Source organism: Parasteatoda tepidariorum, chromosome 6, assembly GCF_043381705.1.
Source record: "Parasteatoda tepidariorum isolate YZ-2023 chromosome 6, CAS_Ptep_4.0, whole genome shotgun sequence".
In the NCBI taxonomy this organism is placed as follows: domain Eukaryota; kingdom Metazoa; phylum Arthropoda; class Arachnida; order Araneae; family Theridiidae; genus Parasteatoda; species Parasteatoda tepidariorum.
Genome location: NC_092209.1, coordinates 27127728 through 27199816, shown reverse-complemented (window position 1 = coordinate 27199816; position 72089 = coordinate 27127728). Strand labels below are relative to the sequence as shown.

Here is a 72089-nt window from a genome sequence, read left to right as displayed (position 1 = left end):
AAAATAATTGTTAGGAAGTGATCCGTGTTTGGAAGATTTTACCTTAAAAGCAGAAGACATTGGTGTTTCATGCTGTATTTCATAACCATAAATTAACCTAGTCCTAGTGTTTTGATCTTATTGGGCACCTGGGCCGCGAAGCGGCCCCTATCCCATTCATCTGGAATTTTAGAACAGTTTTGGTTGAGCAATGAGGTAAGCAGGCAATGGAGTTGCTTTTATAACCATAAATTAACATGCCTCCCAACTCTTCCGGAAGATTTTATTTTCATATTTAAAGTGGTAGTAAATATTTACTATTTTTCCTTTTATAAACATAATTTTTTAATGATTTTAATCACCACTATTCTTACAAAAATTAAGCAGATATATTAATATGCGTTACTATCATGGATGTCAACTCAAGTTTTCTCAAATACAACGTATTTGTTTGCTTAAAATTGAAGTTTTAATTCCATTTTAATACCACTGGGAAAAATGATAATGGAAGGGATTAAAAGTTGGCAGGTATGAATTAAAATGCTAATATATTATTTTTCATTTATTTTGACCTAAATTAATACAAAATAATGAAAATTATGTGTCAAAAGGTTATTGCTCGAAATGTAAAGATGCATGTAATTCTACATCCATATATAAAAAAAAGATTTTATTATATAAATTATTTCATGGTGAATACAAATGACTTGTTAGCCAAAAATGATGAAATTAGATTAATGTCACTATTTATCTTCTTAAAAGGAAGAATGGGTAATGACAAGTTAATAAAAAAGCACTATTCCCAAGTGATGTTTTAGTAAATCTGTTTCGATCGATATCAAAAATTAGCGACAATTCCATTTTTTATGCCAAATGTTTATCTTTATAGATCCTCCAGAAGAATTTAATGAAATTCGGTTTCAAAGATTATTTCTGCATGCGAATTGAATTCAATAAAAAAATACTTTTCTTCAGAAAAAGTGTGCTTTTTGGTCAAAATTAGCATATGCCACTGAATGGTACCGATTTGCGCTTCCGTGCCACAGGTTCGGAGTTCCATCCTAGGACTGGACAAGGTTGACTCAGCCTTTCAGTGGGTCAATAAAATGAGTACCAAGCCATATGGTTATGACCAAGCATGGTTGGCGTCTATATACCGGAGGTTCCGCGCTCGGCTGGCTGATATATCAATCGAAACATCTGCGTCTGCACCTCTGGGCCCTAGGTAGAGAAAACTAGGATGTGCCTTTGCACATTCATGGGGGGGGGGATCAGATGGCAACTAACTCTTCTCGTTTTGCAGGAATATTTTATTTTCATATTTTAAACATTAGCAAAAATATACTTGGATATTTTACTCTGGATTTAAAATAATTTTGACCACCGTAATTCATCAATAATTAAAGCAACGATATTAAAGGACAGATAATCATTTGATTCGTATTATAGATGTCAGCGGTAAAATTTAGAAAACTTCTACCAGTATTAATTTTTTGTATTTAATTTGCGTTTGCGGGGTTGGGTGGTTCGTTTATTAAGAGCTCACGAAAATAATGTAGATCTGAATTTAGATAAATGATAACAAAAGGAATAAATTGCGGATTAATAATTAATGCGTTTATTAATAACTGCGCATTGGTCCATCTTGGTAGACGCAATGAAACCAATTAAGAAGTAACTTTTAGTTCTAATTAATGTAGGTGGTGCTACAAGTACAACTTAAATACCGGCTTCAACAACCAGCTAGCCAATTAAATCAAGTGCTTTTTTTTAATTCACTACCTTTCCACAAAAAGTGAAAATATTTGCAGCAATAGTTACCTGCCTATGATCGATCAATGCACAAATGCACGCTGAAAAAGCACAATTAATGAATATTTGACAAGTGTTTTAGATCAAATAGAATTTGATGAATCTAATATTCTTCGCAAAAGTTTCATTTCATCTAAATCTAGTGTCTAGGTTCAGTAAAACAGATGTTAGACTATGGTCCAAATTAAGAAAATTAGAATTTTGAACGTAGAAAAAGAAAATATATTTTTCTAAAAATTCAATTAAAAGTTATAGATCGTTAGCAATTTATTCAGAAAAGTTGAAACTTAAGGATGAGGTAATTGCAAGTTACAAACTTAAATTTATTAAGGAAAAACAATCTCTGAAAGAGCAAGCATTTCGGATATAGAAATCAAATAAATGAACACAATAATAATATGAAAAGAAATAAAGAAATAAATGTTTTATTAGTATATACTTCTCTCCGTTAGTTTACAATTTACAAATGGTTAAGTAAGAAAGTCATGTTTATGATAAGTTATAGACACATGCAAATATATGTACAATTTAAAAAATCACAAATAGGTTTAAAACCTTTTGTTTTTCCCCAAAAGAATGTTTTCTGTTATTCAATAGAAAAACACTGCTTGTCAGGAAAATATTTGTACAAGTTTGCTCATGCAACATGACAGCTAAATAGCTCATAAAAAATTGTGACAACCGATTCAAAATTCATTCTCTCTTTTCAAACACAATTTAGAATGAGCAGATTGTCTTATAAAGGCAAACAGAACAAAAATATCTTTAAAAGACAATGTTCAATTTCAAAAACAGTCCTCCATGGTCTTGCTGCAGGGACATTCAGTTGAACACCACGGGCGTCAAAGCAGCAATATTTATCAATAGAAAATAAAATATATTTGAACCCCTTACTTATAAGGATTTATTAGCTCAAATAAAAAAAAATACATTAAGAAAAATATTTAAAAAAAATGTGTATTACATATTATGTTGTGTTGCAAGAAATTAAAAATTGTCTACATTCCCACAAATTTATTGTGATTAGATTAAATAAACAAATGAAATAAAGATACATTGAAATTTTGAAAGCAAATTGAAAAAAATATTTCAATTAGCTACATATCTATAAAAATTCTCTTTATTTTTAAACAAAATAAACTTTTGTTGCCCAATTCGATAATAACGTATTTTATTATATTAAATAAAAATTATAATTACTAGAGAGCTAGAAGTCTAATGACCTAATAGTCAATGGCTGGCATTTGTTTAATAACAAAATTATAAAAAAAAATTTTAAAAAAATTAAAAATTTATTAAAAAAAAATTTAAAAAAATTATAATAATAAATATTCACTTAATATAACAGTAATAGTATCTTTCTAAATAATACATATTCCTTCATTTAAATTTAACAGTAACAACTAGAATGGTAAAAATGTAGCATTACAAAACTAATTCTGATGTGCATAATGAAGTATAATTATAAATTTAATTAGCCAAAAATCAATTTATTAACATTTAAAAGAACTCAAACGTTTTCTTTGTATTTTTTTTTCTGAAGATATGATTATTTGAAAAATATAATTTCTTACTTTTGTAATATGTTTTACTTTAAATTTTTTTTTATATATTTAAAAATAATTTCTTTTTCACATTTGTGAAGTTAAGTACCTAGGAATTTTTATTTACTCACAACAAATTATATTTTAATGAAAACAATAAAGGTTGTCACAAGGTCTATACACCATGTGTCTGTTATAAGTGGTTGGCAAAAAGACATATGTAACCTACTAAAAGAAATTGATAATCATCCATGTCTACCTCAACAAAGTCAAAAACATTTTAACTACAGCAAAGCAAAAAAATAAATAAATAAATCTTCCCCCACGTGCTTTCAAATTATGATTTGCATAGTTTTGTTGCCATCACACTAGAACATTGCCACATGCATTTTAGATTTTACCTAACAAAAAAGCTAAAATACTAAAAGTATGATTTTTATAACAGTCCTAGTAATGCTATTCTGTCATTTTTTTGCTTTCAAGGAGTAGAAAATTCAAACCATTAGAAAGTAGAAAGAAAGCAATATTCTAATAAGAACTAAGATTATCACTTTACCATAAACATTTCATATTTCCCAGTTTACTCCAGATTATCTGAGCAGTGAAAATGAATCTCTTGTGTCAAAAATCGAAAAACAAACCTTATCCAAAACTTTCATATTACAATAAATTTTTTTAAAAAATTGCTTCCAATATCATGTCAAAAATGCTAATAAAAAAACACTAAATAAAGCTTGGAGAAAAACACATTATTGTACACTTTTTAAATTCCTACTTCATAATCATTCAACAACATAATCATTGTTAAAGGTCTTAAAATTCATTTATAATTTTTGTCTAATTGAAAGTATATTTCATGTAGACCCAGCAATCTTAAGATTACTGACAATGCTATCAGGTAAATATATTTAGATGTATGGTACGTCATGCATTCTTAAGATTAATGACAATGCTATCAAGTAAATATATTTAGGTTTCAAGAATGAAATATTGTTAAACGTATTTCAAGAAAAAAAATTATTCACCATACGATTTCATTTACCATTTACATGTAAAATGCTTTATGCAGCATCTTAACTTGTTTCTGAATGATATATTTTCTTTATGTCTGACTAAATTTTTACTAATAAAAATCTTAATGTCACTTATCCTCTTTTCCGTAAAGCAAGGTGAAAAAAAAAATCCACTCATACATAATTAGGAGTAAACTGTATTTTAACCTATAAAAATTCATAACTGAAGTTTTATAGTTTTCATTAGTTTCAATCAGTTAATATGAAACATTATCAAAAAACACACTCTATCTAGATATTAAAACTCACATCAATCATTTAACTTGCATAGATATACAGGTAAAGAATTAAAAGATATTACAATAAAACAAAACCTGTAATAAAATAGCAGTTAAAAAAATCCCAACACCAAATAAGCTTCAAACAGATAATGGTATACATAATATACTAAAGTCAAACTAATTAGCTAATCCCATCAAAAACATACCTAATCCCAAACAATTTTCTCAACCATCACATAAACACGCTTGATGTCAACCTACATAACATGTAATCCTACAATGCTAAGAAAATTTACTCTACAATGCACAGTTTTGGAATTAATGATAGGGGAGCACGACTTTTTTTTAGGTGAAAACAGCAGTAAAAAAAAGTTAAAAATTCTTGGCTCTTAGAAACTACCATTAATATATGTCACAATTTATTTTCCTATTAAGCACTGATAATTGTTCTTAAATAAATCTCTAAGATTTATCGAACAATTACCAATTTATCTTCACAATTAAATTTCATAATTTTATCAAAATAAAATTAAATTACAACAGGCATCTCAAGTTAAGTCAAAAATAAATTTGCTGTACACAAATTACATTTATTTTTTTAAAAAATCCTACACGAACTTAAAAGATAAAAGAAAGTTCTCGTCAAATATTTTGAGTTTTAATTTGCATGCGTAATATGGAATTTTTCTTTGTTAAAGTCTTATGTTTTATTACAGGATTTATTAAAAGGGGTTTGATAAATTATTAGTTTAATTTAAGCGTTAACTTGAACTAGAGCTACACTAATGGGTTATAGGGAATGGTAAGAAATATTAGAAATAAATAGTTAAATTTTCATTGCAGAAAAAAGTCAATTTTGTTTAAACTTTCATGCACAGTAGGATCAATATAAAACAATACAATAAAAGAACATTTTTGGGACCATTTTATATTACCAATGTTGAAGTAAAAAAAACTTTTACATGAGAAATCTACAACAAATTAGATTTAAGAAGTTTTGTACAATAATTTTTTAACTGTATGCTATAAAATAATTTTTAACCCTAAATATGTTTCTAAGTTTTATTGTAATTTTTAAAAAAGAGAAAATTAAAAACTGATGAAAGAATATATTTTGAACAAATAACAAATTTAGTTACATGCTATTAAAAATTTGTTTCAATATTTCAACAATCTGTTTCTGAATAAAATACAATATAGACACAGAATGCTTTTTTTCTTTTTTAATATCAAATATTAATGCCATGTATTTAAATACTTCAACAACAGGATAAAGTTTCCGATCCATATCTCTATCACTTTCAAACTGCAATAAGCATTTGTCACACTGCATTGGATATACAATCCACTTATTTATAAGCTATTTCATAACTTATATTTTCAAAAAGCCTACAAAAATTTCATTGACTTGTAACTATTATCCTCTTTACATTTAAAAACTGCTTGATACAATAAAGTATTAACATATAATGCACAAATAAAACACTTAAAATTAGGATTTTATCCTAGTCCATTTTAATCATTTTTTATATAAGAGGTATTAAAAAAAGGTATAGTAAATAAGGCAAGGTAAATAAAGATTTAAAAAATTCCAATAATTGACGATATTTCTATATCAGTACTTGTTTGCACCCACTAAAATCGTCAGGTGTAACTGCCTAGTTGACGTACAATTAATTTTTAAAAATTTATAGTGGCTTGCAGGAGATGGCTTTGAGTTTTACTTTTCAAGTTTGCCCAATTCTGAAATTTTTTATTAGTTTCTTGTAGGCTACTGCCTAGTGCCACCAAAAAAATTGGCAATTATTTTGCTACAGGTACTGATACAAAAAATTTTCCAAACAGTTAAATGATTTTTTGCTAACTTTTAAACATAAACTCTGTTAAGAAATAAGTAAAATGAAAATTGATTTACAGTATAAAAATAATAACACTTTCTTATTTTGTCAAACTGGATAAGTTTTTGTCAACTGTAATGAAATTAAAATTTTCAGTAATTTTTTTTGTCCAATAATTTGAACTAAATAAATAGATAACAACTTTTTATAATAGTTTAAAACCTGCTTTTAAATGAAAAAACAAAGAAACATCATAAAAAAGAAACAGAATGTAAATAAAAACATGTACTGAGAAATAGAAAGCCATCTCATAACATTGAAATCATAGCTTTTAACAATTATCTGGTCATATAAATGTTGAGAACATTTCTGTTACATTGAGTGCATTTTTCAAAGGATAATTATTATGAAAAAACAATAATAAATGTAATTTTTCAAAATGGTGGGCAAAACTGGAAATTACAGGTTCTTCTGCAAATATTGAAATTATTATATTACAGCAGAGTTCTCCCTAGGAGGGAACAAAAAAACAGGGTGCTACCTCTCGAAAAAGGGTATAAGTTTGAAAAGGCATTAATTCATCATCTTAAAAATATATGAAAATGTGTAATATTATGTGCTGAATTTGATCTACAAAAATTTTTAAATTACGCTTGTGTACTATTTTATGACTATTTACTTTAAAAAATGATTCTCTCTCATAATCAGAATAAGTGAAAAATTTGTAGTTAATAAAAATAATTAAAAGACACCTCTGAACATTAATTTAAAAAAAAAAATAATTATTAATTGAAAAATTTGAAAGGTTTTTATTTAATTTAAACTGAAAATCATAAGAAAATAAACATTTAAAGTTGCATTTTTTTTTCAAATTATTTATTTAAAAAAATTACTTCAAAAATCAAAACTATTACAAAATTTATTAATATCCCCCCCACCCCAAAAAAAGAGATACTTATAAAAATTTAATGAGTTGAGAATAATCCTAACAAAGTAAATATTTGTAATAGTAATCAGAATCAAACCTATAAATACAGATAATTTTACCAGGGTGAAATTATTATTTAATCAGTGAATTAATTTTTTTGAAAATGTAATATGTATTAATAAAAAGCTGTATTTCTAAGTAATAGCAAGCTCATTTTTACATAAAAGACAAAGAGGGTGCATTTATAGGGATCAAAGGACAGGCAGGAAAGACCGTCCTTCAGTAGGCAGGGAGAATACTGTATTACAGTATGGGTTATTGTAAACTTAAATCTTAAAACATTAAAAAAAAGTAAGTTTTCTTATAATAAAGTCCAGAATAAAGTTGAAATTTATTATAAAAAAACTGTCATTCCCTATTAACAGAATAAGGGTCAAATATATCAGTTTTAATTTAAAATGATTTGATATTTTTTTGGATAACAGTATCAGTATTCCAGCCATAACAATTTAGGGTCACATATTACATTATACAAAATGGCCTTCTTAACATCCAAAAAGAGAATCTGTATTGACATACCCAGAAAATAGTATGGATTAATTGCCACATAATTTAAATTTTAAAAAAGTAAAATTTCAATGCAGGTAATGAAAATTTAGCAAAACTCAAATAAAACCCTCCACATATCTGCACTTAACCCATTGATGGTTCTGCACATAAAAAGTCGTAATTTAACCTATAGTCATCTCTGGATAGCAAAACGGTTTTTCCATGTTATTAGATAGAGAAAGAGTCTCCTAATTTTGTCCATTTGCTAAACTGTCAGTAGGTTAAATTATAAAAAGCCATCTTAATTTGAAAACTAAAATAGTATAAATTAATAATTCAATCTAATTTATATAATTCATTGTTCAAAATTAATCGTGGCTTATTGAAACCAAGAATCTGAGTTCGACCACCATTAAATAATAGTAATTGATCTACAGTCGAACAGTGCATAAATTCCAGTGCTATTTTGTTTCGAAAATAACTACATTAAAAGAAATGAGTCTAACTATTAATGATACTTAATTGTGGTATTAGGTACTGAATGAAATAATAGAGGCACTTCATCAATACATATGTCAAGGTTTCCGAAATAGAATAGTACAGGATTTCTTGATACAGTTTCTTTTTTCTCTGAATAATATCAGTATTAATTCTTTGTGTCTTGTTTTAAACTTAAAACTTTCATTAGATCACCAATTTATTCAATTAGATCACTAATTTATTCTAATTGTTTTAATTAACTTCAAAATATTTTTTAAAAATTTAATACACACTCAAGAACATACCACTAAAAGCCAGTCAGAACTAATAAAAATTTTAGTTATTGGTCCTTTGCACCAGTGAAATTTTCTCAGTATTATTTACAGGAAGAATTTCAAAAATTTGCAAAACTTTGGCAAAAAGAGCTATGTCAGTATAACATTTATCTGCTTTTTAATTATAAAATACTCTTTAAAATAACTCGAAAAGAAAAATAATAAAATTATAAATAATAATTTAATATAACTATTTGTGCACAATTTATTACTCCTCAAATTTATAAATTTTTATTTATATACAACCACTTTAAGAGGAAATAAATTCACAACCAATTTTTTTTATCTCACTTCCTGAAATTTTCCATGTTCAAAAATACGACGGCCTAGTGTAGAAAATATGAAGTCGTCAGCTGGACAAATAGCTGATTTTTTAGGCTTTAAAATAATACCAGATAGTTGGGGTGGGTTGAAAAGGCGTTCACAAATTTGTTTCTGTATACTTAATACTTTAAGAACTGCAGGCTGGTCTTTCTTCGGTTTACAAGACAAAGCTTTTGAAAATAAACTTGGCTTAGATTTAGTTCTCTTACTTTTCAGAAGTGGCGAATATATTTCATTTGTTTCTTGCATTAATAGGGGCGGAGAAGAACGTAAGGGAGATAGATCAGAATTTGCATCTATAATAATTTCCTCTTTTGTAATATTTAGACTTTTCAGGGGTGAACTTGAAAGCTTATCAGATTTTAAGCATGAAGTCAAATCAATCTCTATGCTTCCATCAGTTTCATCTTCAGAAGATTCATCATTATGAAAGTATTTTTCAGCAAATAATGCAACTAAATCACAAAAAAGGAAAAATCAATAAAAGCACACAATCAATAAATTATAATATACCAAAGCACAATTTAAATTATCATCTGTAAATCTAAATCAAATTTTTAATAATTAATTTACAAATAAAAACACTAATACAACAGCAGGAATTTCAACAGTTCTGATAAATCAAGATAGTGCTTTCTTTAATTGAGAGAATTGATATGTCTATCAAAACAAGTAAATGACCCCAGGGCTCGAAAAAACTCAGAAATTTTACCCGTCCCCGAGGACGGCTTGTCCAACAATGTACCCGTCCTCCTGTGAAACTAACCCGTCGCTTCTAAATAAATAAAAATATAATTTCTCTTATTTATTACAAACATTAATATAAATTGCGCAATGAATTAGTAGTTACTAGGATTACATTATACAGTAATAAAAGAAATGCTAGGTTACTAATAGTAACATAGTATCTCTTTTATGAAATAATTTAAATGACATGGGGAATATAAATTTATCCGAGGATACTGCGTTTTTTAAATGAATAAAATAATGATGTTTGCCAGTTCCACAATCAAGTCAATGATTTACAGAGGTTTCTGCACAGAAATCTGAAAGGGGTTTTCCATTTAGGTAGATGCTCATACTTGCTTAAGACCAGTACGTAATGTTTTTTTTTTAATTTTTTTTATTTATTTTTTATTTTTTGTAAGTTCATTGCTGAGAAGCCCCTTTCAACTTCTGACAACGGATTCGAGACAAACCGCGGACAACGGATTCGAGAAATTCGTTGTCCGCGGTGAATTTTTGACCGCCGAGGACGGGTGGTTTTTCGAGCCCTGAATGACCCTGTTAAAGTTTCATAGATTATGGCTTTGTTAATTCAATACAATCATCACTTAGACTTATAAGTAAATTATAAAGTAGAGAAATTTACTATAGACCTAAAATACAAACTTTAATAAAAAAAATGTTCCTCCAATTTTAAAATTTGTAAAAGGGTTCAATATTTCTTTAATTATTACTATTTTTTTTTATAATTTTGGGAAACAAACACAGCTTTTACATCTGCTAATATATTAACTTCGTAGGTAACAAAAATTTTTGCCAAAAATTAGTTAGTAAACGGTCTCTATCCTCTATTCGCAATTTTGATAATTCTGTGATAATTGGAATCTTTATATAAACTCTCTTTAAATAAAACCTTTTAAATTGAGAAATTTACATCATATGAGATAAATTTAATAGTATGTTAAAAATATTAGATAAGTAAAAGGCCTCAAAATTCATACTTTATTAAAATATCCAATTATTAATAAAATTAAGATTTATTTTTATTTTTTCTGTTTAGCTTTTGTATCTTTGTTTTTATAAAAAAACTGCATTGTTAAAAAGTGTTTCTGATAGATATTATTTCTTTTAATGCTTTATGGATAATTTTTTTCCAGAAAATATTATTTTTAGCATTAAAGTTTTGTTTCAGGAATATTTTAGGAACTCTACAAATGTAATTTTTTTTTTTTTTAATAGCTGTTAGTTAGTTTGTTTTTACCTAAAATATATAAAATTATCTTAAATCTTAATATCTAATTATCTTAAACATTTCTATTAAAGTATTTTTTCCCTTTACCCCTAACCAATAATACAGATAAGTTTCGATTATTTTTCAAAAATGTCGAAACTTATTTCTATATAAAAAATAATATCTATTATGTTTTTTTTTTATTTGCTACTCGGACACCTAATATTCAGTATTTGGACAAATCACTATTCATTAAATCTCAGTACCAACACTATTAGTTTTCCAGCAACGAAATGGTAATAGACTGGTATGATCAGCATAAAAATTAGTGGATAAGGAAAGCTATAATTTTTCCCAGAGGAATAAAAAAATAACTTTCGAAATACAGCTCGATTCCAGATAAGGGGTGACACAACCAGAAATCTCAACTCAACCATAAAATACAAAGGGATTCATATATATGTAAGGGAAGATTTCCGTATCGTGATCTGTGGCAGAATAATCGCAAAGTCTTGGAGACTTCTGGGCAGTGGCTTGCGAGAAACTAAAAAAAATCACAGAAAGGGACCAACTCGAAAGCTGTAACTCGTAGCCACCCCCGGGCAAACATCTATGTGTTTTTTTTAAAAAAATTTGCAAGTTTAAAATCTATTTGGCATCTTGGCGATCGTAGTTGGTAAGACAGATCACGATACAGAAATATCCCCATAATTAACTCATTGCGCATAACCACTGTTTTTAAAATATTTTTCTTATAACGTGAAGACAGAAATTTTGAGTTTTTTAAATCACACATATCCATTACCTCTTATCGACAGAAATGCTAAAAGATAAAAAAATTAATCTTAATTATCTATCAAATGATCATCTGCTATTAATTTAATTAGTTTTTAACATCTTACACAACTGCAAACAAAATCAAGAAAAAACATGCTTTCACAGTTTATTTCACGTAGATTTGATAGGGTGAAAAATTCTCTGACCATTCAAAGTTTTGGGGTAAAATAATGTTTTTTCCTTGACTTTTTTAAAAATAGAATCTTGTCTTCCTCGATTTTTTTCCGGTATTCCCGATATTCCAGGTGCGTACTAAATATATCTTAATAATAGCTTACTGCACACAAAACATTAAGAATATAAATTAAGAACATTTAATTAGCTTTATTACTTATAATAGAATAAGTTGAAAGCAGATAGTAATAATTTACGCCTTTACCCACGAAGAGTGAAAATTTAGTTAACAAGGAATTAAAAACAGGCAAAAATTGTTACAAAGTTTTCATACCTTCGTTTTCATTTGTGTTGCATTCAGTCTGTGACCTTAAATTATTTAATTCAGACTTTAAGGTAGTATCATTAGTTGTACCATTGAAATATATTTTATCAGGATCATCGAGCTTCTCATTAACAGCTGCAAACAAATCACACATATCAAACAAATCTTGAGTATTTTCATTATCCGAAGGACATAGATTAGTCAATGAAATTTTCTCAGAGTTTAATATATTTTCAGTTAAATCTATATATTCATCTTTTTGAGATATAGGCAAAAAACAATTTGAAGCCTTAGATGATAAGTATTCTTCTGCCAATGATGCCAAAGAAATTTTATTATCCTCAATATCATTAGATTTAGCATCTATTAATTTAGCATTGTTAGAAAATGAAGAATTATTTTTCTCATCGACATTAGTACTTTCAACACAAATAGAAGCTAACAAATCAGATAGGGTTTCATCATTTTCACAAGATGGTATAAGTGAATTATTACACGTTGAAAAATTTTCTAACTTATCCGAGTTACTGTTTTCTGCCTTATTCAAAATACTCGAGTCATCTTCGCAGCTACTTAAAGATAGTGAACTGAACAAATCAGAATAAGTGTTATCGATTTCAGGTGATAAATTATCCAATGAATTAATAAATTTATCAGGAAAAGGATTGCAACAAGTTTTTTCATTTAACAAATCTTTTTGAATGCTTATTGAGTTAACCATTTTAGTGTCAGGTTTACTGCTTATGCCATTAAATAAATCATAAAAACTCAAATCACAATCACTGTAATTTACATTTTTCTGATCTAAACTTTTTAGGGTTTGTATATCTTGCCTTTTAAGATCTGAATTTTTAACATTAAGATCGCCTGGCAACAAATTAAGAAAATCTCCCTCATCATGATCCTTGTTTTTTATAACTGATTTAGTAACCGAATTACGGTCTGCTGATTTTTTAATATTTTGATGCTTAATGTTATTTACATTACTACTTGTTTTATTCCAAAAATCAAACGAATCTGTGGTGTTCAACTGGGTAACTGGTACTGTGATATTATTTGAGTCACCTTCAACGGAAGTTAATCCCAAATTGTGACGATCTTCTTCATCGCTAACAGAAGATAATCCTGAATTTAAACGATCTTGATCATCGCTAACAAAGGATAATCCTGAATTTAAACGATCTTGATCATCGCTAACAGAAGATAATCCTGAATTTAAACGATCTTCTTCATCGCTTCCACTTCCACACCCACTATCACTTTCATTTTTAGTTACTTGAAAACAATTTTCTGTGATTACATTTGGGTCACAACCTGAAATTAAACGATCTTCTTCATCACTAACAGTTCCAAAGAGACTATAACAACCATCGTTTTTCGATGCTTCTGAATTAAAATTGGGAGGAGGTTCTAAACAGTTAGAACTATGTTCTATTTCTCTATCAGAATAGAACTCATCATTAATTGTTTGTTCCAGGTATATAGGAGTAGCACTATAAATTTGAGGCATCGTTGAAAATTTTACATTTACATATCAAAAAGACTAATTTATTTCGCAAATTCATATATTTTCCAAATAGAATAATTTTCCTTTCTGTCCTCTCTATTTACTTTTACAAATATCACAAGTACGTTGTGTATCTGGTGTAGTGTTGCCAAACAGTTTGAAATTATAAGTTAATTTAGAATCGATGGTCACCACCAAAATGCTTAAACTCATCGTTCGTTAAATACTGTTTATCAAAATGAAATATATAAACGCATTAAACTGGAAAAGTTCTAAATCACCATGTAACATTTTATTAAAAGACCTTATGAAATTCGTCACGCAAGGAGACTCATTATGCTCGGGTTTTCCTGAATTCCACGAGCGCATGCGCTAACTGAAAAAGAAAAATTAAACCTTGAAAATTCTCGCAAAACTAAACTGTAAATTTAACATTACGTTACACTAATGTTACGTTATTAACTATTAAAATACAGATTTACTTAACTTTCAAATAGAGAATTCGAATTGTCGCAGAATGTTATTCCGAAATAAAATAAATGAAATAAAAGTTTTTTTTTTCTTTCATATATATTTGCTAGAATTCTAAAGTAAAGATTGGGAAAATAATTATTTTTTAAAATATATTTTCAATTTATTTAGAAATGATCTTGGCTCTTGAATTAAACTGATTACTGCTTGTTATTCTTAAAATAATTATAAATTACGAAATTTAAATACCACAGAATGAAGAAAAAAATGAATGATTCCCAGATAAACCACTCATCATATTTTTAACAAGAAATATATTCTTTTATTTTGAGTCAATTGTTAGCAAAGTTGAAACAGCACAAGATCCATGACCAACTTGTACTGTACGAACTTAAAATAAACAAATAGCAAAATCAAATTTTAGTCTTATACAAAGATTAAAATGGGTAAAGTCAAGGAATTCTTGGTAATCAATATATGAGGCAAAGACAAACGAAAAATTTCAATTATTCATACTTTTTTCTTCATAAATGCTCTTCCCCCTTTTTTACAAACTATCCTACAATAATCATTGAAAGTGCCAATCAACTTAACTAAGTGATCAATAAATTTAGCTCCCTCCAAAACACTTTCCTAATTCATATATCAATTTTTTTCTTTTAATAACTATTTTTTCAAAGACAATAACCAAAAATTTCATTGTAATATCTGAATGTAACACTGATTCTTCTGACCAAATTTGCTTCAATCTTAGAAATTTTCCTTTAAAATTCTAAATAAGAAAATTAAACTAGGCAAGTTCTAGATTTTTTTAAAAATCTAAAATAAGAAAGAGCTGTTTAGCTGAACTAGTTGAATTTTTTAATACTAACTTTCCTCAATAGTATAGTTTAAGAACCCATTTATTTTACAGGGAGGATCTGGAAGCAGTATTTAAGGAGTGAATATGCACTATCTTAATAAATTCAAATTTGTCTTGAGACTTTAATGCAGTCAACAGTGATTACTTTTGTAAAAATTCACCGTAGTTTAACATATGTGTATCCAAATTTGCAAAAATGAGGTCCTTCAAAATAAAAACTCCATCTTGCTTACATTTAAGTTTACAATGATGGTAATTAACATTGAAATAAATCTCTATACAGTTAAGCGTATAATCAAATAACATTAGAAAAAACTTTAAATTTTGTTCCTTGCAATGTTTTCTAAATTTAGCTTTTTAAGTTTCATTAGAAACAGGTTTAGAGGTGTTTTAAAAAATATAACTTAAGTGAAAAGTAATCTGTCAATGCTATGATAATCAGCAGACTATGTTTCAGCAGTGTCTACATGTTTATACGTGTATGTACCCATGCAGAGCTCGCTGCCCTGATGAAGGGTTTCTGTTACCGGGGTTGACAGTAATAAATAAAAAAACAGATCAAATAGGACAAAATTTTTATTTAAAACCATACAGAATAATGACAAAAAAAAAATCTAAACACTTTGTGACATGATAAATAATAAGAGATTACAGAGAAAAATATTTAATACAGACACGGAAACCAAAATAGATATACTAAATATAGTAAAAAATGGCAGTGGTTTCAGCTTTAAACAAATAACTGATGTTAAACACAACATGTTAGCTGAAAACACAATGAGATATCATCATCTAGTTAAGCTTCAAATGCTATATTTTGAACTAATTTATCACGTTTATAAGGGAATAGCAATAATAGTTAATATTTGGATATCCAAAACTTTTTTGAATGAAATTTTAAGACAATAAAACTTTTCAAAAACTAATGATTCTTGAAAATAATAGAATTAAATAACTTGACACAAACATTTTAAATAAAAATCATTATTGTTGTTCAAAAAAGAATTTTCATCTAAGAAATTCTGATCAAGACAGTAACAAAAAAAGGAGAAAATATGGTAGAAGACAATTTTTCATAAATTTGGTTTATTCAGTACATATATTCAATGAAAAACCATTGAACCAGTTTATCAGAAGCTACCATGAAAACCTAATACTAAGAAAGAATAGGTTTCATTTTCAAAGTTGATTTCAAAACTTAAAAATGTCAGTTTAAACTCTTTTTTACATATAAAGATTCGATTTGAAGGTGTCTAAATGTTAACCCAAATATATGAGGGTAAAATCTTAAGTTAAAACACACTTTCACTATTCAATAAATTTTAATAGTTTTTTTATTTTTTTGTTCACATTCAGTTCTAGCCTATCCAGAAAAATGATAGTCGAATATGATAAACTCTAATAAGAAAAACTATACAAAAGGGAAAAAAATGTAAAAACAATTAAAAAAGAAGTAAATATGATATAAATGTACTATTTCAAAAAAATTAAATATTTATTTTTTTACAACAAATATTCATGTTATGAACAAATATCAGATCAGATTACAAGAAGTCCACAAATGCTATAAATATTAAAAGTAAAACACAAATAAAAATTTACATTTAAACCTTTAAAGAATTTACAACATTTAATGAAATAAGACTTTTTAATTCCTTTAATACTATGCTATAAATTTTCCATACTATGTTATAGTCTATTTGAACTAGAATTGTTCTTAAATCATGCAAAATATAGTTACACAAAACACAGGCATTTAACAGGACATAAATCAAAATAATTTAACCCCTTCACCAAAATAATAAAAAAAGTAACAGCATTTTCATGTGCTTATCAGTACATGTGCATAGACACTCAATAAAATTGTTTAAATAAAAAAAATTAAAAGGAATTCTCTGAAATAAATGATTTCTCTATATTTTCATATATATTATTATAAAGGGATATTTAAAAAAATTATGTAATTCAAAAAACGTTCATACACTGCAAAATGAGTTGTCTCAGAATAATGATAAAATTAATTATTAAGTACTTAACTTAATTATTAATTAAGTACTTAATTATTAACTTAAAATTAAAAACAGATAGTTTCAGAGTGCTGAATAATATTTCACAGATAACATTTATAACCTTTACTTGCAATTTCCCAGCATTAAAATGAGAGATAAAAAGTAAATTAAAAAATTAATAGGCTGATAAAAAAAACTATCTCAATTTTAAATGAAAGTAAAACTTTTGTATTAAACTTTATCATTAATTAAATTAACATACATGTTATTCAATATTTCAAAATGCAAAGTTTAATTTAAAAAATATATGTAGACAGAAAACTTGAAAACAAGGAAAGTTATAAATCTGGAAATCAATTATTTGCTCTTGATAACTTAATAAAAAAATTTTTAAAAAATATATTTTTTTTTATAAAAAAAAAAGAAGCTAATCAATTTAATAAATCTTTTTTTAATATTTTTTTATTTTTAGTGATTCGCAGATTTCCTCTAACAAGTAGCTCATTAGAAATTTTTTGTTATGTTCAACATTATCACATGACCAAGACAGAAAAAATAAATACATGTCCGGAGGAATATCTTGGGTTCATGAACAACATTTATAAGCAATCAGTATACCAAAAACAGTCATATTTATTTGTAAATGCTGATTAAATATGATGGCAATAGTATAAACAATATTTTCTGAACAGAGAAAATTAAAATGTATATTGCCATTTAGTCCGTACAAATCTCTTACTTGAGAAAATTACTTACCTTATAAAATAAATAGGTATGGCAAGAAAAAAATATTACAAAATAATTTTATTTTTTAAATTAGACCAACATATTTCTACAAAAACAAAATTAAGATGCACATTGAAGTGAACATAAATAAAGATTAAAAATACAACACATTTTTAGTGTAAAAAATGAAGAGTTTATGTCGAAGCAAAACAATCACATTTTTTTTTTGCTTTAGAAATTGAGTTAAGCATATTAATACAACAGCAACCTATAAAGCTATCAACTACAAAAATCTTTGAAGCGAAAATGGTTTTTAATACACAAAATGAGATGATGCAAATATACTAAGTGAAAGTGTGTTATGAAATTTTCTTAAATTTTATGAAAGTGAAAAGTGTGAGTTTTGTATTCGTACCCTTTCAATAAACGACATTTACTCATGTATTAAAAACCTAACTCTTGCATTAGAGAATTAAGCTATTGTAGAATAAAATATTATTTTAAAAAAAGACATCACACAAATATTAAAAGTCTAGCCTACGATGTATCAGTGGCAAAGAAACTAAAGACTAAAAATGCTATCTGAAAATAAAATATCAATAATGCCATTTAGTGCACACATATAAAGCTTAAGTAACAATCTTACTTTGGCAGTGAAAGATTTACCATGTATCTAACAAAAACTCTATCACTATCAAATTGGATGAATCTCGAGTTAAATGTGAAATATTATAAACTATTCTATTATTTATATTTGTATATAAAAAAAATAACTGTTGGTGAGATTCATTAACTTAAAAACAAACAAATTTCTAAATTCTGGAGCACACTCTTTTCATAATAAACTAAGAAAGCAAATAGAATTCATTAAAAAGATAGAATATCTGGAAATAAACATTCTCAAAAAGAAAAATCTGAATTATTTTCCCTAATATTATTACTCACTAACAATATAGGTTGGATTCTTAAAGAAGTATAAGCATTCAGAAACCCTGTTTGCCCTCAGGCAGCTCACCATCAACTTGAACAAACTAAACACCAAATTTTGAATGCATAAATCACCTAAAGATTATCTCAACGAACTTCCTTTATCATGTCACTTTCCTACATCCTGTTGTATAAAACTATGCAGATACGTTTTCTCATAATGTGTTTTGTACTGATACAGCACATTTATGATTAAGCTTTGGAGAGTTGATGACGGTCAGCATAAACCACAAGTCAATTAGCTTTTATAACATAATCACCGGTTTAATTTACAACAATAAAAATTTTTAAATCACAGCGAATTAAACAAATTATTGTATATCACATATTTCATGAAATTTTTTATAATCAGTTTCAATTCTTAAGAACATAAAAAATTCATGTATGGAAATAAAAGATTTCTCGACTTTAAAAACAGAACAATTCTAATACTTTCATTTAGTAACTTTAAATTGTTGAACTACAGTGACTGACAATCATCTACTATAGAACAGAATGCAGACATTGTGTGAATACTCCAACAGAATCAAACAGTGAGTGAATATAAAGACTACTCAAATAGTCTTTTCCTTAAATGTAGTAATATGAGAATTTAGTCATATAAAGGAATCCATCTGCTTTGTTACAATCTATCCATTAACAAAAATCTACAACATTATGATAAAAATAACAAGATTTTGAAATTTTTTAAATCTGCTTTTATTTATATTATTTTCTAAATTCAATAAATCTTAACTTTGACTTTCTGAGGCAGAATAACATTTTGAAGACATTTTTTAATCAGTCAACAATTTATATTTCTTAATTATAAACAATCACTTACAAGGAGTGATCAAATGAAAAGGTACGAAACGACGTAAAAACGTAACAGTTAAATATTTGCATATTCCGCCATGGGAGAATTTAGCGAGACATCTCGGGATGCGATTGGAGTCCCTGACTGGGATCGGAGCATGCGTGGGCGCCCGCATGCGCAGGAAAGAGCAGCGGCTCTTATCAAAAGCGGCATACAAACTATGCGGCAGTTCGTACGAGGACAGGATGTTGCTCACCATCTTTATCGACGTTCAAGGTCCGCTACTTATGGAATTCCTCGAGCACAGGAAAACCATTAACTCCAATGTGTACTGTGAGACATTCCGACGCCTACGCAAGTCCATCAAGAACAAAAGACCGGGGCTGCTCACGAAGGGTGTGGTTCTGCTCTATGGTAACGCGCGTCCACACGCCTCCAGAGTCACACACATAGAACTGGCCAAGTTCAAGTGGGAGACGTTGGACCATCCGCCCTACAGTCCGGACATATCGCCTTGCGCTTTCCATGTGTTTGGGCGACGTAAGAAACACCTGAAAGGGAAGCGCTTCAACTCGGACGACGTACTCAAGGTCGCTGTGAAGGACTGGGTCTCGTCACGGCCACAGGAATTCTGGGAACAAGGAATCCTGCTGTTTGTTCAGCAGTGGGGTCGTTGCATTCAGGCCTATGGTGCATATTTTGAATAAAGTCTACATTTGTACCCCACGTGTCGTTTCGTACCTTTACATTTGATCACCCCTTGTATTTTTAAAAGGATTCAAGGGCATGAAAATTTTATAACAATGAGATAGAATTAAAAAAGTAGAGAAAACATTTCTTTGTTCTTAACCAACAGTCATTTAGATTACAAATACAGATAGAGCAATATATAATAGTAAACCGTAGCTTCAATAAAATTGTGTACATCATAAAAAAGTAGTAATAAACATTGAAACATTATTCTTCGCACCAAGTTACATTATATTGACATAAATGAATAAAATCTATTTATGAAAGATTTACAAATATCTCATGAAACCCTAATTTAAAAATACCAAATTACCAACTTTATTTCAATCTTTTTATCTAAAAAAAAAAGTACATCTTCGTAAATAAAAAGAGAAAATCAAGCTTCACATGGAGCTTCAAGCATACTGATAAGAAAATTATCAATTGGTTGTTTCCCAATAAGCTTGTAGAAAAACAAGTGTTCAAGGCACTTCAGACCTATACTACGCAAGGCTGGCAGTCGTAAAAGTAGTTTTGAGAATCTAGAAGGTTGTTGTGGATGGTTTATGCGGCAATAATCATCCAGTGCAGTGTAAACTTTGTCACGTAAGTTATTGACTTCATTTGTTGATTTCAAGTTCTTTGCTTCTGAAAAAAGAAAAATGTAAATAATTATAAAATTAAAATAATATAACAATATAGAATTAAAAGAAACAGCATAATTGTATATCCAAAGACAATTCAATGCAATAAATTATTTTTAAAATGTTACATTACTTAATTCCTTTACTGATAGGCAAACAAATTTTGAATAGGACGGCATACAGATTTAATCTATGTCATTTTAAAAGACAAAAACCTAAAATTTTACATGATTTGATTGAATAATTCATGAGAAATAAAACGTAAAAATTCCTTGGAATAGATAAAAATTACTGCAAATGAAAAACAACAAATAATTTATTAAAATAATTTACTTGTTGGCACAGTAATCACTGCTTAATGTGACCATGATTAATGTTATCAATCACTTATTATTATCGAAACAATCAACAGTATGTTGAAATTATTGCTTTCTGTGATCATCCTAACAGCCAAAGAAACATTTACTGTGTGTTCAGAAGGAACCTATCCTTTTCTTTCTCTGTGTTATTGTTTGAATATCCCTATAGCTTCAACATTGCATTAAGCACATCAGAAATTTGCCAGATTGCTATGGGAATAAAGACGGGCGTCAGAACTGACAACTCAGATGATGTTAAACCATCTCCTACAAATGCTTAAATGAGGAGTGCAATTAAAGTGTTTGAATGTGATGAATACAGGGAAAGTGTCTGAACAAGAAGTATAATACCTTTTCAATTGCATAATACCTTTTCAATTGCATAATACCTTTTTAATTACGTAATAAACAGTACATCGATATTAGGTAATTTTTATTTTACTTTCAAACTTAGTATTAGGGTTTTTTTCAAATACTTTTTTTGGAGCCAGACTGTAGGCCAATCTCTATTTTTTTCATTCTCATATTTTAACATTGACATTAGTATAGGAAAAGCAACAAATGTTTCACAGTCTAGATACATTTCGTTTTTTGCAGAAAATATTAGTCTCAGAAGGTTCCTATTACATGTAAAAAAGTAACAATGGAGTACACTAACGTATTGAAGGTTTGTAGGGGTGGAGCATCGTCGTGCAGTTAAAATATGAAGTTCTAAATTCTTCCAAAATATTACTGTTCATAAGTCTAACGAACGTGAGGAGTGGCCTGGTATGTACGTGAAACTTTATTATTATTAGTTTTCTTTTTTTTTACATATTTTGTTGAGCATATATAGTTGAGAACAATGTGCGGTTTAAATTGTTAGATTTATTTGAAATTTGTTTATTGTAATCAACCGATTGATGTCATCAGATCCATAGTGTCCTAAAATAATCATATTAAGCGTAGACTAATACAGGGGGGATTGTGAGCCCAAGTCAAAATTCCGGAAAATTCATTGAGTTAAAAAAAAAAAAGTTTAATTGAAAAATTAGAAAAAAATTTAAACAAGGTTTTTTCCTTTTTCTCAATATTTCTTAGTTCACTTAAAAACATTTAAAATTTTACACATACCGATACCATTTACACATACCTGGAGAAGAAATTAAAATTTACAAACATGTCTTCCTTTCTTGAGTATATAATTATAACAACTATTTATGGATAAAAAATGAATATTAATCATGAATATGAGCTTATAAAGTATCTCTCTGGCTCTCCCTTACAAACAAATAAAATAGTGTTTTTAAGTTCCACTTTTGAAAATGATTACCGGAAACTTCTGTGATCAATGATTTTTTGAAACGTCTGGACCTTCGATCTCCGGAAACTTCCGGATCACTGTTTGCGAAAATTCCGGAAATCCGGATTTTTTCCGGAGCACAATCAGCCCTGCTAATACAAACATACAAAATTACTTAGTTTCTTAATAAAATGACCGTCTAATACTATTTTCACTTCTTGTTTTGATAAAAAATTGCTTTGTTTCTAATATTGATTTAACTTTTTCTAAGCAATTATTCCAGTGGATTTTAGTATAATATTTAAAATTGATCTCTTCAATACATGACTATTACCAAGTGTGAATTTTTGCATATTGGCTCTAGTTTAAAATTGACTTAGTTTTAAATTTAATAAAAAAATCTGATTCTTCTTTATGCGATTTCTTCATTAACCAAAATAAGATGCATAATATAATTTATTCATAATGTAAATTTATCATAATATAAAATTATTACAGTAGTTGCAGGGGTCTGTCCACACATTTTGTGAAAGGTCCGTTTTTGTAAAATTGTGAAAAAATTACTCATTATTTGTGAATATAAAATAAACGTTAAGTCACATTCTTTCAACCAGGGTCCTGCTTTTATGAATTTGTGCAAATAGGGTCTTTATTGNAAATAATTTACTTGTTGGCACAGTAATCACTGCTTAATGTGACCATGATTAATGTTATCAATCACTTATTATTATCGAAACAATCAACAGTATGTTGAAATTATTGCTTTCTGTGATCAGTACATCATTTAATGTTTCATTATCAGTATTTTCATTTTTTCCTTTCGAAAATCATCCTAACAGCCAAAGAAACATTTACTGTGTGTTCAGAAGGAACCTATCCTTTTCTTTCTCTGTGTTATTGTTTGAATATCCCTATAGCTTCAACATTGCATTAAACACATCAGAAATTTGCCAGATTGCTATGGGAATAAAGACAGGCGTTAGAACTGACAACTCAGATGATACTAAACCATCTCTGACAAATGCTTAAATGAGGAGTGCAATTAAAGTGTTTGAATGTGATGAATACAGTGAAAGTGTCTGAACAAAAAGTATAATTTCAATAGCATAATACCTTTTTAATTACGTAATATACAGTACATCGATATTAGGTAATTTTTATTTTACTTTCAAACTTAGTATTAGGGCTTTTTTCAAAAAAAAAATTTTTTTTTTTGGAGCCAGACTCTAGGCCGATCTCTATTTTTTTCATTCTCATATTTTAACATTGACATTAGTATAGGAAAAGCAACAAATGTTTCACAGTCTAGATACATTTTGTTTCTTGCAGAAAATTTTAGTCTCAGGAAGTTTCTATTACATGTAAAAAAGTAACAATGGAGTACACTAATGTATTGAAGGTTTGTAGGGGTGGAGCATCCTCGTGCAGTTAAAATATGAAGTTCTAAATTCTTCCAGAATATTACTGTTCATAAGCCTAACGAACGTGAGGAGTGGCCTGGTATGTATGTGAAACTTTATTATTATTATTTTTTTTTTTTTTACCTATTTTGTTGAGCATATATAGTTAAGAACAATGTGTGGCTTAAATTGTTAGATTTATTTAATTTTGAGATTTGTTTATTGTAATCAACCGATTGATGTCATCAGATTCATAGTGTCCTAAAATAATCATATTAAGCGTAGACTAATACAATCATACAAAATTACTTAGTTTCTTAATAAAATCACCGTCTAATATTAATTTCACTTCTTGTTTCGATAAAAAATTGCTTTGTTTCTAATATTGATTTAACTTTTTCTAAGCAATTATTCCAGTGGATTTTAGCATAATATTTAAAATTGATCTCTTTAATACATGATTATTACCAAGTGTTAATTTTTGCATATTGGCTCTAGTTTAAAATTAGCTTAGTTTTAAATTTAATAAAAAAATCTGATTCTTCTTTATGCAATTTCTTCATTAACCAAAATAAGATGGATAATATAATTAATTCATAATGTAAATTTATCATAATATAAATTTATTACAGTAGTTGCAGGGGTCTGTCCACACATTTTGTGAAAGGTCCATTTTTGTAAAATTGTGAAAAAATTACTCATTATTTGTGAATATAAAATAAACGTTAAGTCACATTTTTTCAACCAGGGTCCTGCTTTTATGAATTTGTGCAAATAGGGTCTTTATTGAAGAAAAACTTTTTCAAGGAGTTTTTAAATTGTAAATAGATACAAGATTATGCTCAACACTGTAAAATTATAATTTAAAAAAATTAAATTTTCAAAAATAAACAGCAATTGCTGCTTCTAAATTAGCGATGCAACATACAAATATTTGGTATTTAGCTTATACTGCTAAACGCAGAATATTCATTTCGGACATTCATTCGTCTGCTGAAGACAAAACTTAATTCGTTTACATCCATCTTTATTTCTTTACCATTGGGAAGGGTTTATTTGATTAACAAAACAATAATGAAGATAAACAAATTAGTGAAGGGTCAGATTAAAAGAAAAATCATTTTGTGAAGGGTCTGTTAAAGGACACAAATTTCCTCTAAACAAAGAAACAAGAATGTTAAAATGACAAAATATTTGTTTTACCTGGATTGTAAAGAATGATGGCTTTTAGGCAAGCAAGTTCTGCTTTGTCCATTTTCATTTCTCTCATTTTCATCACTAGTTCAGTGAGAAGTCTGTCAAAGGTGCTACCAACACCAGCACTATGAGCAGCATTACGTTGAACGATGTGGCCAGAAGCTAAAACTATTCCATCCTTTACATTAACAGATTTATGACAAAAAGAGGCAATAAGGAGCTCATTCCATCCTATAAGTAATTTTTAAAAAAATGAAGCAAATTAATAATTTTGGCATTGTACTATTATTGTACAACGAAGAAACAACTAGTAGAAACTTGTATGACATGTTTGCTAAGAAAATTAATAAACTATTACAATTTACAAAATGTACAGTATTTTATAAAGCATGTATAAATGATTTAAGAACACGAATGTAAGATAAAAAAAATTACCAGCTTTCAATAGTACAATCTTATCATCAAGGGGTAGGCTGTTAAAATGTGGTATATGCTTCGCCCAATCAACAAGCTGGAACATCTGTTGATCTGCAGCCTGGCAAAGGCTTGAAGAGTCCTGAATGAAGAAGAAAAAAAGAATATTACAAAATTTTGCTTTAATAGTTAGGTTATACTGTGCTAAACTTTATAACAAAATTATGAATTCAAAATAATAAAATCAAATTGTCTTATGATCATGCATGAAATTCTTATTAAAAAAAAGGCAAGTGAAATCAAATGAACTACATATATAAGAGAAGTTTCAAAAATAAATAAAAATATATATGAAAAATCAAAAAAAAGTTTTATAAACTTTAGAAAATATGTTTGATATCACTTATAGATCAAATGCTAAAAAAATATATCATGCATATATCAAAAAAATATATCATATAACATTTTAATTGCTAAAAAATGTTCTGGGAATAAAATAACAGAATGGAATGTTAGCAAAATTGAATTTTAATAAAACTGGCAAAAATTACTACGAAAAGTAAGAACAGATACTGTTAAAATAAGTACGTAAAAACTTAGGAAACAAAATTAGCCTTTTTTTTGTAAATCCATGAATTTAAAATTTATATTTTAATTTTTTTACACATTTTGAAAAAGTCAATAATTAAAAAATAATTCTATCAATGTGGTTGTTTTACATCATCCGCAGAAATGCAACAAAAATTAAAAAACCATTAAAAAAAATGGTGAAATATGGATTAATCAACATCAATGAATATGGGGAAGAATTTCATCTATGTAATAGACTAAGCATAAAAGAGAGAGAAAGAAAAAATGCATAGCACTTTTTCTATATGAACTTAGATAATAGGTTAGTAACAGATTATTATAGAATTAAAAAAAAATATTAAATATACCTATATTGAATATACAGATATAAAATATAACCTACTAATATAAATAAATATGAATAGGAAATAAAAAAAACTATTAAATTTGTCAATATTTGATGTTTTTAAAAGACAAATAGAAATATACTTCAGATTAAATCCAAAAAATAATTAAACTTTAAATTCCAGAATTCTACTTTAATCAGTTAGTTAGTTAAAACAAAGTAATTCTGCTATATCTAACAATAAAACAAATAAATTAATCCAATAGTATAATTTAATTTAAGTTAAAATAGAGATAAATGAATTTGGTCTATTATGATTTTTATGAAGGACTCAAGTCACATTTACTAAAAAAAAATCTCATAATTTGTCTTATATTTTGATTTCATAATAAAAATTATTAAATTTAAAGTTCAATTATCTTTTGGATGAACAACTTTAAACACAATAATAAATTTTTCAGGCAAGCATTAGTAAAATTTAAAAAAAATATAACTGAACCTAAGTCATTGAAGATAACAAAAAATAATGATTATCATTCCAGTAACTATGCCAAGAGCCGTGATTGCTCAAGGAATAGAGCGCTAACTTTCCAATGAGATGAACCAGGTTTGAACCCCAGCGGTTGATTAGTCAATTCAAATTCAACACCTGGCTCGCACTGACCACAGTGCTGATGCTAAATATCCTCACTGGTAGATGGATCATGGGTTAGAGTCCCATTTCCGTCAGGCTAACTGTGAGAGGTTTTCTGAGTTTTCCTCTATAAGCAATGCAACTGTTGGTTAGTTCCATCAAAAAATCCCTCATGAAGGGAAATTTCTGCCAATACTTGACAAAGTCAGTTACCTTGTTTTTTGGGTTAGGTTTGAAATTACAAGGTTACGGAGTAGAACATTTGAAGTCATAAACCCAAAAATGGGTCAACTGTTCAACGACGGCTAAAAAAATAAAATAACTATGCTAAAATGATGTCCTCAAACAGACAACAGAAATCAAGTGAAATAGTCTTTTTCTTGATTTGATTTGATATGATTTTCTTTTTGTTACTTAATTTTAAACTTTATTTTAAAAATGAATTCTAAACAGTAATCTTTTTTTATGCATATCTATTTTATGTATATTTTATTAGGTATATTTTTTATCATGTATATCTGGTAATGAAGTAAAGTTCAAATCATGTACAACAACTTTAAACCAAATGAATGAAAGGGATATAGATAATCCATGATAAATTTCATGTTCTACATGAGATTGAATGTAAAATAGTAATATCTTTCACATAGAAGATAAAAATTGATATAGAATTAAAAAAATATATAAAAGAACAAAGAAATAATAAGAGATAATAGTAAAATAAAATGAATATGATGATTCTAAGTTAAAATTCTTTAATTCAATGAAAGAGAATAATAGCAAATTAGTTCAACTATTATTGCAATAAAAGCAAATACAATAGCAATTTTTTAATCTCCTATCTTTATCAAAATTTTTAATTTTTGTAATAATTTTGATAAAGATATTAATTTTTAATTTTTGTAATAAGTGGCTGGGTGGCGCAGTTGGTTTGTCGTCGGCCTTCTGAGCCCAAGTCTGCGGGTTCGATCCCCGGCGCAGACACCGGATTTTCGGGATGCAGAAAATCCTCAGCGGCCATGTCGTATGATTATGCAGCATGTTAAAGATCCCTGGAGTGCCTCATTGGCTCTTGGCATTTCCGGCAAAATTAAATTCCTAGAGCACTTTAGCACCCAAATAGAGTCTCGGTGCTGCCATCTAGTGTGGCAGAAACTAGACGTCCAAATTAACATGACCAACGGTATCTCACCCATTGTGGTGGTCCTGAAAGAGTGGATACCACCTCTGGAGAACGCACTAGGTCTGCTCATCGGCAAGACCGATTGTGCAGCACATTGGAAATAAAAAAAAAATTTTAATACATTTTAAATCCTCTAATGAAGACCTCTATTTTATTTTATTATTTTGATGCACTTTTAAAAAATATAATTTTTTTCATTATAATTAGAACAGTACAAAAGATTCAGATGATAAAAAATATTCAGAAAGAACATAAATTTTGACTAGCTTAAAATTTAAAAATCAACTCTTATAATTATTTATATAGATAAGTTAGGCAATCAACTACTTGTTTATAATAACTTATTGAATTTTTTTATAAGAGTTTACATTTATTCATGTATTTCAGTTGAGTATACCTGCTCTTTTTTAGGTTCCATCCACAAATCAGCTTCCAACAATCGTTCAATACTAATATCAGGCTGAATGTTACTGGTGCTTTCTACTTCATTTTCACTCCTTTCCTTATTTCTCTGACGCTCTTCTTGCACAGCTATTTAATCAAAACAAAATATTACGAGCTCACTCTATTAATAAACAACTTAAAAAATGAAACTGCTTCCTTCTGTTTATTTAAAGATGACATTTGAAGAAGCACTTATATTTCAGCAAGTTTTAGCATATATAAAAATTAGATTAATCAACATAAAAAATTTAGCCATTTTTTAATAACAGAGAAATAATAGTTGCTAAATAATAGTAATATGAATTGAATTGAAATTTTGTTGTTGTTGTTTTTTTGAGTTAAGCATAGAGGTGTGAATACAGTATGCTGAAAGTTTTATAAGTAGTAAGAAAGTCCCAAAAAATTTCTTTGGTGAATTTGACAGGAGCCGGATACATATTACTGATTTAATTACCATCAAGATAATTTTTTGTCAATAATGTGACCGTCAGAGATTAGGAGCAACAATTGGGATTTCAAATTTTTGTCAATTGTGCTAAATGCAAGAGCACATCACAAGCTAGCTCAGATCTTTAGTTTTAATTGTTAAGAAAGTACAAAGATGCTTTTAGCAGGAAATTTAAATTTGTATAAGATTTTCATATTCTTAAATTATATTATTTTTAAAGCTTAAGATTATGTAATTCTATTAATACACAAACATTGCATTGAATAATGAAATAAAACTACAGTTAAAAAAAAAAATGATGTTTTACAACAATAAAAGCAATTTAGCTATTTTAAGAAAAGTTGAAGTAAATTACGTATATAGTTTCATTCTTTTCAAAGATGCGTAAAAAATGGCATAAAGTAAAATAGGCATTACAAGGTTTTCCAGTTAGGCTAAGCCATTAAAAATGAAAACTTCATAGGAAATTATTGCAGCATAAAGTGAATACCACTATTAAGAACATTATTCAAAGTTTGAAAAGGTTGCTAACGTAAAATGACTGTGATTATTTATTGTATTGAACTAAGTAAGAACTTTCTTTTGAAGCCAATAAATTACTAAAAAAAGATAAATAAATAAAAACCTGTTAAAAATTCCGAAAAAACCGATTTTGTCAATTGATAGAATTATTTCCTTACAATTGAATATTTATTGAATTTGTTTATTTAATATTAATAGTTAGACTTTAAAATTATAGTTTGATTCTAAGTATCTCTTCCAGCCATCATTGCTATTATTGAAACTTATCTTGGTTAAAAACAATTTATAGGATTGAACATTGAAATGGTCTAAGTTTAATTAAAACTATCACTTTATGTAATGGGTAATTTTCAGAAAATTTATCATTTTTAAAATTGAAATCGAAAAAGTTACCTTCACGTTTCATTCCCATGGCTAAACATTTCTGATATCTGCAGTATTGACAGCGGTTACGTTGCCTTTTATCGATGATACAGTTACGGTCTTCCCTGCAAGCATAGGTCAAATCTTTCCGGACTGTCCTCTTAAAAAAGCCTTTGCACCCTTCACAACTGTAGACACCATAATGCTTTCCAGAAGCTCTGTCTCCACAAATAGAACATAAATGCTTGGAACCGCTCAAGGGATGGTTTGCAGGATATTGCGGAGATGGGGGATTTGGTGATGGCTAAACAATAATATTAAATAAATTACTCAAGGTGCATTCTTCTAAAACCAAAAACACTGTCTTTTATTTTAACTTAATTCATAGCAAATATAAGACAAAAAGTAACTCTTTTAAATAAATAATCAGAAGAAAAAGAGGAAGAATAAATTTTAGAATGTAAAAACTTGATCTCTTTCACAAATTATAAAGGTGGAAAGACATATTAAAAGCACTCAAAAACAGGTATCCATTCCAAAGATTCACCAAGCCTACATGAGGAAAACAAAACAAATTTGAAACAGAAAATTCATTTGTTTTTATAATATTAAAATTTAGTTTTGATATATAATATTTAAATTTAGTTTTGAGTATGGTTGTATGATTTTTCTCACAAAATAGGAAGTGAAAAATAAAATAAGGCTAAGAATTATAAGCCTAATCTTATAATAAATATCTAATTAAATAGTTTGGATATAATTTTTTTTCCTTCAATTTATACCCATTTGAAAATGTTGCTTATACATTGAACCACTCAGCTGTTCCCATACTTGAACCAAGAAAACAAGGAAATGGTGTGCAAAACAAGTCAAGAAAAAATAGCATGGCAGTCAAAAACTAGACAGAAGCACACAAATGGAATATTCTACAAAATCTAATCTATTATTACAAGGTGTGGGGAGCGGATGCTATCGACTATGCCAACCGTCATCTATCAAAAGGTACCTCGTGATTGAATCAAGTTAGCATGTCTTATATACCAGTGAATTGATGTTTAATTTTCATAGTGGTAGTTACGCCACAATACTCCCCCACCAGAATTTCATCAGGGATATAATTCGATGAACAGATCTCACTAGTTGCTGTACTTGTGAAAGACCGGGAGAGAGAGTCACCGGAGTTTTGAGTGTTGAATGAATGTGAGAGGTGTATTAACTTCACAGTAGTGGTTGCTCCTGTGTTGCCTTTAGCAGTCGAGTGTGTGCTGGCCGACGTTGTGTGTATGTTTGAGACGAGACTGAGCAGCAACAGCGCAGGAGAGTGAATGTTGCTTTCACAAATTAGCAAGTCAACCGTACAATGTGGACTATCCATCGAAGTAGGCGTAACCGTTGAGAGATTGCGAAGTGGGCGTTACTTGCGTGATCAAATCACGTCCGAAGGTCACCAATGTGGGGGCGGAGTTATCGACTATGCCAACCGTCATCTATCAAAAGGTACCTCGTGATTGAATCAAGTTAGCATGTCTTACATACCAGAGAATTGATGTTTAATTTTCATAGTGGTAGTTACGCCACACAAGGTATAAATCCTTATGACATGACTTCAACTAGTTTTTATCAATGACACATTTAGTTCTTATGAAGAATTACAAAAAAAATTTTTCTTCTTGACTCAGTTGTTTTCTTAACATAGAACTTATATATTGCAGCAAAATAGGAAAAAGTAGTAACTTGCGATGAAAAATATTTTAAATGTTATTACCTTTACTTCATTATATCCAAATTTTCAGAAAAAAAAAACTTTAAAACTTATTTGTAGGTATAAAATATAAAAATTTTTTAAAGAGGATTTAAAGAAATAAAATATTAATCTAAAATTTAACATAACAGATATTGTAAAATGATACAGAAAAACATACTGATGAAAGTTGGACATAACTGTTTCCATGAATACTTGAAAATGCAGAATTAGCAAAACTACTAGAAACCGTTGATGATATGCCAGATGATGATAAGGTGCCATTGCCTAATGCAGCAGAATTTAGAGTGTTTACAGCACTTGATTCTAGTAAAAAGGGGAAAAAACATTTATCCAAAAATTTCATGAATCAAATTTATACAAATCAAATTTAAAATTAGAACCTGCAAACGTTACGAATTGTAAAATAAAAAAATCAGGTGGTAGGTAGAACTTAAAAGCAGTACCTATTTGTTTTAAGTCTTCTATATTTACAAAACATAAAATTTGTAGGTGAATTACCTATTGACATTGCTCATTTTTTCTAGTCAGCTTTTACTTAGATTAGATTTTCTAAATTAATATGCTTTAACACCAATGTTATTTGAAAATGTGAAAAGAAATAAAAATTTTAAAAAGAAAAAAAAAACATAGGTAATTTTAAATTTGGGAAACAAGATTATTTAGCAAAAGATATACTAAGGTTAAGTTAGATTAATCGCTAAGGCAACAGAATGCTAATATCCAGATCTTTCGCTTGAAATAAGTTTTACTCTCCCAGTTAATCTCTATCTGCAATATTTTTATAAAAATTCTTCCTGAGTCTCAGATTAATGCAAAAAAGCAGCCACTATATTAAAACATGTACCGATATAGAAACCTTAACAAACTTATAGCAAAATCTAAAAATTTATTTTCAATTCTCATTGGAAAAGTAATGAATGTTTTAAAAAAAATAACATTGTAAGTAAAATTATAAGCTGAAACTTGATAAACACAAGGAGATCTCAAACTTTTTAAAAATTAAATTTAACTCAGGAATGCGACAGCCATGGCGGGTCCAGGCCTAATCTTGAGATTTTAAGTTCTAGGGGTACACGAGCAGATGTCCCCGTTGAGTGGTCAGCCAAATGCAGAACCACCAGTGTTTAGTCTTCAAGTATGCTTAGTACTCATTTTATCAATCCACTGACGGCTGAGTTGACCTTGCACAGTAAGAGGATTGAACACCAGACCTGTAGGAAGTTGACCTTGCACAGTAAGAGGATTGAACACCAGACCTGTAGGAAGAGAGCGCAAAGCGCTACCACTTGGCAAAAGGACTTTCAAAATTTTTAAACTCGAAGAACAAAAAAACTTTAATAACCAATATTTTCAATACAAAATGCGAAAAATTAACTGATGCAGTATGGATTTATATACAAGCCTTAATGCTGTTTTACATGTATATAAACAACTGCCAATCAAAATATTTACATGAAGTATAATATTATCAATCATTATGTATATTACAAATAAATATACACAATTAATAGAGAAAAATTAATCTCAAAACCTCATAACTTATGAATTGTGAGGAAAAAGCTTACCTGGGAAGAATTCCGAAGAATCATCGTCCGAAAAGTCAGCCACTAATTAAAAAAATTCATACATTATTATAATAGATTTTTTATTCAACAACTAAAAGTGAAGATAGAATTAAGCATACATCAAAATATTAATTGACAGATTAGGTAAGCTCTGTGAAGTATTAAGTAATATGTTATCAAATTGAACAACTATTTGTAATGGAAAACATTATACAGTATTGTGTTTTTAGTATTTTTTTATTCAATTAAGATTAAAATCCTATTATTTGCCTAACTTGTTGGTACAAATTATAACAGTTCATTTTGCTAAGAATTACTATTATTGAAAAATAAAATTTTTACTAAGAACGAATCATAATATATAACTCTGAACTGTTAAAAAAGTCCACAGTTGAACAGGGGAGATTTCCGTATTGTGTATTCCGTATTTCCGTACAGTGGCAGAATAATCACTAAGTTTTGGCATCCTCCGAGAAGAGCCCTAAAAAACTTAGAAAAGAAAATCAGAGAAAGGGACCAACATGAAGCATATAGCTTGTAGCCATCCTTCGCCAAACATCTACATGTTTTTTGTTTTCTATTTTTCTGTCTAAAAGCGATTCGGCTTGGCTACCTTGGCGATTGTAGTTGGCATGACAGATGTTACACTAATAACCCTGTCAAACAAATGCATACAACTTGAAAGTTGAAGATGAAAATATTTTGAGAACAAACCACTGGCTCTGTGGTACAATCTGTTTTTAATACACAACTCACAATGAGTAAAGTAATTTTTTGAACATAACTTTAAATTACAGAAAAAATTTCAAAACAAAAATATTCCTATAGAAAACCTTAGTTCATTATTCTCTTTTGTTTTCAAACTACATTTTCCCAAGAACTTTTAAAACATTTTTTAAATTAAATAATTATTAACAAACACTTTTTTAATTTTCAAATAAACTAATTTTGTTTTTACTATATCTAAAAGGATAAAATGGGATTCCAGAATATATGAAACACTGCATTAAGAATTAACAATGGAGAGAAATTTTGGGGGTAAATATAAATAACAGATATAAAAAAGAAGAATAATTGTTTCAAAGATATTTGCATCTCACAGATATCAATATAAAAGTAGACAGAATCGTACAATGTAATAATTTAGCTTCAAAAGATATAGAATTAAAAAAATCATATGGCTATCATCACAAAAATCATAACAATGGCTGAAATTTAAAGTGGATCCTTTTCAATTAAGAAACAAAAGCTTAAGATTAATAAATAAATCTCACTCATTTTTTCTCCTCTTTCAAATGAGGAAACAGCTTTCACAAATTCTCAATTAAATCGATTTTTCACAACAAGAATAATCTCAAACATACGCCATCTTAGTGAAGCTTTTCTTTTATCTTAGTTTACCTGTACAAAGGGCATCAACCCGTAATCGAGAGCAAGAGGTTAAAATTTCAAATAAAAAATTAGGAGTAAAAGGCCGAAAGTATATTTTTTGTATTTAAAAATTTTAAGTAGCATTTAAATAATAATAAAAGCAGTAATTAAGCGAGATATCTCGTTTGCTACCAATTTTTCGAAATTTGTGATGCAAGCGACAAGATCATTCACCTTTCTGATATATTTAAAATCAATATATAGGCACATATATAATAATGATAGATAAGTCAAACAATAAAACTCAATACTTCTCTCCATCTCTGTGAAGGAATTGCGGCAAATACTAAACTGGTCACGTTGTTTGTTATGATATTAATATTAAATACAATAAAAATAGGACAGGAATACGACAACAAAAAAAAACAAAGAAACCATCTGTCAAAGTTTCTGTTGCCAAATTAAAAGTAAAGAATTTTCTCGTTAAATTAGTTATATTTTCACTATCCACTGCATTTTCAGCAATATTTTGAATTGATTTGGACCAATAGTTAATAAGAACGCAGTTATTGAACTGCTTATAAAGTTTTAGTGCAAATAAGGCGCTTGAATTTTTATTGATATTTGGTCAATTTAGGAATTGGTAACTGGGCGGAGTGAGCTTGACGCTAGCTTTTATCCATCAATCTTCTTATAACCCTATATTGATTGTGTGACCAAACTTTTTCGCCAAAGCAATTGGCGTTGTTTATACAAAAGCTATTGTTAGAGGAAGCCATTTTCTGTATTTGGCTGCGCGGGATTTCATATTTTATCATCATGAAAGTTTTAATTACAGGTAATTCTTATTAATTAAAGATTTATAATATTAGTGTACATTTCATAGCAGTATATTAAAAAATTACATGAAATTTTTAAAAAGATTAATGAATTTTATTAAATATCTGTGAATACCACGCGTTAGATTTTAAAGTAAATAGTTTGTAAAATGTATGTATTTTAAGAAAATCGTTATAAAAATTCATTTATCAAAGTTTTTCTCTGCTTCCTTAGAAATCCTTTGTTTGATCTGCCGAAATTGTGTGAAGCAGTTTAGTAATGAAATTTCATTTAGTTGAATTACTTGATTTATGTTTATTTTAGTGACATAATACAGAGGTATCTTTTTTTTCTATGAAATATATTGCTAATTAAAATTTATTTTATATAGAAAGATTAATATTGAATTTTCTTAAAAATAGTGAAGAGGGTTTTGATCATGTCTAAAATAATTTGTTTCAATTTTATTGTAAACTAATCTAAAAAAAAATTCTGAGAGAAATGGAACAAATTTAGATAATATTTATCATTTTCATTCACAGTTACTGCATTCATTATTATTCTTTTAGGTTGTCTTAACTATTGAATAAATTATGAGCATGCATACTTTCAAAAAAANTTTCTCTTGCCATAGTTTTATTAACTAGCGATAATTTTATTTTATTAAAACTGCGGGTTACAAATTCATTTATAAAATGTTAGAAGTAGAAACACTTTTAATGTCGAATAAACATAATATATAAACACTTAAACATCAATTTGAACTTTACTCCAGAATTATTTTTTATGTTACAATTATAATGCTTAATAATTAAGTACAAATGTTAGGAAATATGCATAGGATGATTAGACATTACATGGCATAATTATTCTTTTAATTTAGATCCGAATTTTCTTTTCCTTACAACAGAACGTAAGAAAATTATATAAATATTGCAGCTAAGCTTTTAAAAGAGAATACTTAATTTAAAAGTAATTAAGAGCACCCGTTAACATACTCTTAATATCAAAATGACATACTTTTATTTAAAAACAAATAATAAACATAGCAAAGAAAACATTCATTTTTATTGTTACATTTATAAATATCTAAAAATTCGAAAACATTTTCGCCTAATTTCTTTTTTAAACACAAATCTCCTCTTTTCCAGTGGCTGTTTACGAAATAAATGTAAACACAATCCATCAATGAACCAATTGTTTCATCACACCAAGTACGAGATTACGCGAGAACACAGACAGGCGTGCACAAAATTATTGAAATTTTTATTTTAATTCACAATAAACGCGATAACTTCCCAAATTCTTGCAACCTAGAGTGATAGTCAACAGCCAATCACAATGCGAAAAGCCCATTGATCCAATGTTATCATTTCCTTGTTGCCATTCTGTAGTAGAAACTATGGTTTAAAATTAGTTACCAATTCCTTAAAAGATAGAGACCCATTTTTATTTTGACCAATAGGACCTTTTAGCGTGACGTTCTGACTAAAGGTTTATTCTCACTAAAGCTCGTCTATAGTGAGAACCGTCCGTCATTATGGAGTTAATATTAGCAAGTGTTAATATTAGTGTTAATATTAGCAAGTTTGATGCCCATTTAGATGCTTAAAACTATTGATATAATAATTGTGAAGCGATGAATCGGGCAATCAGTTAAAAAAAAAAGGCTTTCTAATGTTAAAATTTTAATCTGATCTCGAAAGAAGAAGAAATAGGTATTAAATCGCAGAAAATATAATTAGCAGCCAGTAAGTGGAGTACGCTTATGCGAGGCAAATACTCATTTATTCATAATTTGTGGAATTTATTTACTTATATATGTAGTATATGACCAATCTTAAGTTGTCAAAAATTGTTTCTGGATGCTTGTTTTTGTCTGTTTCTTCAAAAATAAATAAGCTAATAACTTTTTGCTGTTACTTGAGTTGTTCAGTTCTTACTACATCAAATCTATATATCTGTATACATCAAATATAAGAATTTTAATTGAAAATTGCTTTTATTAAGTAAATATTTATTTAAAATATGACCTTTAAACTACATTTAACAATTTATTTAACAATTTTGAGTATTTGAGTGATATAAAATCATGTAAATAAAAGTAGGAGATTGGCTGAATAAGTGTTTGCCAAACTCATCTCAATGGTGAGTATAAAACAAATTATCGAGTTTATATATATACCAAAATATACTCGATAATTGGCTTTTTTTTAAAAAAAAATATAAAATATTTTAGAAACAAAATTTGCTAAGATTGAAAAATTTCAAAAATCACATTTTTTAAAATTATTTCTGAGAAATTGTACTAAGAAAGAAAAATGCTTGATTAAGAAATATGCTTTAGTTATTTTTTAATATGTTGCTTGACATTAGAACTCTTAAAAGCACATAATTTTTGTAAAGTATAAAATTCCAAATTGAAGGGGGAAAATAAAATAATTTATTTTTCCATTTTGAGATTTCTTTAATAAATATTAGCCAAGCACTTTTAAAGATAATTTGTTATATTCATAAGTTATTATTATACTAGCCCTTTTTGGCTTCATTTAAATATTATTTCAGATTATTCTAATAAATGCGATTAATTCTAAATCAGAATTGTTTACAAATTTGTGCAGAATTGAAGAAAAAAAAACTTTAATTTTGCATAATTTATTTACATGCACAGTGGGGAAAAAAACGAAAATGGACTACCCTGTATAACTTTTGATCTAATGATCAGACTTTCATGTTCTAGGACTCAATCTTAATGGCTCGATGGGGTGATTTCAAATATACTAATTATTAAAAGTGTAGACGATATTTTAAGTTACGAAATCAGACACAGAAACGTACTTTCCTTGAATAAATATACCTGTTTTTCTATGAATTCGGATTTCTGACCCCAAAAATATACGGGGTAACCGCAGTCGTTGAAATATAGTTCCAATAGTTTTCGAACTTTCAAAGCGAATTTAAAAATTTTGACACACAATTAAAATATTGGTTAATCCAAATATAAGTCCATGCAAAAATGACTTTCAGTAAACATTTATTATTTTATTTGCAAACTTGAACTGTAAGGTATACAATTTTTTGCATCTTTTTAAAAAATGTACTTTTATTTAACAAAATACAAAATTTGAGCAAAATAGTTCCTTCGGTCGAATAGTTCGTGGGAAATCGAATTTTAAGCATCTTACTTTTTTGAAATACAATTACTCAGGAACTATGCGATCGATTTTGCTCAAATTTTTTATTTTTCTATATAAAATCCCATTCTTTAAAACTATTCTGAAAAAAAATTGTAAAATTCGAAAAATATCTAATCAAGTATGATTTATTGATTTACATGATTTACAAATTCCGAAAAAGACAAAATAAGTAAATAACATTAGAAATAATAACTTAAATATCTTACATTTTATATACGACATTTGTACATATCTTATATTTTTTTTCGTTTTCTGCTTGAATAGCATTTCTGACTTTCTACAGTAAAAGATTTATCTGAGCCATTTATTCAGATAAAACGATTTTAGCATAAATATAATATTATTATAATGTCTCTCTAAAATGTATTTATAGAGATTTCATACTATAAGATAATATTTTAGTGTAAAAAACAAAAATAAGAAATATTTAATCGAAGTTCGTAAATTGAAAAAATCGGGAAAAATTTAAAATTGGTATTTTGTCATTTAAAGTATGTCACAACGAAAAAATTTCATGTTCATGATTTTTTCTTGCTTTTTTAGGGCGTAAAAAAGAAGAAAATTCACGTAGAAATAGCATGCACCNATGCCCCCCCCCCCCCCCAAATATTTTTTTTGGCCTCCTAATTGGCGTGGCGTTTATTTGTAGAATTGCTCACGTATCGTAATTTGTAACAAAAACATTTAAAAAAAATATTTGAAAAAAGGAAAGATAGTTTGTTTTTAGAAAAACTAACGACATTTTCTTTTGTTTTGTTTAAAATATTTAAAATTGAAAAATAAAATGAAAAGATACGAAAGTTAAGGAAAAGAAAAATAGAAAATGCAGTTTTTTTTACTGTCAAAATAGTCTCAGAATTTTTTCTGTTTCATTCCGAGTATTTAAATTAAGAAGCTTTTAACAAAATGCTACTATGTAAATTAGCAAGTTTTTTTTTAAATTTTTATTTCGTGTGTTGAACTTTTTTACTAAATGTTATATATTGGTTTGATACTTAATTTAATTTTAATGGCATTAACCCTTTCGCGCCGACTGTCAGAAATACGTACCAGCATAAAACCGTATTAATCAGGGTAAAAAGATAAAACTGGTAACCAAAGTAATTCTAATAGGTAGTAATGGTAGTAATAGGTAGTAATAACCAAAGTAGTAATAATAGGCGGAGTTATAATTGTTTGATTTATTTAATTCACCATTGCTTTGTTCAAAATAAAACTATTTAGTTATACTTTGAATTAACATTGATTATTATATAAATGATTAAACTAACAATAATTAAAGTAAAAGCCTGTCAAATTAGTAACGACTACATTTAAGTTACTGTTTTTTATTTAATTGCAACTTGATTCTGATTTTGTACGAATGCTTTTCTGAATCACACGTCCCCAAGGGGTTAAGTGACTTATTTTATCCATCTCAATACATAGTTTAAAGTAGAATAGTTATAAATTATAAAAACTGTAACTAATTATTGTTCGTTAAATCTTTTTTAATTGAAAAGTTCTATGCTCTTTTGATGAGATTTCTGCATGATAAAGTTGACTTCATGCCCATAGCATGATAGCATGGACCATGAAGCTAACTTTAATGGCACTTTTTACCAGAAAGGTCTGTAAAGTTACCCGATTGTCAGAGTAATTTTTCCTTACCATAGTTTTTAATTTTTACTGAACGAGGAAGAACCGGTAATGTATTTGTTACCTTATACGAAGCCCAGTACCAAAACTAGACATCATTTTCCATTCTCCGATTGAGGGGACAAGCAGGAAAAAAGAAATACTGAGTAATTTTTACTAGAAATTTAAAGCTGAATGAAGTAAACCCAGCTGACGGTAACTAGTACTTCTAAAAAAATACAATATTTTTAAAGGTTGCTCTAAAAAGTTATCAGAGAGTATAAATTTGTGACACAGCAATTATATTAATTCCTCGCGGTTTAATTATTTGTAGTCGATTTACATACGATATAATTTGCTAGATAATTCTAACATTACTTTGCTTTGAATAATCATAAAAGTTTTCGTTAAATTTATATAATCTACCTAGTACTTTCTAACCGGCGTTGAACTGCCGATCCTATTCTAAGTTTACGACTATCAGTGTTCAACTCCGTTGACTTGAGATTTTGAACCTAATCCAGAAGTCAAGGAAACTCTTCGATTAAGCGTTAGTACAAACTAGCCATCATGGAGGACTTTTGAAGATTGCGTTATATGGAGAGGAAAGTCACGAAAACCTCCAACGGAAGACTGATGACAAGGGGATTCTAACCCTTGATCCGTCTATCACTGAGGAAATAATATTCAGTAAAACTATAAATCTGGACAGCTACGATCCTTTTGTCATAAATAATCAGGACAAACGCCTTTTTGAAATGGGGGGAAAAGCATTTAGCCATTATATTGAGTATATCTGGATTTAAATTTGATACAATGGATAGTAAAGAATTATAAATGTACTTTGCTAAGAATAATGACAAAAGGTTTAATTAAATTTATACAATCTACCTGAGACTTTAGTGATATTATAATTTAAGGGGTCTTAGTTGTCCTGATAAAGCAGGAAAATGCCTTTTTATAATTAAAAGTATTGATACTAAAAAGTATTATTGCTTCATAATTTGTCTACTTCTCAGAGAATTACTAAGTCCGTAACTCCCACAGTTTTTGAAATTTAAATGATGAGGAAAAATTGCGCAAATATTCTTATTTTAAGAGATTAAAAGAAAGTATCTTGCAATTGTAAGAAAATCAAGGCTTTTAATAAGCTATACAACGTAACAATTGCGCTCTCTTTTAGAAAATAAACAAAAATTGTTCCTCAGCATCCATTTGAAGCTGTATCATTTAAAAGCGATGTCTTGATTCATGGGGACACTGTTTTTTCCCTGGTGGTAATATAAGGTAATAATAATAAAGCTTTCTGCTTCTATTTCGAATCTGTAGTCTTATCAAAAAAATTTCTGCTTAGTATACTATCAATCTTCTCAAAATAGCATTCCTATATGCATTCTATTCACAATAGTATATTTATATTTTAATAAATTTTTGCTTGCTTGCAAAGTTTCAGTAATTCTAAGTTTAGTTTTCCCGAATCCTTTGTTGAAAAGCCACAGTCATTTATTTATTAGGCACTATGAGATATCCTACCAATCGCAGTAATAAACCCCGATTTTTTTAAAAACTTTTAAAGAACTTTAACTGAAAAAAACTTAAAAAGGTGAATCAAATTTAAAGTTAACTGAAAGATTTTTAAAATTGGCTTACACTTAAGAATTAAAAATTCAAATTCCCTGCTTTTTAATGTCCCTGTCAGTCTTTAATTTTTCTTAATGTACGCACGAACTTGTAATTTATGTACACGAAAATTTCTAGAATAACTTTATTTCACAATATTTTATTACAGTAAGTAAAATTCAACCCTGCTGTCAAAACTTTACGGGAATTCACGATTTTAAATTTTTAAACTTGATGAGCGAGAAGTGGCAGGTTTGTATTTTCTTGGTTCTTTTTATCTCCTCTTTGAATTTGCCTGTAAAATTTTGCAACTACCTGTACTAGATATAATATTTAGGCAGTTACGTTGGGAAATAATTAGCTATAAGTTCCGGAAAAACTTTCCAATTTTAATTATATTTGCATTTTAACGTTATGAAATATTTTACTACCGTTTAATATAATATCTATATAATATCTTTCATGGTTTAGTATTATAATGTTCATAAAAATTTTTTTCCATGTTAGAAATAAAATTTACATTTAATTTGTCACCATTAAGAGTCTATACAACTTCCTGATCTCTTTTTATATTGTAGTACGCTTATCTTTAATATGAAAAAGTGGGTAAGTTGAGGAGTTATTAAAATTAATCTGTGTATGGTGGAAGGTATCGTTTAGCCCATACGGCAAAATTGCTTTGAATAAAAGCATGTAATAGTAATTTTCCTTCTGTAATCTTAAATCGATAGCTTTTACTATATCTGAAATATTAATTTTGACACTGTTTAAATTATGTCCTCTAAAATTATTCAATTCTAGGTTATTGATAATTTTATTACTGTTTATATCTGAACGGTGTTGATTAATTCTAATATTAAGAAAGTTACTGGCTTGTCCAACATGTTTCATATTATAAGAAACCGCAGGTCAATATATAAATAACACTTTTAATTTTATAAACAGATTTGGAGCTATAGTTATAATGAATTATATGTTTTTTGACAACATAAGGGCAATTTTCACATCTTTCATCACCACACGCTTTATAAGACTGAAAAAAATTGGGTATTGAATTCAATTCAAAAAATCTTTTGCTTTCATAGTAGCAGGATGTTGATTCGCAGGTCCGCTTTGAAATAAGCTTTTCATACCGGGTACAACATGTAGAATAATTAAAATATTTAAAACATTTTTTACCAGGTGCTAAATTATTTTTACAGTTCAAATCCATATGAATAGGCTCAAAGAGCAATGTACCTAACACACGAAATTAGAAAAATGAAATAAAAACGGAAACATAATGAAAATGAAAGTTAGTTAATATTAAGTGGTAAAGCTGCATTAAATATGATCACGAAAACAAAGTAAAATAAAGGCAAAAAGGAAAGAGAGAGTAACAATGAAAATTAAGAAAACTAACAATAATTATTTTTTTGTACTGCGTATAAGCTGAAAGTATACAAAACTCATAAAATGAGATACAAAATAAAGAGGAAACATGGAAAAAAAAATAAAAAGATTTTATAAAAGAAAAAATTAATCGAATAAAATATTTTTATAAAATATTTAAAAAAGTAAAAAGCTGGAAAACAAAGTAAGGACAAACGAGCGCTTTCTAATATTGTATAAACATAGCCAAAGCAAAGTATATCAATAAAACAGGTAATAACAAAACAAAAAAAATGAAACTTAAATCGAACAAACTAAGCAAAAAATGCAAATTAAACAAATCCAGCAAAAAACAAAAATTTAAGAAAATACAGAATAAAACGCAAAATTTTATGTATAAAGCGATAAATACAGTGTTTTCACCGACCGGCATCTCAAAAATGGCTGCATGTGAAAATATTTTCGTAACAAGTTTGCCCGATTACGAAATATGAAAATAGAAGAGTAAAAAGAGTGAAAGATGGGATCATTTCATGGAACGTTCAGAAGCGCGTTTAATTTGTTATTTTAGCTACCTTAGATTGGCCAGAAATTGGATGTGCGCTAGGTAATAATGTTATACTGGATTCAATATTTCAAAGTTTGTAATTAATGAGGGGGAATTTTAATTATAGAATTTCAATATTGCTGATTTTAGAGATATTTTTGACATTTAATGAAAAAAAAAATATTTGAAAACTTTTTTTTATTTAATATTAGAAGAATTTTTACGACAGATTTGTCCGAATTGAATTTGCATATGGTAAAAATGTGAATTTTGTAAGCAAAGAAATTTTTATTAAATTTATTAATTTTTATAACATACTATTAATTCAATGATTTCATATAGGGTTTAATTACATTAGTTTAATATCCATTATTTTTCAAAAAATTTTGGAAAAGTTCGTTCATTTGTTTCTTTGATAAATAAACATTACTACTAATTCTTTTAATACTATTCACCTGATAAAAAATGGTTTTTAAGTAAATGTTTTTAACATTCGGATTCCACGTAATTAGTTTATTGATATTAAATTCAGAATTACTGCTTTTATCTTATAAATCAAGGATGCAGATATTTTTTTCTTTTTTAATACTTAAATTTAAAAAAATAAAAACTAAAATTAATATTATCGTCTTAATTACGAAGCAAGATCAATTCCCCCGTGTAAATATTATTTAACAAAATTGCATAATTTTGAAAATTAAAGATAATTAAATCATCTATAAATCTAAATACAAATTTAATATTAGGAGTATAATTGTTTTCATAATAGTGTAAAAATAAGTTAGCTAAGAGTGATGAAAAAGTAGATTCTTGTGGTATTCCATCAATTTGAACACAATTGTGTTTTCCATTGTAAAACTATCTATTAAAATAAGAAAAATATTAATTAGAATTTCCCAATAATCAAAATCGCAATTAAGATTATTTATCAGACCTGCCAACTTTTAATCCCTTCCATTATCATTTTTCCCAGTGGTATTAAAATGGAATTAAAACTTCAATTTTAAGCAAACAAATACGTTGTATTTGAAAAAATTAAATTGACAACCATGATAGAAACGCATATTAATATATAAGCTTAATTTTTGTAAGAATAGTGGTGATCAAAATCATTTAAAAATTAGATTTATAAAAGAAAAAAGAGTATATATTTACTACCACTTTAAATATGAAAATAAAATCTCCGGCAAAATGCGGGAGAGTAGGCAGGTATGTACTTTTAATCAAAATAATAACTCAAAAGGAAATTTTTCAGTTTAGTAAAGAGAATGCTATTGAACAGATCTTGGAAATCAAAAGTCGCAATAGAATTGATTCTATTTTGTTTAAGAAATTCAAAAAAGGTTTGATTATAGTGATAATCTTTTATAATACTGTTAATATATTTATTTAGGTAGCTAGAGAAGATAGGGGTAGGTTTAATTATTCCTACTAGACCCATAAGGGAATGCTCTAAATATATTAGAAATTTTAGACTGGTAATTAAGCATTGACATTGTTTACTATTAATTGTACTAATTTTTTGAACAATAACTATGCAATCTTCCATAAAAAATTCTATACTTCACTTTTAAATTTGAAGAAAATATTAAAACTATTAAATATTATACATAAAATAAGAATACAAAAAAAGGAAATTTCAAATAAAAATATATTTTCCACCCTAGCGCGGATGTCACAGGCGACTGAAATTATTAAAAATGGTGACTAATCAAAAGCAGAAATTTATTGAAATTAGTAACTTCTCATGCCCATTTCTTTCAATTTAATATTGAAGGTATTTACGAAGAGTTAACGACGCATGCATGATCTTGGCATCTGCCGCCGAAACTTGGATGTTCGAAATAAGTTAGAAAAAGAAAAAGGGGAAAGGGAACACAGGGGCGGAATAATCACGAAGGTCAAAAATAACCACGCCAGTGTCGTATATATCAGAGGCTCTTTCAATTAAAGTGATCGGTTACACATGGAATAAGCGAAAACAATACGAAGAAAATCCGTTTAAAAGAAATAGACATGATTCGATACTAATCGAGAAACTATTTACAGCGAAAAGCATGAGTAAAATAATGTGTGCAAACGTAAAAAAGCTATATGGAAAAAAAAGGTAAGAAAAGCGAGCGACAAACTATATACAAAAAATAAAATCTACATTCAAAATTAAAGGCGATACGTAGTTTGAACAGATAGAGGAGGGACGTGGGAGGTCTAACTTGACTCCCCTCCCCAGTGGTATTCTGCATCTTCACGGATGGTTTCTCCCCTGACGAAAATAAAATGGAAAATGATGGGGGCACTAGATGAGAATTAGAAGGTATGATCAGAGTTAAGTTTTGACAGACCGGCGTTGGATAATAGGAATGCAGTAACTGTGCTGGATCTAACATTTTCTTCCAGAAGCTCAAAATTGAAGATATTGAAATCACCAGCATTATTAGTTAGGGCATTATTGAAAAATTTGATATTAAATTTTGCCATGTTGTGTTGTTTATGTCGTCTATTTTCAACTCTTTTATAATAGTATTTTTACTGATGGCTTTTGGGGTTCCAGTCATCCATCTAATGATTTTGGCTTCTGTGATTGAGAAATTCTTTTTAAACCGTTAGCGTGATAGGCCGGACATGAATATGTGAGGGTTGTCTGATGCATTGCAGGTATATAAGTTTTTTGTTTTTAGTGATTAACACTAGGTTTACAGGACGCGTCATTTTGACGCATTTCGAGTTTTACAAGGAAAATTACAAAGCCTGTTTGCATTTTTATTTTATCTCTTGTAATGACTTTTATCCATTGATCGAGGTAAATATACAATTGAAGTCTATTTTCTTCAAAAGCGTTGAAATATTGAAATTCTCTTTGTGGTATACCTATCTCTACGGATATGTGTCAGTTTGACGCGATCGTAATTTAGACAAAATTTTGAGTAAACATGCAATCACATCAATAATAAATAGGAATGTACCGACAATACTTCGATCCGTTATCCGATATCACTGTCTCAAATGAAACAAGCTATAAACAACTGTTGCCGATAAGCAATAATAGAAAGAACAAACGCAGAATGTCAATTGTCAACGCAAAGTGTCAGATTTTGAAAGTTTCTGTTGCTTAGTTCGAGTATAGAAAAATAAAATACTGGAATATTTCATAAATATATATCGCATATTTCCATTTTTTTTTCTTATAGTATATAATTACATTGCTTTCTAAGTGCGGAGATGTCAACTGCTCCGGACACGCCAACATAATTTTTAAAAAAAAAACGGTAAATAACTAAGTAAATTTTGCGAATTGACTTGACCTGATAGAATTTGTCGTAGAGTACCTGCCCGCGAAGCGGGCATCTCACTCCTTCATCTGGTCGAGACTAATGGCATTGGTAAAGAAGAGATTTGAGTGGTGGCAGTGAAGCCTCTGTAGCATTACAGTCATAGCTGAGTTAAAATTTCGCAAATATGAAGTGGTGAATTATATAAGTCTTACAATTATTTAGAAATAGTGGTGGATAAAAGTCTACTAAATTGTATTTATTAAACCAAGGATCAAAATTGATAAACTACCACTTTAAAAAATATATTTGCTGTCCGGAGCAAGTTGGCAGCTCTGCATGAGTCTTATAAAGTGGTGAATTATATAAGCCAACGAATTGTTTAGAAATAGTGGTGGATAAAAATCTACTAAATTAAATTTATTAAACCAAGAATCACAATTGATAAACTACCACTTTAAAATGTATATTCACTGTCCGGAGCAAGTTGGCATCTCTATACTGGCATCTAAAAGGATACACTTAATTAAAACCATAAAGACGATAGAGTACAAAAACTTTTTGTTTAAATATTTGTTTGAAAATTTTTTCCTTAGTTTTGAGTCTAGAAAATTTTTTAAAAGTGGTGGCAAAAAATTTTATGAAATTAACGTAAATTTCACAGCCTTTAATTTCACATAAAGTTTAGGTCTTCAGTTAGTTGCAACATAAATATTTGATTTTCAAGTATTTTTGATCGATGATTATAACTTAAAACATTTTATTTCCTTCTTATTTCACTACCAGTTTTCAAATTTTTCTGAAAAATTGCAACTCTGGTTCACTACCATTGAAAAAAAAATATGTTTCGTAACTTGAGAGTCAGTAGTATTTGCAGTAGTAGTTGGAATCGGCAGTAAACACAATTCGAATGATTACTAAGCCTTCATTATATGAAGAATTGAGAAGATGAACCAAGTAACATTCGCAGTGGCTAAAATCAGAGTAAGAAAGAAAGAAAGAAAAAAAAAGTGGTTTTCAATTTATTTTATTACAGATTTATTAGAAGGAAGGGATAATAATCTTTCTTTTATTTTATTTTCCACGTCCAAATTTGAAATAAAAATCATAACTTGTATGGATTAGTTGTTCAACCCCTTGGGGACGGGCAATTCATAAAAGCATTCGTACAAAATCAGAATAAGGATGTAAATAAATAAAAAACGGTAGCTTATATGTAGGTGTTGCTAATTTAACCGACTTACTTTACTTTTACTATAATTATTGTTAGTTTAACAGGGTTCCCGCGGTCCTTGAAAAATTTAAAAAGTGGTAGCAAATTTAGGGTGGAGCTACAATATACTTTTTTATTTTAATATACTTTTTTATCGTAAAGTGCTGAAATTTTCGTGCATATATATATTTTTTAGAAAACAATTTTTAGTGGTGGTTACACAGAAATAAAAATGTCAAAATTTATTTTATTTTTATTACCACTTTTTAAAATTCTCAAGGACCGTGGGAACCCTGTTTAATCATATATATGTATAATCAATGATAGTTCGAAGTATTACTAAATAATATTATTTTGAACTAAAGTATTGGTGAATTAAATAAAATCAAAGAATTATAACCCCGCCCACAAATAAACTGCAAGCAAACTACTTTGGTTACCAGTTTTATCTTTTTACCCTGATTGATACGGTTTTATGCTAGCACGTATTTGTGGCAGTGTGTGCGAAAGGGTTAATGATTAAAGTGAAAGTAAAAGAAATATCTCAAACATACCCATATTGATTCAAGTATTTCGTGTCTTAATTTTTTTTCTTTTTCATAAATACCCCTAAAATGTCGCTTACTTGGTTCCTCTACTAAGCATTTCAACTGAGTATAATTGTTTTATTTTTTTTTTAATTCTTTTTCGCTAATAGTCTAGTCAAAGTCAAATGAGAATCCGTTTTACTTATAATCATAAAATTAAACTTTATGAAAGGAAACTACAAAGCATTTTCTTTAGATACGAGGTAAACATTCTGAGGTCAACGATATACAAACCTCAAGAGAGAAAATTGATTTGCATTTTCCAAGAGACCGGATGTTGCAAAAATGCCGTCGACAGTTTATTGTCAGATAATAATCCGGGGGGAAGATTCCACATTAATTGAAACGACGCTTAAAGAAATCACTAGAGCATAAAGTGACTTCAATTTTCTTACTTCTTTATTTTGAATCGTCCTTTAACAAGGTCAGGGGAGTAGAACTGATCTCCCAGAAGCAGTGAAAGGATTTTGTTGTTCGATATATATACTGCTTGATGAAATCTTTCCTTTGAAATCTGAATCAGCGGATAAACAATGCTGTGGTATTTTCGGTTTTGATATATTGTTTTATGATATGCATGAGGAATGTCTTTCTGCATATGAATAATTACGTGGCCTTATATGGTTTTTGAATAGTTAAAACGCTTCTTTGCAACAAGCTGTTTATTTGAGAGAAACAGAAAATAAAATAGATGATTGTTGAACTGTATAGAATTTAATATGAAAAGTGTTTGTAGTGTTTGTCATAAAGCATTTTTGAATAACTTATAAAAAATGAAATCCCAAAGCCATGCACATAAGCATACTTGCCATAAGAAGTTTTTTCCAAGCGGTACAGAAATGTCAGCACCATTGTGATGCTCAGCTGGTGTTTCGTCAATATTTAGCCATCACTTAAGACACTTTGACAGTGATTTGATCTGTGTATATATTTTAGTACCTGCCCGGTCACTACACCATCACCTCCAACATCAGAAAGCCTCCACACGGTTTTTAGAAGTAGTCTGCGCAGATTATTTAAAAAGTGAACCAGTTGTGCGCATGAACACAATTTCGATTTTAACCCTTTCGCGCCGACTGTCTCAAATACGTGCCAGTATAAAACCGTATCATTCAGGGTAAAAAGATAAAACTGGTAATCAAAGTAATTCTTTAGCAGTTTATTTGTGGGCGGAGTTATAATTGTTTGATTTATTTAATTCACCATTACTTTGTTCAAAATAAAACTATTTAGTTATACTTTGAATTAATATTGATTATATATACGATTAAACTAACAATAATTAAGGTAAAAGCAAAGTAAGTCTGTCAAATTAGCAACGACTACATTTCAGTTACCGTTTTTTATTTAATTACAACTTGATTCTGATTTTGTACGAATGCTTTTCTGAAACACCCGTCCCCAAGGCATTAAACAGGAATAAAATGTGATTAATTTCGTTATCACATTAAATATAAAAATTAAAATCTTGAGAAAAATCCGGAAAAGTTTGCAGGCATGCATAAGGGATCAAAAATTAATATTTAAAGCAAGAAAAAATAAAACCGTCATCGAAATCTGTCTGAAGTGTTATTTTTAAGGGAGAAGACACGTGTATATATTTGCATGTAAATCTATACAGTCTTTATAAGCTTGTACATTCTAACAAAAAATAAAATAAATTAAATACATTTTTAAAAGTATCTGTCGTTTTCGGAGCAAAACTATTTCAAAACTGATACCTCTTCATCCTGATTAGGTAAGATCAAGTACTTGCATAAAATCTTGAGTATCTTGCATACTCAACAAAAAATTTGTTTCTCCTTATAATTTAATAAATTCGTATTCATACAATTTCGTCAGCCACTATGTAAAAATAACTTAAACAGATCTATAAAAGCTCAAATTAACTTTCATTAACATGGATCTAACTAATCAAGCAATGTAATGTCCGCCAAAGGCTCTGCAGAGTTGAGCTGGTGTTCTGTGGGTTGTTAGGGTTCCGTAAGAAAATCACAAAAGTTCCGAGAGGCAAAACTTTTTTTTCAGTCAGTAATAATTTATATTGTTATCCAATCTATATCAATAATCTGTAACTTATTTATTACTACAATTGTTTTAATAAAATTATTTATGTAAAAAAAAGCAAAATTTAGAAATAAATATTTTTTAATAAAATTTATTGAATAAATTAATTTTAAGAAATAGCATTTATTGAATAAATTATGAAAAGAATATGCATTTATAAAGAATTCCATAAGTATCACTTATTGAACTCTCCAATTCAAAAAATACTGACCAAATTCAAGAATTAAGATTTTCTGTTAACTATTTTCGATATTAATTACAGTGAAAATCATAATTCAACTTATTTTATTCATTTGCAAAATAGCCTTAATTGAGTACAGAAGCTTGCGAATGATTGGTTTAACTATAATATGCTTATAAAGTCCGACATTACCGAGTATAATAATTAACAAAAAACCTTAAATGCTATACAGCTTGCTCTAATTTCATCGAATTTTTTTCTAAATCGTCTAAAACTAGCAACATTTGTTTAGCGTTTTATGCTCAATTATAAATTTGGATTATATTTATATAAAAAATATTTTCAAATAAATTGTGGTAAAACAGTATTATAATTTTTGATTTTCAAAAGGATTTGAAAGGTAGCAATAATGTTTCAAATTTTCGTCCTTTCTTAGAGTCTAAGCTCACAGTTTAATACTTGCTAAAAGAGAACGCATGTCATAAATTCTAATTTTTTTCTCTCCATAATATTGGGCAAATCATGAAGCGTTTAATGGTTTTCCTCACCATGTAACTGCATGCAAGAAAGTATCACGCAAAATGCCCTTTACCAAATCCAAGTTTGTCTCAGTGCTTAATTCATGAGTTCCATTGCTTTCTGTGTTGGGATAAAAATAACAGGGCTTTTGAGTTGAACAATGATGTAATCTAACATGGATCGGTACCTCGGTGACAAAATAATATAAATCATGTAGGATCGTGCACATTTTTAAGAAGTTTATGAACATATCGTAGCTTCGAGTGTTACCGTATTGCCTCTTTATTGTGTTACTCCACTATATGATGGATGAGTATATAATGGATGAGATTTTGTAGAATTCGAAGCAGTTGGCTTCGATGGAATCACTACTCAATTTTTTTTTTATTATCCAAATTACAACCAGTTTTTCTTTGTTTATTAGTTTTTAGCTAAATACTTTCCTTCGTATGGGATGGAGAAAAAAATAAGCAATCAATATATCAGTATTAAACAACACTACGAAATCCTGCTCCAAACTGAAAGACATATCTGTACTTACACATTTGATAAAAGAACTCCATTTTTAAATGCTTTTTAATTATTAAATTTGCAAATATAAGACAGATTTTGCTAGTTTATTAAAGGTTGTGCATTACTTATTTGAAAAAAGTGATGAATTATTTAAGCCTACGAATTGTTTAGAAATAGTGGTAGATAAAAACCTAGTAAATTGAATTTATTAAGCCAAGAATCACAATAATTAAGTAAATTTTGAATAAATTTTTTGCAATTCCATAAAAGAGTGTACATTTTATAGTTCTATATCATGTTATACGCTGTCAGCCAGCTGTTTTTCGCGGCCTATGTGAAAGGTCAGTGTCAGCCACCGGTGNTTATGCTTTTATATATTTATTGTAATTATTTATATGTAGTGGTGGTCAAACTTATTTATAATTATCATTATAATTCAAAAATTTTAATGACAAGACATGAGTTTGCGAAATCCTGCTCAAAACTGAAAGACATATCTGTATTTACACATTTAATAAAAGAACTCCATTTTTAAATGTTTTTTAATTATTAAATTTGCAAATATTAGACAGATTTTGCTAGTCTTTTAAAGGTTGCTCATGACTTAATTTAAAAAAGTGATGAATTATTTAAGCCTACGAATTGTTTAGAAAGAGTGGTAGATAAAAACCTAGTAAATTGAATTTATTAAGCCAAGAATCACAATAATTAAGTAAATTTTGAATAAATTTTTTGCAATTCCATAAAAGAGTGTACATTTTATAGTTCTATATCATGTTATACGCTGTCAGCCAGCTGTTTTTCGCGGCCTATGTGAAAGGTCAGTGTCAGCCACCGGTGGTTGACGCGGCCTAAATGTAATTTCAGTGTCAGCCACCGGTGGTTGACGCAGCCTAAATGTAATTTCAGTGTCAGCCACCGGTGGTTGACGCGGCCTAAATGTAATTTCAGTGTCAGCCACAGGTGGTTGACGCGACCTAAATGTAATTTCAGTGTCAGCCACAGGTAATTGACGCTGCCTAAATGTAATTTCAGTGTCAGCCACCGATAGCTGACGCGGCCTGAATGGAAAGTCCAGTGTCAGCCACCGATAGCTGATGCGACCTGAATGTAATTTCAGTGTCAGCCACCGATAACTGACGTGGAGCTCAACGTGTTAATAGAATGATTTCAAAATATGTACTATCCCTACACTGATGTTTATTTTATTTTATTTATTTATTTATTTGGGCTAAAGGATATTGCTCTTTATTCCCCCACACTGATGTTTTTTTTTTTTACCTATTCCATCTCAGCGAATTTTGAATGTAATTTTTAGACAAGCACCATACTGTCAACTGTCCGTAAATCGCAAATATTAAGCAACTAGATAAGCTTATGTTCTATGCTATTTAAACAATGGTTGCTAAAAAAATTGTTACAAAATAGAAGCAAATAGTTATGCATTTTTAGTAGTTTGTAATATTTTTGGAATATTTGCTTTAGATTGGACATACTTCGCCGGGAAGAGTTAACGTATGGTACCTATTCAATACTGTTGATTTTAAATCTCTTTCAGACACATCAGATGCCTGATGATATTGCTATGATTTAAAAAAAAATTGCTTTCATCAATATTTATTCTTTAACCATTTAAAATATTGTAAAATGTCAGAAATTCATAGCTGCAAAAGTTTGTACTTCTTATAGAACGTTTTTTCTAAAGGTAGGTAAGCTATTATTTCATTGGTAACTGTCATATGCCTTACAACTACTATAGAATTTCCGTAGTTTACTGCGCATATTTTTAAATTGATAGTAAAATTTTAATAATTAAGAAATAACAGATTTTTTCTTTAAATTTTGTTATTTCAAACCTTTATAAAAATTTTATATAACATTTATTTATTTTTAAAATGTCAGGTTAAGTTTTCTTCCACTGTAAAAAAAGACTTTGTATAAGCCTGAAATTTTGATTGTTATGAACTCAGAGATGCCAACTGCATACCTGCCAACTTTTACGCATTTGGCGTAAAAATTTTATTTCTATATTTAGAATGGTAGTAAAATTTATGCTTCCTATATATTCCTAACATTTATAAACTTAATTTATAATCTATCTGACCACCACTATTTTTAAAAATATTAAACATATAAATAAATAAGTAATACTGTTATGACAGTCACATACCTGCCAACTTTTAGTCCTTTCAAGGATGATATGTAAATTACAATTTTAGGCAGAAACATTTGCTGTATTATGAACTAGCTTGTGCGAATTTCGCAGAACAGTATTAAATATTAATGTATATGCCGTCGTCGTCGCTATTTTGTCAAGGCGTTTAGGCCCCGAAGGAGCCTTTTACCTTTCCTTATGAATTGAAGGCATGAGCTACTAGCATACCTACCAACTCTTTCGGATTTTCCGGAAGATTTTATTTTCATATTTAAAGTGGTAGTAATTATATACTATTTTTTCTTTTATAATCTTAATTTTTAAATGATATTGATCCCCACTATTCTTACAAAAATTAAGCACATATATTAATATGAATTACTATCATGATTGTCAACTTAAGATTTCTCAAATACAACGTATTTGTTTTTTAAAATTGAAGTTTTAATTCCATTTTAATACCACTGGGAAATATGATAATGGAAGGGATTAGAAGTTGGCAGGTATGTGCTAGTATCATGAGTTGGGAATGTATATGCTTAATTTTTTTAAAAATAGTGGTGAATTAAAAATATTATAAATTAAGTTTATAAATGCAAGGAACATATAGAAAGCATACATTTTACTACAACTTTAAACATAGAAATAAAATTTTACGCCAAATTGGTAAAAGTTTGCAGGTATGTAGTCCGCTTGAGCTTCTTCAAAATACAGCATGTGTTTATGCATAAAATGGCATTTTAAATTACATTTTACTACCACTGGGGAAAATCATCCCCGAAAGGATTAAAAGTTGGTAGGTATGCAACTGCTCCTGAATCGATCAAGTATTTTAAGAAACGTTAGAGAACTACGAACTGAAATTTGCAGATTCTCGATTGATTTTACCAATTTTTTAAAAGGGTCAACACAAGTAACAAAGTGGCTTATTGCATAAACATTTATAACATGAATTGTCGATTTATTAGAAGTTGTATTACTAGTTGTACAGTGAGTATAATGAAAAACGGATCATTCTTAATAACCTTTGATTTAATGATCGGATCTTGACATTCTAGGACTCATTCTCAACGATTCGAAAGGGTAACCTCAAAAATGTTACTCTCATACAAATGCATCATACAAAATAATCTTTATAATTGTTACTAAATTTTTTATTATTTTATTAAAAATAACGAATGAAAAATTTATTATAAATATTAAAAATTTATAAATTTTTTCGAGCAGAAAGAATCTGTAATTGATTTTTATTAACAGCCGCCTTGTTTTATTTTCTACTATCAAATTTAAAGTTAAGCTAACAATATACGCAAAACTAGTGCAGAATAACTATGTTAAAATTAAAGCAAATATAATTACATACCTACTCGGGGCTGAAAGCTCATCTATATATCAAGAGGGAAAAAAGGAAAAACTGGTACGAAATACATTTCATGTCAGCATTTTTTTCGGAAGAAACTAAATTTCTGTAACTGCTAAGATTTTTTTTACAATTATAGGATATATAACTGCTTCAATCCCGAGAAATAATAGATATAGGCGAATAGATTGGATAAAAGAATAGATTTACTCTGCCCAAAACTTAGCTATGAAAATAGTTTTACCACCAGCTTTTCCTCTTTTCCATTAAACTTAATAATTCGACAACTTTCAGTTATTTTCTCTGATTACCAGAGATGCCAACTACTCCGGACACGCCAAAATAATTAAAAAAACGGTAAATAAATACAAAGTAAATTTTGCAAATCTAGGACTACTTTTGCTTGCTTTTTAAAAGTTATAGCATGACTTAAGTACCATATCTGCCAACTTTCACTCTCTCTGAGAATGAATTTTCCAAGTGGTAGTAAAACAATTACCCAAAAACAACCTTACTCAAAAATATATTTATATTTTGACTGGGTTAAAATTCGTTATCGTTCAGATTAGTATGCTTTTATATATTTGTTGTAATTATTTAAACGTAGTGGTGGTCAAACTCACTTATAATTATTATTATAATTCAAAAATTTTAATGACATGACTAGAGTTTCGGTACCACTTTAAATACAAAATTAAAATCTTCCGGAAAAACCGGAAGAGTTGGCAGGTATGAAGTACTATACAGTGGTGAATTATATAAGACTACGAAATATTTAGAAATAGTTATGGATAAAAATCCACTAAAGTGAATTTATTAAAAGAGTCACAATTGATAAACTACCACTTTAAAATTTATATTTGCTGTCCGGAGTATGTTGGCATCTCTGGATTACCCATGAAAATGTCACTTACCTGCTTCATCCACTTATACCTCTTCATATCTGTTTTATTATTTACTTATACATACCTGCCAACTTTTACGTATTTGGCGTAAAACTTTATTTCTATATTTAAAGTGGTAGTAAAATGCAGTCTTTCTATACATTCCTTGAATTTATGAGCTTAATTTATAATATTTTTGACCACCACAATTTTTTAAAAAAGAACTAAGTATATATTTATATGCAATACTATCGTGGTAGTCCACATAAGCTTTTTTAAAATACAGCGTATGCTTCTGCCTAAAATTGCAATTTAAATTCCATTTTACTACCACTGAGAAAAATCATCCTCGAAAGGAATAAAAGTTGGCAGGTATGCTTATAATGCTATTGAAAATCGTTTTAAATCGTGTTTATAAGATCAAGAGTGAACTAACATGTCATAAATTTTACTCTCACTTAAAATATAAAAATAAAATCTTTCCCGGAAACAGGGATAATTATTTGCCCTAGAAATGGTACTGGTATCATTGCGAATAAAACATTTTGGATGGAAATTATATTTTTATCTACCACTTTTTAAAGTTGAAAGTTTTTCTTATTAATTCCCCTCCTTCCAAAGGATGTTCACTGACCATTATAGTATCTGCTTTGTATCATTGAACGCATGAACTTATCAGTTATGCAATATTTTAAAAAATATAAAAGCTGATTAGGATATTCTTATTCTTTTACAACCAAACTAATGTGGTCAACTTTATAATATTGATCTTACCTATTTAAGGTGAGGGGATTATTTCAAATCTAAAATTATCTTTGTTCCGAAAGTTACAGATTTTTTTTTCAAAATAGTATTTTTAATTAAGTTTATTTTTTATTTCAATGTAAAAATTTATAAAGAAGGAATAAGTTTATAGACATACATATGCACTAGTCTGGTCACTTAAAAATAACACTTGAGGCAAAACGCATATGACCCTATAGTATTGCATCATAAACTGTAATGCATTATCGCCTTCTTCCCTTTTCCCTACGTAGCAGAGAAGTGGGGACTACCTACTATTCACTCGAGTGAATTTTAAGTATTCCTGGTTAAGTATACATTACTAAAATACATGAAAAACGTAGCTTGTAGAAAGAAACCGATTTCGGGTTTGAAATTAGTGACGTAACAATATTTAAGATACGTTCAGAAATCTTACTCAACAGAAGAAAAAAAAAATCGTTCCCCCGTATAATTGATTTATGCACTACAACTGGCAAATCATTCAAATTTTCATGATAATACCTGATTACGAGGTGATGATGTTTTTAATGATGGAAATAAACAAGTTTAGTTAATGTTTTCAGGTTTTCATCATCACATGGGAAAAACTTCCATGAAGAATGAAATAAAAATACAAATAAACAATTAAAGTTTGCAGCAATGACAATAACAATATTTAAATAATTTACTTATTGAAGGCTTCATTAACACTTTTACTTTTAATAATTTGTTTATTGCATATTTTTTAGATATGGCAACAATTTGATTTTCACTTTTCATAAAAGTGCTTTCCTTTTATAATTAGAAAAACTAATAAATGTTCACCTAAATATTCAAATGCCTTAAATTATATTTCTGTGAAAATTAAATTAATTTTTCTGATTAAGTAATTTGGTAATCAAATAAATAAACAAATGAATAAAAAATGAAATAATTAAGCAATCAAAATAAAAAAAATAAAGCAGGAATAACAATATATGAATGGAAGCAAATAATAAGCAAAAGAAAAAAAAAATAGATGAAATAATATGCTTATTTTAAAAAGCATTTTATTTATTTATTTATTTATTTATTAACTTATTTATTTATTAACTTATTTATTTATTTATTCATTGTATATTTGAATTTTTAAAAGATGCATAAAAAAATTTAAAACTGTAATATAAAACGTTTCAAATCAATTAATTTTAAATTTAATTCTTTTAAGCAGATAAAAGAAAGAAATGCTTGTAAACTAATGGCCGATAAAATTCAGCATAAAAAATAAGAGAAGATAATATAATGCAAATGTCCATTGAGATTTTATTATTCCTCTTTTTCGTATAATTCCTAAATCAATTATATTTAATATCTGCTTATTTTTCACTATTTGGAGTTATCTTAAATTAGTTTTATGGAAAATCATTGAAATATTTACGAAACAACGGCTTTGTTAGAAAAAAATGCACCTTTTATAAACTTATTCTTTGAAACAAATCTACAAATCATTTAATTCCCGAGAGAATCGCCAATTTGGCGTTCAGCTGTCAAAGCGGTTGGCGAGTAGATTGATGTCAGCAACCCTGCAGTTTCGAGTTCGTGCTCGATGTGATCGGTCGTATGAAGCAGAGCACACTTCGCGAGAAGAAACGCGTTTAGCGAGGCAAACGCGCATCCTCTTCCCCGCTGTTGTGAACGATCACACGGGGAGCGAGAGAATAACAATTTCGAATGGTTCAACAGGAGAATAGCAGCACAATGGGAGAAGAACGGACTTCCACGTGTGCGGAAAAGAAAAATTATGAAGTCGTGAGTTCATGTCGACACAGACATTCCAGCGTAATTTCTTCATGTTCTGAGGATGCTGAAAGTGAATCGACTTCAGCCGGATATCCTTCGACTCAGGATGAGGAAAGAGATGAAGAGTTTGAGTACGGCCCTGGTATCGTTAGCAAATTGAAAACTCGGTATCTAAGCATTGCCTTAAAGCAAAATCGTGGAACAAATATGAGGAGATCATGCAGTATGGAAAATCTCTTAGACCAGGACAGATCTCCGAAAGTGAATGGTGTCGATTTGCGTTTGGCAGTGAATGGTGTAGGAAATGGTGTTAAAAGCGAGTCAGCTATAGGGAATTTGAAGCGCGCTAAAAGTATGGACACATTGTTGATGGATTTAAATCCTACATCTGTAAAAGAGCTAATGAATGGTGATGACAAAAAGGTACCGAAAATAATACGTAAAGTGGATGGTGGTTTAAATCGTACAGTGCCCATGATTTGCGACGAAGAGTTGCCCAAGCCAGATACCGTGAAGACCTACAAGCGGATGTTCGAGCCAGCTGAGTCTAGAAGGGGCTCTCATTGTAGGAGACCTCCTGTTCTGAGAGCTAGTGCAAAGTCTTCAGCTCTGGCAGCATCGAAGAATAATGGAATCTTGTCAAGTCAGAGTGCCAAAGTTAATGGAACGTCTTTGAAAAATAAACTGAGTGCCAAACAACCGCCAGCAGTGAAAGCTCAATCAAATGTTTCAGCTGTTAATGGCATTAACGGAGTTGCAAAGAAGCCTTGTGTGAAAGATCTCACTAGACCAGCTTACAACGGATGCCATGTCGTGAAAGCCAGTCCCGTTAAACTGATTAGTAGTCCACTAGAGAATAAGAACATGGAGAAAGAACTAAATAATAAAAACCTTCTTCTTAATATTAGGGATATTCACGTACCCTCAAAGCCAGATGTAATCTGCAACGGTAGTTTAAAACATAAAGATAATTCTAAAATTATACCGGATAAAATAACAAATAGCATAAAAGAAAGCAATGGCATAATTAATTCTAAACCTAAGGTACCCCCCAATAAACCATCTCTTAAGCCACCCAAAATACTTCCTAAAGTACATTTAGAAAATGGCGTCAAGGAATTGCCATCAAAAATCAAACCAAGTTCAATAAATGGATACCTTAAAGCACCAGAACCAATAAAGAAGGAGAGCAACCCTATTCAGGAGTCAAAAATAAAAGAAGAGAAACAAATACTCGCTGAAAACAAAATCGTTGAAGAATACAAGCCTCATGAAGTCTCAAAAATAAAGAATGGACTCGATTGTAAACAAACAAATGGATTTGTTACTGATAAATCTCCTCCTTCCATTTGTGATATTCCCACATTAGACAAACCAGCTCAAGAGATGAAAATTGATGCTGTGCAAGTTACACCTGACAATCAAAAAATAAGTGCGAAAACTGAAACTGTGGATACACCCGTCAAAATTGAACCTAAACCTGTAAAAAAATTAGCCCCCAGCCCACCTTCAACGTCTATGGTGTTTGACTTTCGTGGTAAAGATGTGGTTCCTCACGTAGCTGTGCTACCAACACCGTTTGGATGCAAATCCTTGCATCCCAAAAAGCGGCCAATTTTAATTGATGGCAAAACAGCGCCAAATGGAAATGGCGTTGCAACAGACGATGAGGACGAAGACTTTGTGGATTATAGTGTACCACCCCCCAGTGGAGTAATATTCGAAGGAGAAAATATTAAAATTGGCCGTGGCTCTATACTGTCTACCAGGAATAAAGACGTAAGTAATAAAATTTATTTTGGATTAGAATACATATTTCGTATAAAGTATTTTCAAACTACGTAATAGTTTAATAATAGTATGATATATATATATATATATATATATATATATAAAGATTTCTTAATAAAAGTAGTAAGATAGTTATATAGTCTACCAGAAAAAATCTGCCAAATGGTTAATCATAATAAAATTAAGGATAAGGGAAATTAAAAATAAGTCATCCTAAAAACTGTCTAAAACTCTTTACCTGGAATTTTATAACAAAACATTTAAATCCAAATACACTGAAGAGTTTTTTATTTTATGAATATTTTGTTGTCTGTTCGTAGAAGTACTCTTATTGTTACAACTATTATAATGTTTTTTATTCTAAATGCTCAACTACGTTTTCTTAATTTTGAACGAAGAATGAAAAAAAAAATTAATGATAGCTTTTTTGAGGACTAAAAGAAAAAATTCCTGAAATTATTATCTTTTTACAGTACGTTCAAAAATTTAAAAGAGTAAATGTTATTTTAAAGCCATTTTTTAAAAAAAATACTGAAACTTAATAATGTTCAGGTTTGAATTGCAGTTGTAATATGAAACGATTCTTCTTTCCTTTCTTACAATTACGAGTAAAAACAAGTTTGATTAATTTTTAAAATTTTTCAGAATTTTAATTTGATGAGAATGTTGTTCTCTTAAAATATTTAAAACATTTTATAGCAATAACTATCTTACAACAACGTTTAAATTTCAATTTTATACTGATAATAAGTTTAAGTCTTTTTTTCTTCTTCTTTTTGTTATAAATATTACTTCAACATTCAGAGATTTGTTACGCAAGAATAAAAAATGTAAAAACGAGCATATTGAAAAAAATAAAAAATAAATGAAGCAACTTATGATAGGATTTGCAAACAAAAGTTTATTAAAGTAACGAATTTAGTTTCCTTTTTACTGTCACTTTCTAAAAAATTTAAGGTCGGCGGGTATCTTTATTTATTCTTTTGATATTATGTTCAAATAATTTACGCGAGGTTCTATAATACGTATTTCGAAGCAAATGCTTTGATGACAAGAGGTAAAAAGGTACATATACTTTCTCTTTAATTTGCTTCCTTTTTCGTTTTTGCTTACTTTTTCAGTCCAACATAGTTTTTAGCATAACTTACTTCATAACATGATCTTGAACTATTTTACCATTATTTTGGCACAGTATAGCCGCATCCCGTTCTTGTGGTAATAAAATCTGCATTTAATTTAATCCACATTAATTAAAATAAATGATATCTTAATCTTGATCTGAAATCAAAAATCTCCGATTTTGCACGGTAATAAATTTCCCTTAAGGTAGCTTAATCGATTATTCATATTATCGATATTTTCACAATTTCAATGTAATATAAATAGTTGGAGAGTAACGCTTAAAATGACAATATAAAATGTTTTAATCGTTAAAATACTAGTCCCATAATCAACTGCATTAATGGCTTAGTTTTATTATAATCGACACAATTTTTTTCATTTTCCGAGAAAAACGATATAATTTCGGCTGCCACAGCTGTTAACCGTCTTAATGCTAATGCATACCTGCCAACTTTTACGCATTTGGCGTAAAATTTTATTTTTATATTTAAAGTGGTAGTAAATATATACTATGTTTTCTTTTATAAATAAAATTCTTAAATGATTTTCATCACCACTATTCCTAGAAAAATTAAGCATATATATTAATATGTGTCACTATCATGGTAGGCAAATTAAGCTTTCTCAAATACAACGTATTTTTTTGATTAAAATTAAAATTTTTATTCTATTTTAATACCACTGGNAAAATGTTTTAATCGTTAAAATAGTCCCATAATCAACTGCATTAATGGCTTAGTTTTATTATAATCGACACAATTTTTTTCATTTTCCGAGAAAAACGATATAATTTCTGCTGCTATAGCTGTTAACCGCCTTAATGCTAATGTGTTTCTTTCTCGGAGCATGTCTCTTTTTCAAAATGACAAAAACTGGTAACCCTATTCTTACATTATCAGTATTAATATTGAAATAGCATGATTCCTATCTTCTAAATTATTTTAAAAATACTGAAATCATTATTGAGCTGGAAATGATTCCATTGCTGTATTTTTAAACCAAATTGGTTGGTAATTGGAAGAAATATGTAATCACATATAAACTTTCATAATTTTTTTATAAAGCTGGTCATTTATTATCATAAAATACGAGCCCGGTGAGTTAACGGTTAATACGTAAACCCCAGAGATGCCAGCTTGCCTCGGACAGCAAATATATATTTTAAAGTGGTAGTTTATCAGTTGGCATTTCTGTAACCTACAGCCCCTGAATTAGATAAGCCGACTTATCATTTATTGTTGGAGCAAAGAGCTAACATAGGCACAGCGAATAAATATTTTCAAGTGGTAGTTTATTAATTGTAATTCTTGGTTTAATAAGTTCGATTTAGGAGATTTTAATCCACCACTTTTTCTAAACAATGCGTAGGCTTATATAATTCATCACTTTATGGTACTTATTACATGCTTTACATTTTAAAAAGCAAGCAAATATTGTCAACTATTCGCAAAATTTACTTTGTAGTTATTTACCGTTTCTTAAATTATTTTGGCATGTCCAGAGCAGTTGGCATCTCTGTAGTAACATAACTAGTACTAACGTAACGTTAACTTGTGAACTTGTTTGCTCCAATATTGCTTAATAGGTCAGCTCTGATAGTTTAGGAGCCTTACATCAGGCTAGAGCCCCTGAATTAGACAGGCCGACTTATCATTTATTGTTGGAGCAAAGAGCTAACATAAGCACAGCGAATAAATATTTTCAAGTGGTAGTTTATTAATTGTAATTCTTGGTTTAATAAGTTCGATTTAGGAGATTTTAATCCACCACTTTTTCTAAACAATGCGTAGGCTTATATAATTCATCACTTTATGGTACTTATTACATGCTTTACATTTTAAAAAGCAAGCAAATATTGTCACTTATTTGAAAAATTTACTTTGTAGTTATTTACCGTTTTTTAAATTATTTTGGAGTGTCCAGAGCAGTTGGCATCTCTGTAATAACATAAGCACAATACTAACATAACGTTAACTAGCGAACTTGTTTGCTCCAATATTGCTTGATAGGTCAGCTCTGATAGTATAGGAGCCTTATTGTAACCCATTCCATTATTGCCTAATCATAGAAAGTAGTCTAAATATAACTAATCGTAATATATGGTCTTCATCGGACTTCATTCAATAGTAATAGTCATACCCTCCAACTTATGAGGATTTTGAAAATAATTCTTTCTAGTGGTAGCGAACCAAAGTAGAAATTTTTAAAGCAAATGGATCTCTCATAAAACTTTTATCAGAACTTAAGAATCTAGCCATATGGCATGAACTTTTATAAGTAATAGTGGACAAGTTACGCTAAAATTAATTTTTTTAAAATATTAAGACATTAATTTTGCTACCGTCTGAAAAGAAGATTTCTGAAACTACGGAAATTCCGTAGCAGTTGGAGGCTATGGAACTTACGTTTAACTATCAGGAGCTTTTTTTAAGGTACCGCTTTAACATTCAGAGGTCTGAAAAGGTAAATTTCTGTATCGATTACAAAATTTGGCTGAATTAGTGGATATTTCTCTATGTTCCCGACAGACTCGAAGCACTGTGATCCGACTACAGATGCAAGCATAAAAACTTCTCTTATTAAAATATATATGATAGACAAAATTATCTTGTTTGTGCAAATCAAATCCCGAAAATGAGAGACTTCTGCAGCCACTGTTTTTCTTTGTTTTTAAAAAAAAATTCTTTTTAAAAATAACGCTTGGCTTATATGGTCTAAATTGAACTTAAAACCTGAAAAGTATATATTAGTAGCAAAAGTTTTTCATTCAGAGTAAACTTCAGATATTTCTCCCCACCATAATACTTGAACAATTTAAAATGTAATTTGTACCAATAACGAAATATTCGTGCAAGTTTTAAGAATGAAATAATAATGAAAACCAAAGGGCAAGAATCTCGTGTAGATGCTACGGAAAATCCAAAACTGTTGAAGGGCAAGGATTTTAGATAACCATAATTTTTTAATTTAAGTATCTAACAGAAGAAAATCTCCATTTATTTAAACGCTATTATCCTATCATTTAATACACGGGCAGTCTCGTTCGCCCAGATACATTTTGATGATGATGACAATTAACCCGTGTGTTAGCCTTTTAAAAAGTTCACAAATTTTACCGAAAATCTACCGTTTTTGAATGTATTTTATGTATCCGGTGCAGTTGGCATCTCCGTGCATATTGCTAAACATTTTACATGTATGCCAACTTGCTCCGGACTGCAAAAAAATATTTTAAAGTGGTAGTTTATCAATTGTGAATCTTGGTTTAATAAATTCAATGGAGTAGATTTTTATCGGCCACTATTTTTAATTAATTCGTAGAGTTATATAATTCACCACTTTTAGAGATGCCAACTTCATAAAAGCAACTCCATTGCCTGCTTACCTCATTGCTCAACCAAAACTGTTCAAAAATTCCAGATGAATGGGATAGGGGCCGCTTCGCGGCCCAGGTGCCCAGTAAAATCTAAACACTAGGACTAGAGATGCCAACTTGCTCCGAACAGCAAATATGTATTTCAAAGTGGTAGTTTATTTAATGTGATTCTTGGTTTAATAAATTCAATTAAGTAGATTTTTATCTACCACTATTTCTAAGTAATTCGAAGGCTTATATAATTTACCGCTTTATAGCAATTATATTCCTGCCAACTCTTCCGGATTTTCCGGAAGATTTTATTTTCATATTTAAAGTGGTAGCAATACTCAGGTTATTCCAATCAACTTTCTGAACTTTAATGATAATTATAAATGAGTTTGACCACCACTACACATAAATGATTATAATAAATATATGAAAGCATAATAATCCATGCGCAAGCGAATTTCAACGGGATCAAAACATAAATATATTTATGAGTCAGATTGTTTTTCGTTTATTGTTTTACAACCACTCTGAAAATCCATTCTCGGAAAGAGAGAAAGTTGGCAGGTATGCATTTATGTCATGCTATACCTTTTAAAAAGCAAGCAAAAATAGTCAAATATTTGCTTTGTAGCCTTGTAGTTATTTACCGTTTTTTTAAAATTATTTTGGCTTGTGCGGAGCAGTTGTTATACCTTTTAAAAAGCAAGCAAAAATGGTCTAATGTTTGCAAAATTATGTGGTAGTTATATTAACTGTTCTTTTAATTATTTAGGCGTATCCGGAGCAGTTACATACCCTCCAACTGCTACGGAATTTCGGTAGTTTCAGAAATCTTCTTTTCAGACGGTAGCAAAACTAATGTCTTAATATTGGTATNAAATTTTAAAAAAAATTAATTTTAGCGTAACTTGTCCACTATTACTTATAAAAGTGCAGGCCAAATAGCTATATTCTTTAGTTCTGATAAAAGTTTTATGAGAGATCCATTTGCGTTAAAAATTTCTACTTTGGTTCGCTACCACTGGAAATAATTATTTTCAAAATGCTCATAAGTTGGAGGGTATGCAGTTAGCCTCTTTGATTTAATTACAGAGAATTAAGATACCGCATTCCTTCAAGCAATAATATATGATATTATTGCTTGAAGGAATGCGGTATCTTAATTCAATATGCTTTAGATTTAAAATATATTGTGGTACAGTAATTGAAAGGAATTTGTAGTCAAATAAAATAATTCTACAAATTAGATAAAAACATAAGTTATTATTCTCTATTTTAATTTGTTTCAGAACGTTGCCCCAAATCTGCAATACTCTAAATATAAAACTTCGCCAAATTTCAAGACATGGTTTAAAATCGCAGTTTAACATTTTTTCCCCCTTTAGTCTGCCAGCAATCTTTGCGGCTTACATTTCTTTTCCTTTTTCTTCTTTTTATGTCTTTATAAATTTTAACACGTTATCTCGTAAAATAATTTTCGAAAAGATAAGTTAAAGATAAAAAGTAAAACCCACACAAAACCGACATGGATAGACAGCTGTCATTGTTAAATAAGATAACGTCGATTCAAGTTGAAATAACATTGATGTTAGAACATCAAATGTAAATATATGAATGAATTTTTTAAAAAAATAAAGAAAAAAAGAAGATAAAATTGGTGGGAATAGTATTAAAATGCTAATACTAAATAATTTATTTTTCTTAATCAAACGCAGTGATTTCTATCCTAAAAGCCGTTTAATATGTTGATGATGAACAATAGGGGTACAAAACTAAGTAATAAAAAATTAATTTCATAATTAATTTGGTCAGAGTAAAAATTAATTGGAGGAAAATTTATACAAAAAAATACTGCATCGCTATTAGCACCCTTAATTCAGGTTTGCAGAAGTCGGAAAAGCTAAAAAACTTGTGACAATTGTTTAATGAGGTTATCTTAAATTTTGAAGGCTTTTTCGCGTAAATTTTAGTAATTCCGTTTGTCAGTCATAACACTGATATTTAACATATATATTTTGAAACGAACAATAGTTAGTAAAATGAATCAAAATATTTCTACCCAACTTACCACAAACAATAAAGAAATTGTTAGATTATGAATTAACACCTGGTTAGCTCTACTGATTTAAAAACCTCACCTATCCTACTCGTGTATATCATCCTTATAAAGGAATGATTCTTCTTATGAGAAAAGTAAAAGTGGTAGAATAAATGTTTCATTTATGAGATTTTATTTTGCTGCAGCAAACTTATTCTGACTATCATAAAATTTTAACAGGTTTAAGGGGTTTCAATTATCGACTCTGACAACCAATCAAAAGCTGCCTCACATACCTGCCAACTTTCACTCCTTCCGAGAATGGATTTTCAGAGTGGTTGTAAAACAATAACCGAAAATCAATCTGATTCAAAAATATATTTATATTTTGATCCCGTTGACATTTGCTTGCGTAAAGATTATTATGCTTTCATATACTTATTGTAATTATTTATATGTAGTGGTGGTTAGACTCATCTATAATTATCATTATAATTCAAAAAGTTAATTGGAATAACCTGAGTATTGCTACCACTTTAAATATGAAAATAAAATCTTCCGGAAAATCCGTAGAGTTGGCAGGTATGGCCTCATGCTATAACCTTAGACATTGTGTTTTATATACTTGTCAATTGGTATTTAATATTTATAGTGGTAGTTACGTCACACTATAAATAGTTATATTTGGATCATACATATGTGATAGGTGACTGAAAGGAATACTAATTTGTTATAGACAAATATGTACTGCCACTTTTTCAGATAGGAGTTTTTCATACACATATACTTGCTAACTCTTCCGGATTTTCCGAAAGATTTTATTTTCNAAGTTTTAATTTCATTTTAATACCACTGGGAAAAATGATAATGGATGGGATTAAAAGTTGGCAGGTTGACTATAATAAAATTTTAACAGGTTTAGGGGGTTTCAATTATCGACTCTGACAATCAATCAAATGATACCTCAAGTTAATGTGTTTTATATACTAGTAAATTGGTATTTAATATTTTTAGTGGTAGTTACGCCACACTCTACTGCCACTTTTTCAGATAGGAGTTTTTTATACACATATATATTTGCCTATTTTAAATTTTTCTGAAAATAGATTTTGCTAACGGTTGTAAAACATTTCCCGAATTACAAACTTACTTAAAATCATATTTATTCTTTGACCAGGTTGAAGCATGTTTTTGTTGGGGTTTTCCCCATTTATGAATTACTTATTATTATTTGATACATTTCTTGTAATTATTTCGATGTAGTGGTGATCAAACTCATTTATAATTATTATTATAATTCAAAAAGTTTATTGGAATAATATGAGTTTCGCTACCACTTTAAATATACAAATAAAATTTTCCGAGAAAACCAGAAAAGTTGGCATACATATATATTAAAAGCCTGGGCTTAAATGGGTTAAGAAATCATGTCATTGTCATTTTCTTTTTAAATTTAAATCTTTGCTAGAAGACAAATAAGTGCTATAATTTTTTTGAATGTAAGTTTGATTAAAAACCCGAAAGAAGAGAATAAGTGTGGAACGCGGAAGAGTGTAGTGTGCAGCTGTGGCGCCATTTCGCATGGAAAAGGATGTGTTACGCCTTTCATTTATAACTTGTTAATACAGAAATCAATGAAACAATGCAATTTGAACTAATACTTGGGTTTTGTTTGAACCTTGGGAATTTACTACGTAAATATCGGAATAGCGGCTTTTAACTTCGAATTCATACACTATTTGCTTATAGTTGCGTAGTTGCCAACATTTGCTGTCTGCGAGAGAGATTTTTCCTTAGGTGTAGTTTTTACATGAGTCAGCATTTTAACGATCTATTCATTTCTAATAAGAGTATATCATAATAATTTAAAAATTTAGTTATAAAAAGTCATTCAGCTTATTTTATAAAATTAATTTGAATTTTATTTGTGGTAAGTATGTCTACTACCATCCGGTGTAATAAATAAAGTAAAAAACTTGTTGCTTTCTATTTCTTTTTATTTATCAAATCTATTTTATGAATGCTACAAACTGCATACAAAAGGAAACATATTTTACAACTTTTGATACATTTCCTAAAAAATTGGCATATTATCACCAATTTTATTCAAACGTCTTCACCAGAGTTGAAGTAAATAAAGAATGTATATGAAATTAAAAGTGGGGAAAAAATGGTTATTATACATACTACGGCCATTGAAAGAGTAAAATTGGCAGTTTCAACAGTCTGGATCTCTTTTAATTTTACAAGTTCTTAAAATCAAACTTATACTATCAAATATAAAAAAAAAATGTCTACCACTTTAAATATAAAATCTCTTTTAATTTTTTGCACTCTGCGCACTTTAACCCTGGGGACGGGTGATTCAGAAAAGCACTAGTACAAAATCTGAATCAAGTTGTAATTCAATAAAAAACGGTAACTTAAATGTAGTCGTTGCTAATTTGACAGACTTACTTTGTTTTTACTGTAATTATTGTTAGTTTAATCATATATACAATCAATTTTAATTCAAAGTATAACTAAATAATTTTTTTTTTGAACAAAGTATTGGTGAATTAAATAAATCAAACAATTATAACTCCGCCCACACATAAACTGCTAAAGAACTACTTTGGTTACCAGTTTTATCTTTTTATTCTGATTGATACGGTTTTATGCTGGCACGTATTTGTGACAGTCGGCGTGAAAGGGTTAAAATAAGATTCAAATTAACGAAAACGCTAATTATTTGTTATTTTCGTAGCGACGCATCCTTATCCAGAATACAAAATACTTAACTTTTTTATCACTTCAATTCGCATTCCAGTTGACAAAAATTGCCACCTTAAAGTTTCAATTTCGAGATAGATGGAAGAAGGGTCGTAATCAGCCTTAGATGCCCAGATGAATTTTGATCATGATGATAATCATAAATTAAATGTCGAAATATCAAGATACTTAGGTTATAAGATACTATTGAGATATTATACTTAAAACTTTTTTGTGTTTTATTTCGAAGTGGGGACTTTTATTGTTACTTTAAAAATATCAATTCAAAAAGGTTTAAATGTTGAAAATTAGGCATTAATGAAATTTTTAGTCACAAATATAATTCTGAAACTGTTATTTTTTACGGAATAATTTCAATTTTAGGAAACTTTTTTTCTAGTGGTAGCAATTGTAATTTGTTAATATTTTAATAAATTAGATTTATTAGAAATTTTTCCATCTCTTCTTAGAAATAGTTTAAATAGATATACAAAAAGTAAGATCAGTAAGCCATGTTAATAAGCTCTGATAAAAGTCTTACGAAAATTCCATTTATTCGAAGAAATTTCTTCTCTGGTACACTACCGCTAGAAAAATAATTTTCAAATATAGTTAATCATTAATAAATTCGAATATGAGAAATTTGGCCACCGCTTTTTAAAAATAGTTTTAATAGGTATATTCATAAGTTCTCATAAAGTTTTATGAAAATTGTATTTATTGTAATAAATTTCTTCTCTGGTACACTATCGCTTGAAAAATAATTTTCAAATATTCTTAATTAGTTATTATTTACACGCTAATTTCGTGAATCGTATGAATGAATTAGTTTTAAAAGAAATTTGTCTACCTCTTCTTAAAAATAGTATGGATATATTAAATGTTAGATCATGTTCAATGTATTAAATGTAATCATGTTCATAAGCTCTGATGAAAGTCTTATAAAAATACTACTTATTTCAATAAATTTCTTCTCTGCTACACTACTGCTCGAAAATTTTTTAATTGTTAATATTATAATAAATTGTAATATTGTAAAGAATTAAAAGAAATTTGCCCAACCGTTTCTAGATACAGTTTAAATTGGTATTTTAATTATAAGATCAATCATCCATGTTTATAAAGTCTGACAAAAATTTTATGCTAATTCTATTTATTTCAATAAATTCCTTCTCTGATACACTACTGCTGGAAAAATAATTTTCAAAAATATCTAATGTTTAGAACAAAATTCAAAATTATTTCGCCAATAATGTTAAAAAATAAATACAGATTTACAAATATTTCAAACCAGTCTAGTCGATAATCCAACCGATCTTGATATTTGATTCAAACATAGTTAAAAGTAGAGAGAAAAAAAAATTCGGCCAGACGTAACGAAATAAACCTTGGAATAATTTTCCAACCTCGCCTGGAATGTGCCTGCCAAGAAGAAGGTTACGTTGCTGAATAATGTTTATTTTTCGTTTTTCATTGTTTATTTCTTTTGTTTCGTAGAATGTCATGAATGTAATTATTCAATTACCATACGAACTTTTAGTTTAAATATGGAAATCGGTCTTTATCTTTTCAGATCACGGGAGTTCACTTTACGAACCTATCATTATTTATGCAATCAACTGTAAACAAATAAATCAAGATGTTTCC

The 72089-nt window shown here is 28.6% G+C and overlaps 3 protein-coding genes across 4 annotated transcripts in view; 1 reads left to right on the top strand and 2 right to left on the bottom strand.

The window, feature by feature from the left end:
- Window positions 1-8963: 8963 nt before the first annotated feature.
- Window positions 8964-13995, bottom strand: LOC107456388 (putative leucine-rich repeat-containing protein DDB_G0290503). Its single transcript, XM_016074250.3, has 2 exons — window positions 12326-13995; window positions 8964-9538 (listed from the first exon to the last, which is right to left on the bottom strand). Exons 1-2 carry the CDS (start codon window positions 13824-13826, stop codon window positions 9042-9044), a joined length of 1998 nt encoding a protein of 665 aa, XP_015929736.2. The 5' UTR covers window positions 13827-13995; the 3' UTR covers window positions 8964-9041.
- Window positions 13996-18410: 4415 nt separating this feature from the next.
- Window positions 18411-35362, bottom strand: LOC107456370 (retinoic acid receptor RXR-gamma-A). Of its 2 annotated transcripts, none has more exons than XM_016074234.4 (8): window positions 35222-35362; window positions 33540-33581; window positions 32132-32277; window positions 30240-30513; window positions 28830-28963; window positions 25721-25841; window positions 25292-25516; window positions 18411-21051 (listed from the first exon to the last, which is right to left on the bottom strand). In XM_016074234.4, exons 1-8 carry the CDS (start codon window positions 35229-35231, stop codon window positions 20801-20803), a joined length of 1203 nt encoding a protein of 400 aa, XP_015929720.1. In that variant the 5' UTR covers window positions 35232-35362; the 3' UTR covers window positions 18411-20800. The 2 variants fall into 2 exon arrangements, with proteins under 2 accessions (XP_015929720.1, XP_015929728.1); XM_016074242.3 differs by lacking the exon at window positions 35222-35362 and adding an exon at window positions 34814-34916 and having other exon boundaries at window positions 20249-21051.
- Window positions 35363-59153: 23791 nt separating this feature from the next.
- Window positions 59154-72089, top strand: part of LOC107456361 (protein phosphatase 1-binding protein bifocal) — a 94086-nt gene continuing 81150 nt past the window's right edge. Inside the window, exon 1 of the mRNA XM_016074224.4 lies at window positions 59154-61152. Within this exon, the coding sequence (XP_015929710.2) occupies window positions 59305-61152 (1848 nt within the window). The 5' untranslated portion in view covers window positions 59154-59304. The remainder of the gene's footprint in view (window positions 61153-72089) is intronic.

Bases quoted from the DNA above. Each gene is read 5' to 3' on its own strand.
- LOC107456388 (XM_016074250.3), bottom strand. From the start codon at position 13,826: ATGCCTCAAATTTATAGTGCTACTCCTATATACCTGGAACAAACAATT. The intron at 9,539-12,325 runs GTATGAAAACTT...TTTGTGATTTAG, and splicing joins CAACACAAATGAAAACGAAG to TTGCATTATTTGCTGAAAAA.
- LOC107456370 (XM_016074234.4), bottom strand. The intron at 32,278-33,539 runs GTAAGCTTTTTC...CCTTTTTACTAG, and splicing joins TTCTTCGGAATTCTTCCCAG to AATCAAGTGCTGTAAACACT. The intron at 30,514-32,131 runs GTATGTTTTTCT...ATTATTGTTTAG, and splicing joins GTTATGTCCAACTTTCATCA to CCATCACCAAATCCCCCATC.